The sequence below is a fragment of the Elaeis guineensis genome, chromosome 1 (genome assembly GCF_000442705.2).
Source record: "Elaeis guineensis isolate ETL-2024a chromosome 1, EG11, whole genome shotgun sequence".
Classification (NCBI taxonomy): domain Eukaryota; kingdom Viridiplantae; phylum Streptophyta; class Magnoliopsida; order Arecales; family Arecaceae; genus Elaeis; species Elaeis guineensis.
Window position 1 is genome coordinate 9974778 of NC_025993.2, and position 72089 is coordinate 10046866.

Sequence of the window (72089 nt, forward strand, 5' to 3'; positions counted from 1 at the left end):
ATAAGGAATTTTTTTGTGCTTTCTCGCTTTGCTTGGCGTGGTTGGAACGTGCCCTAGCACTTTACCGAACTTCCAAAATCCACTTCTTTTCTCCACCAAAATCCTTCTTTACTCTCTTGTGATCCCTCCTCCACTCAATTCAAGTCTCATTGCCTGCTACTATAGTGGATATGGCTCCAAAGATGAAGCTTCCCCAAAGAAGAAAATCAATCCGTGAGCCTGAAGAAATTGTCAGAAAGAAAAGGCAAGCCGCTCAATCTTCAACTGCTCCCACTCCAGTTTCAGTACCTACTCAAGGTCCCTCTCAATCCTCCATAAGCCCTAGTGTGAATCTTCTTTCTGATAGAAAAGTAGAAACCGGGAAAAATATAGATTTTCGGTTCTTTGAAGATGAGGGCTTTACTTTTGCTACCAAAATTAAAAACCAAGGATGGGAATTCTACTGCTCCCTTAAGGAAGTCACCTATGTTGACCTTGTTAGAGAATTCTACCAAAACCTACTTTATGGAAGTGGGTCAGTGACTTCAACTGTCAAGGAAATTGATATCTGCTTGGATTCTAGGATATTGGGAGAAATACTTCAGTTGCCTAGTGAAGGATACTCATATATGGAACTCCCAATTAAAGAAGAGGGGATCAGAATTATTCTAGGAGAAACCTATTCAGGAAGTTTAAACAAATTGGAAGCAAAAATTTTGTCCATTGAGATGAGGGTCCTGCATCAGATTGTAACAAAGCTATTCTTTCCTAGGAGTGGTAGGCATGATCTACTGTCTGGCAGAGATGTATGTATCATGTTTCATGTCATCACTCAGACCCCCTTGAACCTCCCTGCACTTATGATAGAGGCCATGAGAGAAACTTTGAACAGATCCAAGGCACACTTGCCTTATGGTATGGCCCTTACTAGAGTATTTAGGAGGTTTGGAGTTAGCTGTGAGGGGGAGGCACCTACCAAGCTATCTCATGTGGACACTTTCAACCAACACAGCCTGCACAGAATGGGAATTACAAAGACTGATGGTGGTTGGATTAAGGACTCTGAAGAAAGAACTGAGGATAGAGCTGAAACAAGAGCTGAAGTCAGAACTGAAGGCAGAGTAGAAGAAGAAGGTCCATCTTCTCCTGTACATGTTTTCAGGGCAGCATCACCAGATACACAGTTCATTCCTGATACAGAGGCTGGCCCTTCAGAGTTTACTAGGATGCCCACACCAGTGTATCAGCCAGAGAGTAGAGCACCTCATTCAGAGTTCAGACTGGCTGACGATCAGATCGAGCATATTTCACAGCGTGTGGCTTCTTTACTGTCTAGCCAGTGGAGTAGTACTTTTTTTGCACCTGGAGCTACCTCTTCTGATCAGACCATTACTCCCCACATCTCTACTTTATTTCAAATGATATCAGATCAGTCCATCAGGATACAGCAGCTTGAGGACAGTTTGGAGATTGACTGGCAGAGTTCTAGACTTGCAGGGGCAAGTCCTTGCTTTGGCCCATCCCAAACCACAGGAGTCAATCATTGAGGTCACAGACCTCACTGCAGAGGCTGGTAGGCTCAGAGGAGCACTAGAAGGTGGATATGAATTGCTGAGGAAAGAAATCCGAGGATCGAGTGAGCATGCTACCACTCAGTTCACTGCTCTACTTCAATCTGTTTCAAGAGCACTGAACGTACTTGATTCTATCAGACTCACCCTTTCTGTTCAGTCCTTAGCATCTCAGCGTTCTCAGCCACCCAGTTCATCTCGCTCTCCTGCTTGTGGCAGAGGCAGATGGGGTAGAGGACGCACTTCTGATCCATCAGCTTCTCATACCATATCTGATGATTCCGATCATTGACTTATCTTGATCATTTCTAGATCCTAAGTGTTAGTGTTTTGTTCTAGGATCTATACTTTTGGGCCATGTATTGACAATTAGCTGGTTGAATTTTATTTTTAAACTATGTATTGAAACAATTATGTTTTTAATGGAATCATTTTTCACTTATATTTCTACCTTTTGTAATGATCATATTTTGGTTGTATATATTCTTCTTGTGGAAAAATTGTCTTCTCTTTTGACAATTCTCTTTGTTTGCTGTTGATAATTGCTATATTAAGGGGGAGCAAACTTCTATGATAAACTCTAAAAGGGAAGAAATTAAAGAATATTTAAAAAAAAAAGAAGAGTTAACCATATTTGATGATGTCAAAAAGGGGGAGAAATTAAACAAAACAAAATTGGAGATATTAAACAAAAATTGGAGATATTAAACAAAAATTGGAGATATTAAACAAAAGTTGGAGAAATTAAACAAAAATTTGAGAAATTAAATATTTGAAGAAATTAAACAAAAATTTGAGAAATTAAATAAAATTTGAGAAATTAAACAAAATTTGAGAAATTAAACAAAAATGGTATCTTGAGAAATTAAGCAAAAATTTAAGAAATTTGATATCAGACAGAAATTAAACAAAAAGCCATCCATCAAAAGCAAAATCATAAGTACAATGCAAATAAGTAATTTTTTATATGCTCTGATATATTTCAAAATTCAAACTTGCTCTGATATATCTTTTGAAATTTACCTTGATACATCTTAAGAAATTTGATTTACTCTGATACACCCTAAAATTTCTTTTAACTTGCTCTGATACATGATAAAATCTGATACAGTGTGGAATTTTCTCTGATATATTATAATATTTGCTCTGATAAAGTGTGAAATTTTATCTGATATATTATAAAATTTACTCTGATACATTGAAAAATCTTTTCTGATAATATTGTAAAAATTATTTTTCTTGCTCTGATACATTGCAAAATTTATCTCTTTTCTCTTGCTCTGATATATCGTAAGCTCAAAATGAGTTAATACACTTAAGCTCAAAATCAACTCTTAAACATACTTTGGCACACATAATTTTTTTTAAGCACATAAGTATTTTTTTTTGCTCTGATGCTAAATCTAAAATCAAATGAAAATGGAATTTTCAAAATACAGCTCAATCTGATAACAAAAACAAGTTTTCTGCTCTAACATCAAAATCACATAATCAAATGAGCATATCTTCAAATCCTTAACCAAATGGACAAGTTATTTTTGTATATGACCATTTATATTACATGCCAAAAGAATCATACTCTTTTCAAGCATATACACCTATAATGGATTCTTTTGAAATTAATGCATTAACATAAATGTTTTTGTTCAAGTATTTTGTCATCATCAAAAAGGGGGAGATTGTTGCTCCTAGATTGATTTTGATGATTACAAAGCAGATTGAAGGGATACAAATAATTTTAAATTGAAAAAGTCCTTATGCTCTTCAAGGGCAAAATCGTAATTTCACTAAAATCCTGATTTGATAGTATCATTTGATAGAACAAATGATTTGTAAACTATTGATGAAAATTTTATTGTATTTGGACTTATATTGTTGAAGTTATGAAGGTTTGAAGTGCATGAGTCGACTCATGAGTCAACTCATGGCACTATGAGCTGACTGGCACGTAAAAAATTCCCATGGCACGCTGGATTTTTGACTTGGCACGACCTGTGAGTCGACTCATGAGTCGACCCACAAGGCATGAGTCGACTCATGAGTCGACCTCTGCTGATTTGAGCCGAAAAATCCAGAAATCAAGACTGTCTGGTCTGTGCAACAGAAGTCGACTCATGAGTCGACTCCTGTAGCATGAGTCGACTCATGAGTCGACCCCTGCGACGGAAAATGTCAGCAACGGCTATTTTTTTGCCCATTTTAATTGCCTTTTATGCTTCCTAAAAATTCTCTAACGGCTCTTTATCTGCCTAAATTGTTTTCTCTTGCTTCTAATGCTATAAAATGCTTCAAATGATGAAAGAAATTGCAGAATAAATAGAGATCAAACGTGAGATCAAATAGAAGAAAAAGGATCCGAAATCTGCACGAAAAAGCCTGAGATCAACGAGATATTTGAGAGAAAAAGAAAAGAGGATCCAAAATCCACACGAGAGATTGTGAAAGAAATTCAAGAGCTTTCAAAGAGAGGATCTTTCGAGCTTATTGTTCAACCTTGATCTAGAGATCTTCCAAAGTTTTCAAGAGATCTTCAATCAACAATCAACCTCTTCTCAAGCATTCGTTCAAGCGTTCATCCACTTTGAGAAAATCCGAAAAGGGGTTCTTCATTTGAGTAAAGTTTTTATTGTTATATTCGCTCATTTAAAGGAGCTGTTATTGTATTAATCTGTGCTCAAAATTTTCTAACTCTTTGTGAGTTTTTGTTCTTATTTTGGAAGATTTTCAAAACAAGGAAAGGTTGATCCGAACCTGAAATCGGAGTGTTTTGGGTTTACTTGTACCCGGAAAACAAGTGATCTAGCTTGGGATAGCTAGTGTCGGAGTTTCCGACGTTTTGTATTCAGGTTGAATACAAGTATAGTGGATTGAAATTCCCAAGTAGGAGCTTGGGGAGTGGATGTAGGTGCAGGGTTGGCACCGAACCACTATAAATCCTTGTGTTTGTGGTGTGCTTTATCGCTTCACTTTATTTCTTTATTATATCCTTGCATTCCTGTTTTAGGTATTTAATATTGAATTAAAATCTATGTCTTGTTCATCATAAGTAATTAATCAATTCTTAAAATTTTTAGAAACCCAATTCACCCCCCCTCTTGGGTTGCATAGCTGGGCAACAGTAATTTTATCTTAATCGAAGATGTGGACCCTACAAGGAAGGATTGACCCTCATAGATCTTTAAATATCGTGCCTCTTTCAAAAACTCAAACGATCTGATATGACAATTCACCATAAAGTAAATAAAGACCATATCTCTCCAGATAAAGCAGGGTCAACCATCTGATTTTTTTCTTTGAAGCCAGTATTCTTGATGAAGAAAGAGATAACAAATATACCTCCTTCAATAAAGAAAAAAATAATGAAAATATGTTATCCAACAAGACAAGACCAACCGCCTGATCACATTTATTCTTATGGCTCTTTAACCTCCGCCTATAAATAAAGGCCTATAGGGGACCTTCAGGATATGAAATCTCTCCTCTCCACTTCTTCCTTTCTGTTGTCGGATTTCTGATTGAATATCGGAGGATCCCCGTCAAAGCTGCCTCCGGTCGAAAACTTTTTTTGCAGGTTCCGCCATTATCACTGATCTGCCGTTGTCGTCCAACTCTAGCTGATTCGATCTCGAGATGAAAATATGCGTCAACAATAACCACAATATAAATCCAATCTCCCTATAAATATATGATCAAGCTAATTAAAGGGGAAGAACCAAAGCAGCTTCAAAATAAAAATCAGAATAAGAATTTGGTTTCTAAGAAGTGCAACTTGACCTAGAGTGCAAATGACAAGCTATGTTCCTGGACTTTGGATAGAAGCTGTCCGGTTTTCTAAACATCTAAAATAGGATCAGAAGTAGGCTTTGACAATCTGTAGGAAAGATTCTGAGTTCTAATCAAGCTTTTAAAGGTAATGTTATTCTTCCAATGTGAGGTTTTGACTTTTCTAGGAATTAAAATCTACCGGTACTAAGCCTTGCTGCGTTTGTAATGAGGAATAATAGCTGGTCCATGAAGAAATGAATGGCCAGCCAACAAGCATGAATGGTGCATAATATTGCAAATTACCACAAGGTGCATTTTTTCTGAGAACGACTCAACTTTGGCCTGTTTGGATGCTAGGCTTAAGTTGAACCGCAACTGGCTTTTCCTTTTTACATGGTCAAATTGTGATGATAGCCTAATGTCTTCTAATAGAGACAATTCAACTAATTCTAGAATGCATAATAAGTCAACATTAAAATATTGATGACCAGTATCCTATATGAATAAGTGGAATTTAGAAGGCAACTTCCATTCTTGTATATCAACCTTCTTGTACATCAGCCATCATTTAACACTTTATTACTCAAAAAATAAATTAATTAAAATTTTTTTTTGTAATCATAACTCCACCTTGGTTGCACTCACTCTGGACCCAAGCACTCACTTTGGACCTATTCTCCATGACTTGTACCAAAGCTATATCAATGCCAGAGGGCCTTCTTGGATATCAGAAATGGAAGGCTGGATGATCAGGTCATCCCGTCAAGATGATCCCTGGGCATCAATTATAACCCAATCCTAAATTGAAGTGCACATCGATTCTGGGGTCGGATCCTCACCGACATGGCCCATACCAAATAAATCTCGAACCATCGAGTCATTAAGAAAGAAAGTTGATCCGACGAAATCTCCCAAAATCTCAAATGATTCCTTTCGATCCCGAGCATATAAGCTAAAATCATGTATCTAATGCCCATAGATGGTGCCTCTAACCAATAAACATGCAATTTCTAGGTTAGTGGGTACAGATTCTCTATTTTTATTATCTAATTTGAAGGTAACGCACAACTATTTTCCTCCATGCAAAGGGGGCCAAGGAGATCCTCGGATAAATTCTCTCTAAGAAGACAAGAACATAAATATATATTTTTTATTATCTTTTTTTTAATATTTTCAAGCTCCAGCTAACTTAAGTATCAGAATCTTCCATCAAAAAATTTTTCATTAAAAAATTTTTGATGAGTAGAAATTTTTTTTCAAATTTTTTCAAAAAAATCGATTCTTGGCATGTCATCAAACTCCAAATCAATAGAAGGGCAATTCTATCCACATTGGCTTGGAGACTTACGGCAACACTACTAGATGTATCTATCGTATGTCAAGAAAACAGTAAATTGAAGTTATTTGTTGTCCGATGGTATAACATCAATTCTATATCAATTTTATTTCGTGAAATTGTTCAATCTATATCCCCACTCTCTCTCTCTCTACACACGTGCGCACGTGCCTGTGTGAATATATGTATGTGTATATATAGATGTAACACGTGGGGATATGCATATTTTGTGCGCTAAACGTGTCGGATGCTAAGGAACCCGACCCCAACGATAACCCCCACAAAACAAAAAAGGATAAACAAAAGAAAGAAAGAAAAAAAAAAGTTTACCAGACCTTGAGTCATTGAAATCCGACGGTCAAATGGAGGACTGATGATCCGTCCGTCACTTGTACAATCGAAAGAAAACACGGAAGAATGGCACCAGCCCAAAGGAAACGATACGCCACAAGATACTATCGGACCAATGAGATATTCTCCAATGCGAATTTCCAAATAACACTCCCCACAGCAGAGAAAGTTGATTTGTCTTGATACGGACAAGTAGAGTACACCCAACGTAAAAGGAGAGTGCCTGTAACCGATCCCTTCCAGATAAGCTACAACTACTACCGCCACGCGTCTTGCCTGATCAAAATTAGCACGTCTTGCATCGAGAAATGTGTGACAGCGGATTCGTTCCGGCAAATTCCTCGTGACTCCTTGTCTTCTCACCTGATTAGCAGGGATTGGGTGAACATATTTCAACATATTTTTCTCTATAATATTATTTTCTATTTTTTATTTTATGTTTTAAAATAATATAGTAGGCACTGCGCATTAGGGATTTTGATCAAGGAAATCGATAAGGATTTCGTCTAGTTTAGTTTTTTGGAAGTGGAGCGAAAAAAAATATATTTAATAAAAATAAATAATAAAATATATTATATTTGTTTAAAATTTTTAAATAAAAGAGATTGAAAAATATGCTCACCATGGGATAAGGTTCTTATGTTCTACGAAGAAAATTTCATTTAGAATATTGAAGAATCCAATTCTCATCAGTTGAAAATTATGATAATTTTTTTAAAAAATATTTTTAAATTTTTAAATAGAATATAATTTTTTTATCAATAAAAAATATAATAAGTACTTTATATAATTTTTTTAATGATCAATCAAATGAGTCTCAAATATTCTCATCTATAACGTTATTCTCCTCTATCCAGCATACTTTGCATAGGGATAGATATACACGCATTTTTCTCTTATGCTATAAAGAGTTAGAGTTTAGCAAATTTTAAATACATGCATGGAACTCTTAGTTGCTAAAGTTTACTTGTTATTTTAACAAATATTATCTTAAACGTGTCTCGTTATGTGCTGTGCATTACGTGGCTCCTCATAGACACAAGGGCCCTTCAATTTCTCAATCTCTCAGTTTTTTTCGCGAAAAAGTAGAACAAGCCTAAATATTTTGTCATTTCTTCCATGATTTGATACAGCATATTACGGAACAAATTACATGCTTGCTCTAACCATAATGTCAAGATGTCATGGAGTGATCTCCATCAAAATTCAAAGTTTGCATGTGAAAAATAATAGTAGTTGTCATCCTCAATAGTTATTTATCAAACTATTAATTACTAATTCGGTGTCATGCGCACCATGAAGCAGAGCATGCTTTCCAATAAACCATTTAAAAATCTAGGCCACCACGACGTATAGAATACACACATATATGTCAGCATGCAGGCGCGCACACGTACACGTGCATGTGCACGCACCTTTGGGGCGATACCGTACTTTATTAAATCATAAAAATAAAAATTAGAGAAAAATATAGTTATATCCCTTATATTTTACCCAAGTTACAATTACTCCTCCATTTTAAAAGGTTTAAACTAATACTATGAGGCTCTCCCTCAGCTCAAATCAGGCCTTCCAGGCATCCCCCTCACCACTAACGTCGTTGATAGTTATTGCTAGGGACTAAGGGTGCAAATGGGTCCAGTTATTTGAGCTCGGTCCAATTCGGTTCGATTATTATCTAATTCAAGTGGAGCTCGAATAATTCGAATAATTTTTCAAATTGAACTCACATAGTAGAATACTCGATTGCAGAGCTCATGAAGCTACTTGAATTTATATATATTTTTAATAATATTATTTTTATTTATAATATATATCTAGTAATATAAATATTATTTGTTGGTTAAGATTCGATTTTGAACTTGAACTCAAGCTTGAATGTGACTCGATTATATTCGAATCGAGTCGAATCGATTTCTCGAGTTTGTGCATTTTTTATTGAGTCGAGCTCAAATTTAAGATATTAAGATTTGATCAATCTCGAGTTTAAATATTTTAAATCAGATCGAGCTCGAATTTTTAGCTATTCGATTTAGCCCGATTCAATTACGTTTCTACTAGGAACTGCTTGATTATGACATCAAGCTTACTACATATTGATTTGTAGCGATGGCCTTGTGGCTGTGGTGCTCAGATGACGATGATCCCAATGTCATGTATCTTTGAGTTGACATTGCATGGGATCTCACTGGGACTATTGCTCCGATGATGTATCCGGCAGAAAATAACAAAAGCAAAGAAGTCCACCCATTAGAAGACCTTGTGTGCCCAAATTAGACACAATTCTATCAACATGATGTATGAGAATGGAAGAAAGGCAGCATAAAAAAGTCAAAAGAGAACTTACCTAGCGGGTTGAAGCCGATCGCCAAGTAGTTATGATCATGGCCAAACTACTACGTACCAGCTTAAGAAAAATTTGAAATATGGAGGATTCTCCAGATGCTTTTTGGATAGGCCATGGCAAGCTTTGAATGATCAGTTTGTGGCTACGGGTAAGCTCTCATCAATCAATTTGTCACGTCTATGGCTGGTTCCGAAATATATCAACGGTCACATTCAAATGGCTAAAATACCCACACCACTGCCATGTCTACCCCTGCCTCTAACCCAACGCCAACACCGGTGACCACTCGCGGGCTTCATCGTGATCTCATCGCCACTCTTTTGAGTCCAATATGAATTCCACGTTAAAATCCCCACAAAACCCAACAAATCTTTTATCAAACAAATCAACGAAAGATCTAATTCAAGCACTCAAGGTGTGAGTTCCCGTGAATTCCAATATCAAAATAATAATTATAAACGGAGCCAAGAAATGCATTGCTCAAACTACAATAATCTAATTAAACCACAACAATATTAACCATCTATCATACACATCAATGAAGAGATCGGACTTAAGAGACCCATGCACTGCACCGGTGCTGACCCCAGGGACAAAGTTTTCTTTTTTTCTATTTTTTGAGAAAACGGAGGAAATAAGATCCTTCTATCAGAGATTAAAATATTAATATAGATAGTATATAATAAGTAAGAAGGATGGAAACCTTTTCATCTGTTCATCTCTCGAACAATTCAGACTTATGGTTTTGGAAATGGAGCTTAGACCATATTTCCTCGATCAACAAATGTTATCATTTTACGATACATGATGGTATCATATCTGGTGCGGCCAATCTTCTCATCGTTTGATCATCGGAAATGAGTACCTACAAGAGAAGTCCACACTGATCGAAGATACCTCCAGTGGAGACCCTCCAACGGTCAAGTCAGAGAGGAGACTAAGCAACAGTAGAAAAGAATCAGGGACTCAGTGGAGAGAGCTAGAGAGAGAGAGAGAGCTCAGGAGCTTAGAAAAATCTCTCCCACCAACACTATTGTCTTCTCCGTTTTATAGTAGAGCACGGCGTGTCCTGCATTAATGGCGCAGACAATCGGAGAGTTGTCAAATCGTCGGAGGCTATCAGAGTCACCGCGGATTGACAAGTCACCGTGGGCTGTCAAATCACTGGAGTTGACCTATGTCCTTGGCAGGACGATGCCCCCAGGGCGGCCACGCCGCATGTCCTTGTCAGGACAGCAGCCCATAGCAGTCGTACGGCGTTTGGGGAGCTGATCGACCATAGTCGGTATTCGCTGTGGAACATCGAGTGAAGATCCGGGGACACCGTCGGCTGGTCTGACGCATTGCGGGAGTCGGACGTCGACGCCACTCTCCCGACAGTGAGTCGGTATTTCGGGCTCCCGCTCGGCTGGTCGGGAACAGAATGGGTCCGTTCGGTCGAGACTCCTTTAGTCGGATGATGTCGGCAGTCGTCGGTTGGTGCGGTCGGTAGAGTCGGACGTCGGTCGGACAGATCCGAGGGTGAGTCGGCGTAAAAGGAGTCGTTTGATATATCCCAACAATATCCTACATGGGGCATGTCATTGGGAAACTTCAAATCTCTGAAAAAGTAAAATTATTCTCTTGACTTTGCTATAAAAGAAGAGAATTACAAGATCCAGCGTATGTCCTCTATGCTCGAAGAACAAGAGATCACTGATCATCTTTTATTACAATGTGAGTACTCCAAGGCCCAGAGATAAAGTTGGGATGGGGTTCTTCAAGGTATAATATTTGTGATGATGTTGTTGATTGTGGTGTTGCGGATAAGGGCTCAATTCAATACGTACATCTCATATGGGAACGATATTGTCTTTTTATAAGTGTGAGTATCTCTCGACTCACAATCGATATGGATTATTGATGTCTTTCATATTATTAAAATCACAGTAAATTATGATGATCAAGATGGTCATGTGAGCTTTTTACTCTAAATATAACTCAGAAAGGCTAGTTTAGATTAGATCGATAATTTCGTGGGCCAACTTTGTGGAAGGAGGGGTTATTACTTACTCTAAATGGAGGAACAAATGGACTAACGTATAAAATGAACTAATAAAATGACATCCACTTGCTGAATCAAGAAGATAATAATTTAACAACACTAATAATTGATTGCACTATTTTATCTCTCCCAATTACGTAAACGCTCACGCCGGTATCAACAGAGACCGGCACCAACCAAAAACCCCCGTTGACGACCCCGACGCCCATGGAAATTCCAGCGCCTTCCCCCCGCGAAAGCCGACGTCTTCGAAGCGACGAGAGAGAAGACGGACGGCTGCCGTTTCCCTGTCGTTAAGTCCACGTCAGCAGCGCACGTGGTCTGACCGGCTACTCCCCGTCACCCCTCGGACACCAAAGACTTGAGCCTGTTCACCCAAAAAAAAAAAAAAGACTTTGAGTCCTCCAGCTCCCAACGGAAAATTATTGGGAGCCCAGCAAAAGTACCAAAGTATTCCTTGCAACGCGTCATAATACAACTGGTGATTTAGAGCATAACACTGTGAGTTGGACCAATTCCTCGGAACCTTTCACCAGGAGCTTCCAAGCTGGGTGATATAGTTAGGCTCCGTGGGATTTTCCCCCACAACGGATGGACTGAGGACCGACCGTAAGCGATACCTCCCCTGTTCCGCCTCGTCCTCCTCCTCCTTTAAATTCCAATCTCCCGCAACATTTTTCTTTTTTTCTCTCTTTTTCCTCTCCTTGGCTTTTTTGCGGCGGTTTCCATTCCCCTTCCGATCTCCCTCGGCTCCTCTCCCTCCGTTCCGGATCTCTTGGTTTGGTCCCCTCGCTCTTTCCCCTGAGATATTTGTCTATTTTTTCCTCTTTTTTCCGTGGATTTCTGGTCTTTTTTCGGATCTTTATTAGTTCATATGTGAGTTGGACCCGAGTTGATCAAGTCGAGAGTATTCTTGCAAAGTTCAAGATTTCGGGGGAAATCTACGTTTCTTTTGCGTCCTTTGACCTGGATCTTGGTCCGAGATCCGTGGATTCGTGTTCTTCTGAGTGCTGATCTGTCCGAATTAGATACATGTAGCTCGTTTGTTATAAATCTGAGCTCAAGTTCGTTTTTTGAGTGTATTTTTGTGTTTTCCCCTTGGTTTTATAGCTTAAAAATGGAAACTTCGATGCAGATCGTAAGAAGACGGACCTTTAGGAATGGACGGCATTCGGGAGCCGGGGCTTCGGAAGGTGGGATCGCATTGCTCCATGGCGGAGGCCGATGACTTCGATCTATCGCGGCTTCTAGATAAGCCCAAGCTCAATATCGAGCGGCAGAGATCGTTTGATGAGAGGTCGCTCAGTGAGCTTTCGATCAACGTCAGAGCCATTGATGGTTATGAGAGCATATATTCCCCGGGATTTAAGTCGGGGTTCGACACGCCGGGCTCGTCGGCCCGGAACTCGTTCGAGCCGCACCCGATGGTCGCGGACGCCTGGGAGGCCCTCCGGAGGTCCTTGGTGTATTTCCGGGGACAGCCGGTGGGGACGATCGGCGCTTATGATCATGCATCAGAGGAGGTGCTGAACTATGATCAGGTATGGTATACTGCCCATGCTTTTTTTTTCCCCTTTTTTGTAGCTTATCGGGTGAAACAGTTCTATTGAAGATGAAAATCTCCTTGGTAATGCGACCCCAAGAAATAGCATCTTGTCATAACTATGGAAATTAAGTCTTCTGGAGGAATAATAAAAAATGTTTTTTTCTTTTTTAAGATGATTTTTTTCACTTTTTTCCTCCAGTCAACATTTTGCTCATTGTTATGCTAACCATATGCTTGCATAGCTTTCATGATATAGATGCTTTGTGACTGTTTGCAGTCTTTAAGTATTAATCTTGGATTTGTTACCGGTTTAGATTGCTTAAATTTGGCCTTTTAGTGAATTTTTAGTAAAGAGGGGGGAAAATCCTGGCAGGGTCCTATTAAAAAGGTCTTGTCTCGAGGTTCTATAAATGATCTTGGATTTGTTAGCTTGCTATCTGCCTGAGGCTTCCGTAAAGCTTCTTATGCTTTCGGCAGGTTTGTAGAAGGAATCATTGAGAAAAAGGGGGTTGATTATTGCTTGAGTAGTTTGCTTCTGGTAGCTGAAATAACTTGAAAACAAGTTGTTCTGATCACTGCTTTTATCTTGTATATAGGTGTTTGTCCGTGACTTTGTACCAAGTGCACTGGCCTTTCTAATGAATGGGGAACACGATATAGTTAAAAATTTTCTCCTAAAAACTCTCCACCTTCAAGGGTGGGAAAAAAGGATAGATCGTTTCAAGCTTGGGGAGGGTGCCATGCCGGCCAGCTTCAAAGTCCTCCATGATCCTGTTAGGAAAACTGATACTCTGATTGCAGATTTTGGTGAGAGTGCAATCGGAAGAGTCGCTCCTGTTGACTCAGGATTCTGGTGGATAATTCTTCTGCGTGCCTATACAAAGTCTACGGGGGATTTATCTCTTGCAGAAACACCTGAATGTCAAAAGGGGATGAGGCTTATATTAGCTTTATGTTTGTCCGAGGGCTTTGACACATTTCCGACCCTGCTTTGCGCTGATGGATGCTCAATGATTGATCGGAGAATGGTAAGATCATTCACAGTTTTTGGGTAATGAAAATGCTTAAGCGACTTTGAACATTTTAGCCGGACTAATTGTTTTCTCTCTCTCTCTTGACTAACGTCATGGATTTATTATTTCTAAAAAATTGCCCAGGCAGTATCTTTTCCAAAATGATATTTTTTAAGTACATATTCTTTATGATCTGCAACATCACTACAACTATGTCAGACTATTTTTAAAATATTGTACAAGCAGTATGATTTCCAAAATCTTTGTCCGGATATTTTCCTGAACACATATTCTGTATAATCTGCTACAACATTGTAACTCTGTTGATTCCTGTCGGAAGAGTTCCTGTTCACAAGTTTGAGTTGTCATAATGTATATGCCCTCTTTCTCCCATTAATATAATTCTATCATGCCATAACCACAATCACCAAACCTTCTCCCCTGTGGTGCTGCCTGATGTGATACTATGGTGCATATATCAGGTTCTAACTTTTACAAAGCAAATTTAACTATTTACGCTCTGCTGCCAAAAGTACAAATTTATATGTATGTTATATGCTGGATCACAAAAAGCTATATTCTATTGCTCATGCTCTTGATCTGTCAATGCGTTTACGAAATTTTTATTGAGGCATCAATAAGTTATGAATGGTCACAGTTAAAATAAAGACATTAATTTTTGGCATCTTGTTTATATGTTACCATAGCAGTTGCTGTTTCCTAAAATTGCTGTCTCCTAATCACCCACAATTTATTAAACAAGTAATAAGTAGAGGATGTTTGTTTTTTCCCCACAGCTTGTCCTTGTAGACCACTTGCAATGTTATAAGGATGGCTGAATAGGTTGTGCATTATAGATCCTTGTTGCCTATTTTGAATGTACTGTCAATCATCATATCTTATTGGGCATATACTGAATTTATCATTTACTGCTTTCATTTGCTTAATGAAAGTGATTAGGCTCTGCCTAGTTGTTATTAAAAAAAATAATAATAAAAGGAAAGAAACAGTTCTACTGTAGTAGATACAATTTGTTTTTACAGCAAGTCTTTGCTGAGATACTATATTCTTGACTTCTTAGAGTCTGGCATGTAAATGCTTCTTGCGCTAAAGTTTGTTTTAGCAAGTGTCAAAGATGGACATTTAAGGCGGAACAGGAATGATAAGGGTTCAATTGCTGCTGCATGCTGCTCTGTGCCATATATTGTCAGGCTGTTGTGGGCACTAGCATGTATATGTGCCATGACACCTTTGCACATTGCAGGGTATTGACCCCTGTTTACCTGTATTAACAGGTGTTAGGCATGAGTTGGTATGACTTGGTATGAATGAGCAATACTGAGCAAATGGCTGGCCCAGACCCACTGGCACAAACACCTGGCTCCTTGAACAATGGTGTAACGTATGGCCTTTCAAATAACTACATGAAGTTCTATATCAGGGGAGGAGAGAGGATCTGCATCCAATCTTGACTTAATAGTTACTAGCACTTGTACATTGGAAACATAGATGTGATATTCTTTATCGGAACTCTGGAAGTACGTTTGTCTTTGCCAAGAAAGATGCACATAGTTCTTTTTTATGCTGGGTGGAAAAATTGTTTGCAAAAATTTTACGTGGATGACTCAAATGACTAGATCCCACCATACCTTGATACCTTTTGTCATAGGAGCAGATTACACTCTTTTTACTGACTTATAACCATTTAGTTATCATTTCTTTAAATGGAGTAGATATTCTAAAGGCAAGCAGTTCTGAGCTTTTGTGTCACCTAGTATGAGAGTTGTTCTTACTAAAAGCCTGAAACAGGCTTGCCTCTGGATAGCTGGTACTTGAATGCTGAAGATTATCAAATAGACAAGTGACAAATAAATCTCATTGTTCAGAACCTTAGCTGTCAATAGAGCTTATCTCCACTATTTTGGTAGGCCTTAGGAAGGTTAAATTTCTATTCGTGTCTAGTTATATCTGTGAAGGTCTACATTATCTTTTACTGCCATTTATTCTGTTTCTTAACCAAATCTTCTATGCATGCTGGCTTTTCTTGAAGGTTAATGATTTTCATCACTTTATTGTTGCCTTGTCTTTATAGCATCCTTCAATAAACACTATTTTTTAACTCTGAAAGTTTAATTACAATATAAAAGAAGATTTTTTCCCCTCTAGTATTTGTGCTTCACTCTTCTATGAAAACAATAACAAAATTACCAACCTTAGTGCTGTCTGGTAAAATTGTCTCTTCGGGCTCACTAATCATCATGCTTCTTCTTTTTTTTTTTCTTTTTTTTTTTTATAACACTTTTTTAAAGAGTGGGAGGGAGACCCACCTACAATTTAACTACCTAAGCACAAATACTTCTATATGCACTCAAAATCTCTTGTTGCTAAGTAGAGGGGTGTGTCCACTGGGACAAACTTCAATTCACACTACACTTCAAAAGTTAGTGGAACTAAGTTAACTCTTGCCTAGAGGCATAAACAATCCAGTCATCTTAGCGGCTTAAATTTGCTCCTTAATAATTGCTGGAGTTTATGAGAAAGCTAACTTTTGTAGTGATATGATCTTAATAGCTATCTCTTTATTATGTTTGTCCTGCTTTGAGGAGCTACAAAAGAGCTATTCCATGGATTCAAACAATTTAAAGGAAATTTGTGTATCCAGATCTCATAATTTTCAGAAATGAAACAGGCATTTTTAGGTCCTTAGAAATGGATAATTTTCACAAAATATTGGATGTCCTAGTGGCTACTGCTTGGATACAAAACCTTGTAGCTGGAATCTTCTACTTAGGGCAACGCACCTGCTCAAGAATCTTCTCAGAATCTCAAATCTGCACTTTCTTCTGAATCACTTTATTACTGTAAGTGTTTCTAAAGTATTTGGTTCCCCACACCCGCATCTGCACCTGCTCTCACATCTGCTCTTGATTCTGGAAACTATATAATGACCAGGAAAACTTCATGATGGATTTTCCTTTTTTTCTTTTCAAGTGTAAGAAAGCAGGGGACTAGGATGATAAAGTTGAATTCTTCACAATCAAAGTTTCATTAGATTGCCCTTCATATTTTTCTGAATGTCCTTTATAAACAGGAATGCAGAAATATTCTTCCATCTGCGAAATGAGAGGTTGTCAATTTACTACTTGTATTGGGTAACAATGATTTTTCTAAGACTTCATATGTGTTGAGTATCTCAATAGTATCAATCAACCTCACTGTTAGATAATTTGGATTTAGAAAATCATCATGTAGTACTAGAGGCAGCCAATCAATGTGCCTGTTAATGTTAAGATCGGCATGCTTAGTCAATTGAAATAACATGAGCCTTTTATTTTCTGATTAGTTTCATGCTTGTAATAATGTGCTAAAAACGTATTAAAATGCTGGTTACAGAAATCAGAGCATTGCCTCTCATCTGCTTCGTGCCTTGAATGTTCTAAATTTCTTAAAAAACTGGATAATTAATTTACAAAACTGCATAGATATTCTAACCACACTGTGAATATAATGTTCTGCACGGAGCATCTGAACCAGAAAACAAATATTGCCTAATAAGTTTCTTGATAAACTATCGCTTCCAGGATCCAGCATTCCTCGTACTGCATCTCAGTTTTGTTCTTTCATTGATGTTCTTATAAATGCATCAATCCTGAGTTTCTTGGAGGCTAGGAAATGTATTTTAGTTACTAGTTTCATGTTTTGCCAATTGCTATACGCAATAATTTATGTATATCTATTATAGAGAGGTATATATACACACAATTTTATCTTTTGGTCTGCATCCTGATTTAGTTGTTCTCTTGACATATTAATTTCAGGGTATTTATGGTTATCCTATAGAAATCCAAGCTCTTTTCTTTATGGCATTGAGAAGTGCTCTTCCAATGCTTAAACATGATGCGGAAGGGAAGGAGTTTGTAGAGCGAATAGTGAAACGTTTGCATGCTTTGAGTTATCACATGAGAAGCTACTTTTGGCTCGACTTCCAGCAATTAAATGACATCTATCGCTATAAAACAGAGGAGTATTCTCACACAGCAGTTAACAAATTTAATGTTATTCCTGACTCTATTCCTGATTGGGTTTTTGATTTTATGCCTACCCGTGGTGGCTACTTTATTGGAAACGTCAGTCCTGCAAGAATGGACTTCCGATGGTTTGCGCTAGGTAACTGTGTTGCCATCCTATCATCTCTTGCTACCCCAGAGCAATCTATGGCTATAATGGACCTCATTGAAGCACGCTGGGAAGAGCTAGTTGGAGAAATGCCTCTGAAGATAGCTTATCCAGCCCTTGAGAGCCATGAATGGCGCCTTATAACTGGTTGCGACCCCAAGAATACCAGATGGAGTTACCACAATGGAGGATCTTGGCCAGGTTAGTGCATCTGAGACAATTAGAACTCATATTATGTTCCTGGGGAACCTATGTGCTTTCTCCAAACTCATTTCTTTGTTATTCACTTGATGTTGAAATGCATGGTCAGCAAATAATTCTTCTGCTGTGATCAGTCTGGTAACTAAAAGGAAAAATCTTTTCCTTTCTAACCTTCACCAACTATGAATTTGTCTTCAAGCCAATTTAAGACAAGGATTTTACTGTAGATTGTCCTGGTGTTCTCTACAATGCTTTAAGGTCTTGAAATGACCTTGCGATTTTGCTTTCCTTCTCTAAATTCTGGACACGCTCTGTTCCGAATTTTTGCCATGATATAAGATCAACCAGTGCTTTTTAATTCTTTAAATCAATATTTTCCTTTATAAACTTCATCGTATGTGCCATGGTTGCTCATGGAGTCCTTTAAGACAAGGATTTTAGTGTAGGTTGTGCTAGAAAAATGCAAAAAGCACTTCAAAAATCTTATAATTTTGCTTCACACTCTCCTTTTCTGCTATTGGTGCAGTGCTTCTGTGGATGCTCACTGCAGCCTGTATTAAGACAGGACGACCACAGATTGCCAGACGAGCGATAGAGCTTGCAGAAAGCCGGCTGTTGAAGGACAACTGGCCAGAATATTATGATGGCAAGCTTGGAAGGTATATTGGCAAACAGGCCAGGAAATTCCAGACTTGGTCCATTGCTGGTTATTTGGTGGCTAAGATGATGCTGGAAGACCCCTCCCATCTTGGTATGATCTCTCTGGAAGAGGACAAGGCAATGAAGCCACTGTTAAAGAGATCTACCTCATGGACCTGCTGATGAGAGCATCCCCAGGGAAGGAATTTCCTATGCCCACTTTTTGCAGTAGTTCCATACTTTTTAGATCTTTCTTGCCCTAGAAAAGGCTTGGGTCTGTACAATATAGTCCATCACCAATGTTCAAGTTCCTAATAAAGGTGAGTTTTGTTAACACAAACAATTGGATCACTCTGTAGTAAAGAAGCAACTCTTAATTTACAAAGTAATGTTCGATCTCTATGCAGACTCAACTTAAATTGGCCTCAGCTTGTGAGATGAGTGCTCCTATCATCATAAGTATTATGCCCTTCTCTGCTTCAGCTGTGAAGTGATGATGTAATTTACTCAGCTGGTCAGCTGCAATCTGGAACCACATGTGATGAAATTTTATGCCATTATCCTTGTATTGGCTTATCCACTGTTTATGGATGTAATCCATCAAGCTAAATAATGTTGTTTATTTATTTATTTTTTTCTGTCACAATGCGGACCGTCTTGAGTCTCCATTTACTGATTTTGGACCATTGCTTGTGGTATAATGTCCTCCCCCGTTCGAGTTTAATATATGCCCTATTTTAATTCCAATACCTTCTGATTAGTTCACCTTTTGTTTTAAGGGAGACAGCACAAGCAGATCACCTCAAAGTGAGAGTAGATCAATCAGATAAGAAACGTGGCAATCAACTTGTACTAATGCTTGCTCTCGTGTGCTTCAATTAATCATGAATGGAGCCCATTTTGTTGTTTTGGTCATGCTTCCATTTTTCCACTTGTGCTTGTTTTGGTCAATTGTGATCCCCGTTTGATGATTGAGTACCACTTCCTATTGTTATACCTTTCTTCACTCTCTTTAGAGAAGTTAAACTAATTATGGAGGATATCTTGCTCAAAATAATTATGATATCTCGATATTAAAGAAGAGAATTTGTATAAAATGCCTCACGGATGGATAAGTGGGAATGAATCTGTGCCAAAAAAAAAAAAGGAACAGACCACTGTTAAAGTCACAGAGCAGTTTTTAATATACTAGTATATTTTGTTGGAGAGTGGGATAATTACCAAGGGACTTTAGGTAGCCTTAAATACACATGGATCTATCCTCCTATCACACACAGGGAGGTGGATGGATGGCTGGATTATTGCATTGAAGGTGATTCATATCCACAGACAGGAGGCTTAAAATAATTCACTGGTGATTTTCCCAATCCATAACACAGTTCTTTTAAGGAAAGTTTTTGACTGCAAATAACATCAATCCACACTTCTTGCTCATGCTTTATGCTACATATTTATCCAGCTTTGTGTAGTATGGAGTGCATACTACCAAGCCACATCTCTGATTCATATACTATTGTCCAAATCCACAGGACAATTCTTTGCCACTGCAATGGGCAAAATCCAGAGGGATAGATTTAAGGGATAATTATTGTGCTTACACTTGCTTATCAATATGATGTCATGCTGATGAAAAGTTGATTAGATATCAACAATCTCCTAAATTTTTAATATAACAATGAACTATTTCTAGTCAATACAATTGACTGATTAAATGTATTTCTCACAACATGACAAGAAAATATGCTGGAAATAACTGCGAGGATTACCAAATACTTTAAAGTTGTAACAGCAATATTATCAATACAAAGGGGCCAGTTTTTTTTTTTTTTGGCTTTTCCTGGTCCATGAGATCTCAGAACATTTTTGTATTAAATGCCCTGCATCCAGTTTTCCTATTAGCTACATGCCTATCCCTCTCACACGTACGAATGTTTTTCATTCGTACATGTGGGTTGGCAATGCTGTCCAAAACCTGTTCATGTTCAGGACCATCAAAACAGGCAGTATACCCCCATGGGTTACCCACTGTATGGCCACCATTTAATCAACTGGGACATCTTCTATGGGCTAGTGATTTGGAAGCTTACCTCTGCCCTCAGCTTCATGGTAACAAGGTCCTTTTCCACAAAATAACCAAGATGACCATGAATGAACAAATTGATTTATCAGGAAATGGAATAATTATTGTGATCTCAAACAATATTTTATAACCAAGATAATGAAATCTCATCTCATTTCATAAATCCAATATTATCATAATATTGAAATATGCTTATTAGATTAATTAATTAAATTATTTATTTAAAATAGTAAAAATTATGTGCAAACTATCTACTATCTTCGGATAATCGGTTTGTGTTGACCAAATTAATAAGGATCGTATTCAATTAATATATTACACAATATAGATCTCGAAAAATCTTAAAACTTGCTTGACGGTGCATAATTGATCATTAAAAAGTTTTACACCCTTCAAAAGAGAAAAATTATACCCAATACGGTATGCACTATATTATTAATCACAGCTATCCATTTTTATGGATCTCATTCATACAATACTTATCTCAATGCATCGTTATAAAAATAAAAAATTGTAATTAGCAACGTGCATTTACGTAGGATATAATTTTTTCTTCGTGACGTATATATTTAACCAAACACGGTTCCATGTCAGCATAGAGTCTGACCTGCACATTTAGGAACAATTTCCTCCTCTGGACCACAATTTGAGAAGGCAGTTTGGCTCGTTGGGCAAACTGGCAAGTGGTTTTCCACACCCATCCATGTCCCATTCTTCCAGGGCCGACCCCAACAAGGTTTTGTTTTTAACGTCGCCCGGTATGAGGAAAAAACGTCTCTCTCTCGAGATTTAACCACACTACGTTAAATTAGCCATCAAAACCATACTTCGTTAAATTAGAAAAAAAAAAAGGCCGTCTCTTTCAAGGGTGTTTTAATAATTACGTCATTGCGATTCGTATAAAAAATTAAATGGAAAAAAAAAGGTCATCTCCTTCCTATCTCCACACCACCTACCGCTCAGTCCCAAAGCCTTTCACTCGGAGGAAAAGGTCAGCCATTTCTTTCTCTCTCTTCCTCTCTCTCTAATTGGGTCAAGAATAGCGGCAGATTTTATATGGATGATCTTGCTTGCTATGTAGATTATAGTTTGTTTTGATTGCTGAGAGAATATTTAGGCGATTTTAGGTTTTTGTTAGATCGATTGATTGGTCTGCTAGGGTTTGATTTCGTTTGCTCCTTTTGATGAATTTGTTCGATCTGATGAACATTGCATGCTTTGCTCTTCCTTTGGATCCGTGGATTGGAAGAATTTGTTCTTGACTTGCTCTGTATGGTTTCAATTGGTTTTATTCTGTGGGCGTTTGGTGATATTCGATTGCAATGTTTTGATATCCTGATGATTGATGCGGTTTGCATATGCTTGCGTGGATTTTGTTGGGATTTGAGGGAAAAATTACATTTTTCAGTGCTTATTTACGCAATAGGATAAAGTTTTTAATTTTGAGGTATTGGAATTTGTTTCCTTCCTCATGTGTTTGCCAAAATTAATAATAAATGAGACGTCTGGTGTCTTGATTATTTATATAGCATTTTCATAACTGAATATTCGATTCATGTCGATGTTTTAATGATTTACAACTCAAGATATTCAAATTAGAGAGGATGCCAGTGCTACAGCTAGAGTTTCATTTATATAAATTGCCTTCCCAATGAGAAGATGTGATTGCTGATATGTCCGTTAAGAAATGTACTGAATTTTCCTTTTCTTTTTGATCTATGGTCTGGAATCATAGGACTTCTTGCCTTTCCTATTGCTAAATAATAAGAAGGTGGTCATGTAATGCTAGTCTTCTACAAAATTTCTGAATTTGGCTATCCAAGTAGCAATCACTTTTTAATTTGTTGTACACATCCATGCATATTTCATTTGAGGTCTTGTTGTACTGATCTTGATCAAACATTTGCATGTGAATGAATATTTTGGCTCTTATAGTTGTCTGTATATATGCAGTTTATTTGAGTATTAGTATATAGTAAGTGAAAATGATGTTATTTTATCTTATTTTCTATGGGTTAACGCATATATTTTGTAGCTAACGTTGCATGGGCACATAGTGAGAGTAAGATTTTTATGTGTGTCTGAAAAGAGGAAAAACGAAATGTGAGGACAAGTAGGATAATAGTTTCAACTTAGCATATTTCCTATTGATATTAACACAATAGAGAATATAAAAATGTTGCATCATAAGATCTGTTGGGGTGCTTCATCTATATTAAATTAATAAAGTGATTTGTTTTTGTTAAGTTCTGACCTTTTAGTCCATGTTCACAAAATTGGTAGCATAACCTGTATCGGTTAGGTATTGGGTTGATACTGTACCATATTGACACACGGTATGCATATCGGTGCTGGTGAGCAAACGATGACAAAGAGAGAAGAAGGTGGAGGGAGAGCAGAGGAGGAAGGACCTACAATAGAAGGGGAGGCAGATCAGGGGTTGGGGCTTGTCAATCAAGGCTAAAGGTCATCGATTGGGGCCAGAGTTCATCTATCGTGGCTGGAGCTTGTCAATCCAGACTTGGAGATCGTTGATCAGGGTTGAAGCTGTTGGCAAGATCCTTCATGGTGTCATTACTGGAAGACAAGTAGGGGATTAGGAGGAGGATGAGACAGAGGAATAAAGGGAGAGAGAAGGTGACAACTAGAGCTTCAAAGAGGAGGGGAGGGTGGGGGGGGGGGCAAGAGAGAGAGAGAGAGATTGAACATGGGTTCTTGGGGTTTTATATAAGGGCCCGATTTCATTTTGGTGAACAAAATTAGAATCGTATAAAACCAGGTGGAACCATTTAGGTCAGCCCGATTTGGACCGGTTCTAATCCTATTTTGTTTGAGGTGGCCAAACCATCTTTGTTCCTGGGTGGTTGCCCTTGAACCACCAGGTTTGGGACAGTTCAGCAGACCTTGCCTTTAGCAATTGACTAATTCAGGATGTCATTCTAGTTTTAAACATTTTGTTGATTATTACTAGTTTAATTTTGGGGTAGTGTAATGCTTGTAAAATGGTGATGCTTTCGTTGATCTTGGAATGTAGTCAAAAGTGTAAATTATGATATTTCATTTTCTAGATTAGTTGCAAATTGGCTTTCATTTTTCTAGCAGTTGTAAAAAAGGATAGATGAGAAAATTATTATCTTTAAAATGCATAAAATAACCCACATGGTTAGTATTGCATGCCTTTATTAAAATACACTTTCCTCATTCACTAGAAAATCGGCTTAAGGATACAAGATTATGATATATTGAGAATTTTCATTTTATAACCTGTTTGACCTGGAGGGTTTAAAGTTTTTGGCAGTACCGATCCAGAAAATGGATCTGTTTCTAGAGTAATCTCAAACAGACTGAAGTTTTTGTATGCACAGTTTTGATCAGTTCCAATCAATTTCAGCCAGTTTCATTCTGTTTCAACTGAAACTGACCAAAACTTCTGCCTTTTTTTTTGTTTAATTTTTGTGTTTAACAAGCATGTTTGATGCAAGGATTTAAATGCCATGTTTGCCTGTTTGTGCATTGGCTTTATCATAATAGTATGGTATTGATACTAGGATGCCTCTTGATATCAACCCATAATACAAATGGTACATCTCCTTTATTTGCTATGCTCGCATCAAGAGGCAGACCATGTGTTGGTATGATATTGTATCATATCAATATACTCCATGGTCCATACTAATAAGGTGCCATTAGGTCCCTAGTACCAGCATTCAAATCCTGAATGCATTCCGAAATTCATCAATAAAATTAACCACACATTTGTCTAAGGCTCTAATGATCTGATTATTTTTCTACTAAGCTTGTTATTTTGGTGGGCAAGATGCAACCTTAATGGCTATCGTTCAAGTCATAGACAATACTACGGTATATGGAGAGAGAAAAACATATGTTCATATCTGGAGCTTTTATTATTTTAGAGAATGATATGGTGTAATTATTTTTACTTTTATATACTTGTCTTGCTAATTTATGCCTGACCAAGTGATACTTGGTGAATTTCCTCGATAGTTTACTAAATTTATGTAGTACATTTAATTCATTAAGCTTCAGCAAAGTTTAATTTCATCCCAAGGCTACCTTAACTACATAAACTATGATCTAGATAACTTAAAACACAATAAAATGCTGTGAGATAACATGTCCTGGTTCATTTTATTTTTTTCTTCTTTTCCACTTTTTGAATTTTTTGTTTTTGACTGATATTCTGAAACACATAGTGAGATTGCTGAAACTGAAACTCTATCCAGGAGACCGTGATTGAACCAACGTCTAAAACCTTGACCAAAATCATTATCCATTTAAAAAATAAAAGAGAGCATGGCCAAAGAATTAGAAACAACAAACAAATAGTCGAGCTACAAAACAACGCTTCTTTATAGAATTCCACTCTTTCTTTTTCCCCCTTTTGTTTGCAGGGGGAGTTGGTGTAAGGAAAAGGGCCGGCACCAATAATAACATATTCATAACATCCACCTAAGCTAAGCTCATGATGTTTTGTTGAAGGCATGACATCCAGAAGATAGCTTGCCTCTTACTGCCTTGTTGTTGACCAACCAGTGAGCATGTTGACTACCTTCCCTATATGTATGGGAGGTCTTGAAGAGGCAGCCTTGTCTTTTGAAATTTTTAGGCCAAAGTAGGGCTGATATATGCGAATGGAGTGCCCTTGAGATGACAATGGAAGAGTCTCCCAAAATCAAATACCATGAACTCCAAGCAAGTAGACAGCAAATTTGATTTCTTCCCATGCCCTGCAAGGTTCACAACACATCAGAAGATGTGCGGAGAGGGATGGCCGTAGAAGTTGAGTTACATAAAAAACTCTTTGCATGAAAAAGGCAGCCTTCTCCTTGTCCAAAGGCATTTTAGACTCATTTTGCTACTTGAAAGATCTTCTGGTACTTACCTTTCAAACTTCCCACCATGGCATGAAATTTCTCCATGTAACCAGCTGTAACTATTGAGCCTGGCACCAACTATTGGATGTTGGATCAATAGCCTTGCCTGAAGAACTTGATATCGGCTGAGGAGTTCTCACCTGCCCAGCATTTCCTATGAGGGCTACTGTTGATATTATTTTGAGATTTTTGAAAATGCTCCATATATTTGTCTAGTTTCTCATGCAGAGTCCCAGCTAACAGTTTTATTTCAATATTTAGGGGATCAAAAAAATCACTTGATGAGACCTTTTTTATGAGGATACTCCACACTTTTCTTGGCATACGTGTGCTTATGCAAAACCAAGGTGTCTCAAATGTCTTTCTAGCAAAAATAAGTACTTCATCCCTTAAATCTGTAGAAAATTTCATAGGGCTGTCAAAGTACTGCTATTAAGAATAACTGTGGCAAAAAGGATGAAAAATTGGTTAGCTTCTTTAGTTGCTCATCACAAGGGCCCCATGTAAGTTCAGTTCTATACCTCACCACTTGAACCACCACTTTAATAATCTAGAATGAAGGCCATAGGAGCAGTAACCGGGCTGAACAACCTGAAAAACCAGGCTGTCTGGTAAACTGGGTGCTTGGCCAAACTCCAGGTCTTCCTCTAAGTAGTCTCTAAGGATAGTATATCGGCTAATTTAATTTCTTCAGTCCCTGCTGTCGCCAAACAACATCCAAAACAAATTGTTTTATCTTGATATATACAGTTTTGTTTCTACACCTTGTCTTATAAACAATTTAGTGCAAATGTTGTGCTCCCCAAAACCAATGTCCCACAAAAAAGGAAAAAGTATAATATGCACATCATCTGTTTGCTGGTGCAAAAATGTAGCTTTTCATTCCAATAAGTCAACCATAGTTTCTTTTTCCTGATGTTCCATTATTGTGATATCATGATAGAGTTAATCTGGCTTTAGTATTTATTTTGTAGAAGTTGTACTACAAATGTAGCTAGATTTGTACTTGGACAGCTGTTCTTCTATATTCTACATATACTGCTATGTTATGGAATCCAGAACAGCAGGATGACTATACCATTGTGTTTCTTTTTTTCCCGTTAAATACTTGTACCAACAAGGTGATGCAATAATGTCAGTTCTCTGTTTTGAGACTGTCCTACTTATCTTTGATAAGGTTTTTGATGGTTGAAGAAATTCAAGTTCAAACTGTTTACTGAACACATATGGCACAGATATTTCTCACTATGGACAGCCCAAAATATCAGCAATTTACCTGGACCAGGGTGTTATTTGATCGAGCTTCAGTCATAATTGTCATGGGTGGTCACTTTGGGTGACTAGGTTGTTTCCTAGGCTTACAAGGGGTCCCACACCTGGATTAATACCTAGCTGTTGGAGGGTCCATCAGCTGGGACCACCTAAGCCATTGCTAATGTAGCTTGAACTGCACATATTCAAGCTGGCAGGCAATGCAAGTCATTTGTATAGAGAGCATAAGAAAGCCGAGGTATTTGAGCTAGAGTTTTGAAAATACATCTTTTATTTTTCACCCTGTTTTTAAGTTAGCTGGTAAGCAGTTTTATTTCCAATCACTAGGGGTACTGAAACCTATATATAGTATAATCAGAACATTTGGTTGAATTCTAAAGATTAAAATGAAAAGACAAGTGATTACTCTTTAGTGAAGTTTCAGGTATGAGATAAGCTGGATTGGAGGCATGTGGTGGAATGATCATCTTATTACATGCTGGTAGTTTGTGAGAAACCATTGTTAGATAAGTTCTATTTGTCTTATACCATAGTTATTTTTCATGTTTAGAGCTTGCTTGAATGATTAGGCCCAAAATCTTATGGGATTCGTAGACCAATTATCAAAAATACAGAATTATAGGCTGTGCTTGGCCTATTTTACAACTGTCCAGGACCATCTTTTTAGTGGATTGGCCCGAATTCCATAGAGAGAAAAAAATGGCCTCAACTCTATGGGATTCAAGCCAGCCTACTCAAACAGTGGTCATGGCAATTGTAAAATAGACCAACCATAGTCTATAATTTTTATTTTTGGTGATTGGGTAACGATTCCCATAGGATTTTGGGTCCAACTATCCAAACAAGCCCTTAGTTTTTGGTCTTAAGCAATATAAGTTGGTGGATCCCAATGAAAATTGTAAAATTAGCTACTACAATATTAAATGCCTATAAACTATAATTGTGAGGACTGAGGATCTATGCGGGTGTATATTCAATTCCACATTGGTTATTTATCGGGAAGATTTTGAGTACTTATATAGAGCTAGAGAACTCAAATAACATCTTTGGCTAGTTTTTTGGATGAAGTCCTGGGTTATAACAAATGATATCAGAGTCAATCCAGTCTATAGCCTTTGTGGATTAGGGGATATTGTAGCACGGATTTATTGAGGCTGATCATGGGCCAATCGTGGTATTTATGAATGGATGCATGGATTTGGATCTTTAGTCTGGCGAGGATGTTAGGACTTAAACGGGAGGAATTATGAAGATCCGTGCAAAATGTATGTAATCCCATATCAGTTATTCGCTGGGAAGATTTGGATATTTATACAGAGCTAATTAATCCAAATAACACTTTTGGCTAGTTTTTTTGGATGAGGTCCTAGGTCGTGACAATAGTTATCTCTGCTTTTACTTGGACTCAGTACCAAACAAATTCATTTTTGAACTTGTGCATAACATTCTCTAAGAGAGCAAAGATATAGAGTTTATACTGACATTATCCTTCCCCAGTTGGGTTTTCTTCAGCGTCTCTATCATTATTGTAGCATGTTTACTTTTATCTTAGATTTTGCTGTTATTATCAGTTTAAATTGATGATGCCAGATGCTCAGGAATTAATAGGTACAATCAAGAAGTATACTATGCTGTTCTTTCTTCACACATAGCTTGTTCGTGACTCCTCTGATCCATAGACGTAGGCATTCAGGTGGGGCCATTAGGGCAGTCCCACTGAGCTATTTAAAATCCTGTGGCCTCCCACTTCTCCTATGAGCTTTCTTAGTGCAGCCATACTAGTATATGTAGCTTAGATTCTCGGTTTAAGTGGCTTCATCCTTTCTTCCATATCACGTGCTGGACAAATTGACACAATTCTTGAATATAAATGCATGTTTATTGTCTTACAAAAGAGATGTGAACAAGTTGAAAATCACTGTCGCCACTACTTTTTGCTGATGATTTTTAATTAGGATGTAAATTCACTAAACTATAGTTGTTCTATGCATGCAGTTATTCTTGTGCTCATCTAAAACCTGAATCATGAGTTTAGCATGTCTTGTCTGTCATAGCGGGGGCAGTCCATCACAATCTTTCAGAAGCCACTCCATCTCAAGTTCAGAGGGCGAGGGGCGTTGTTCGGCAGTGGTCAGCTGCTTGACGCAGAAGGTAACCATCGCTACCGGGCATGGTGACAACACTGCAACATCTAAGGTGGCTCCGTTCCCTGTCATGGCAAGTGGTCAAGGTATGGCACAAACACCTCGCCTTGAACGGAGCCGTGCTGTGACAAGGGACCTTGTTAGAGACTGGAATTTTGATGAAATTCTTGTGGGGAGATAGGAAAGTCAATGCGAGCAGAAGGCCCTTTCTAGGGCATTGGGTTGTGATTCCTATAAGATTTTTGTGTATATTTTCTACCATTCTCCTGCTGGCTTTTATGTGTTCTCTGGTTATGATTGACAGACCGAGTATTGGTACTCTTAGAAATTGTACATGCCCTGACAACAGGGACTTAATCATAGAATGATTTTTGCTATTTATGTTAAATTTAGTAGCGCACGGCCATTTGTCCAAGAACAGGGAACTCTTTGAATCTCATCTACTTGATGAGTAATCTACCCTTTGTCCATGTAGTATTTAATTATATATCGCTGTTTGTTTTGTCAATAAAACGGTCATTACTGATGAGGATGTTATACTGCATCATCTGAACTACTACAGATCATGAGACAAAAGTATACAATGAAAAGGGGTTGTATTAGTTGAGGTATACTTATTGATTGGACTGGTACGTGGACCACAGGTAATTAATATCTTTTTCTTTGACGACATGTGCTACGATGTATTTAATGCTTTTCCTTTATTTAATGCCTTTTTGCTCCTCCTAACTAATAAATTAACCATGGTCCACTGTGAAGCAGATCCAACCAATAATTCTCATTAATTGAGGATGAAGTGGTTAAAAGCCAAAGGTGGTATGATTATGTTAGCAAACGTGATCAGATATTGATAAATATGATTGCTAATAAATTAACCATGGTCCAGATCCAACCAATAATTCTCATTAATTGAGGATGAAGTGATTAAAAGCCAAAGGTGGTATGATTATGTTAGCAAATGTGATCAGGATATTGATAAAATGATTGCTATAATAGGAACAAATTATAAGATAGCTTGCTGGCAGTAGTGGACTGGCATATGTACAAGTGATGATCCGGCTGCATGATGAACTCAGGTGATTCTGTTAATTAAAAGCATCGAGCAGGCTTCACTCATCATATTGCATTCTTGTCTTCTATTTTGGATCGAGAGATGAGCAATTATACTGTTTAGCTGTTATCATCCTGTGCAAGAAATATTATTACTGATTGCTCAATCTGATAAGAAAATAGTTATTAGAGAACACAGGTAAACAAGCTAAACAGACTAAATCTCTGTTTTTTCCTCTCTCTTTTTTTTTCCTCTTTCTTCTTCTTCTTCTTCTTCTTCTTCTTCTTTTTTCTGAGTTGGTGTGGGGTTGGGGTGGGGGGGGTTGTTACTAGAACTGGTTAATGGAGATTTCTATCAGCTGAAGATCAAAAGCTTCACGATATGACCAGAAACTCCAGAATGTGTCGTGACAGCTAAAATAGTCATATTATTGTTGTCACTCGGACAATCTTTTAGTAAAACTATCCTTTTTGTTGCTCAATTTTACTAGCAGATTTGGGATGGGGTGAATTTAGATAAGTAAAATACTATGCTACACCAGGGAACTGGACCAAGTTCCTCAGCCATGAAGGACAAGAATGGAGTGAGAATTTAGTGGTGCGGTCTGGCATTGCTTGTTTATCAAAAGTACTAAAACGAATAAATGTCTCCCCGAAGACGGTAAGAACAGAAAAGGTAGATCCATGGAAGGCAAAACCCACATTTAACAGGAGGATCAATAATTTAGATCATTAATCTACAGCTCATAAACATATCATATAATTAAAAGAAAATAACTTAAAATATAACATGTGCAATATTGAAGATTTTGCAAATAATTTTCCTAATGAATAATAAGTTCAGAAACAAAATGGAGAATTCCTTTGCCCACTGAAACTTCCAAATGATTGAAGATTTTCAAAATATAGGAGAATAGTGCAACAAATTTGTAACACAGACAATTTATTATGCATTTGTGCCATGTAATTTCCTGAAGAAGCTAAAGTCAGAAAGTTAAAGATTTCAGACATTTTGTCATAAAGCTACAACAACAAAGAGCGTGCCCTTTAACCCAACCATTCCGATTACGAAACAGGGATAGGGGGCTTCAGGAGAATCATGGCTTCTTTTATTTTTTTCATTGCTGCTTGTAGTGTCGATAGGGATGCAGCATAGGACATTCGGATGCAGTTATCATCTCCAAATGCATCCCCCGGTACGAGCGCAACCTGCCAATACAAACCACAATTATTTCTACTATTAAGCGCCGAAGCTTTTCTGATTTATCGACGGAACATACCTGTGCCTCGTCCAAAAGGAACCGGCAAAGGGATTCAGAGTCCTTGATAATGCCAAACCCTTCGACTTCAGTTCCATAGTAGGAGCTGAAGTCTATGAACAAATAAAAAGCACCCTGTGATAGAATAATTGTTATTGAAGCTTAAATTAATTTCTCAAAGCAGGGGCTTAAATTGAACTATATTAACCAGAATTATGCTGGTTTACCTGGGGCTCTGAGATCTTCACACCCTCCAGTTCTCTGAAGCTTTCAACAAGGAAGTCTCGCCGCTCTTGGAATGCTCTCACCATGGTTGAGACTGCTTCACCACCAGCATAACCCAAGCCCAAAGCAGCGACACCTGCTTTCTGAGAAATGCTACTAGCACCTGAGGTAGACTGCAATAGTCCCACACGTCTTTGGTATTAGCCATGATGTATCGATAGTGAAAGTAGAACAGATATATAAACAAATTTCGACCTTTGCAATCCTTATAAACCCTTCACAAAATTCAGACTTAAGATATATAAACTTATTAGTTGCTACAATAAAATGATGGTGCCAGTAACCAAGTACATATGGACTTGACAAGGTTTTATTTAGCAGGATGAATCCCTATATGCATATACATATATAATGGATAAATGAATAACGGAGAGAAAATACCCCCTCTGAAAACTCAGAGAAAGCCTAAAGGGGAAAGGAGAAAAATCCACTGTTGCTCTAACTCACACCTGCATCTCTTCCTACTAGGATGCAATCTGCAGTTGGTTTAAGGTTAAGACCAATCAAGCACAGCCCAACCAAACAAATCCCTAACCTTAACTTGATCCAACCCATTAATTAACCTATGCAACCAAATTGTTAACCCAATCCTAATCCAAAAATTCAAATTGATTAGGTTAGATTAGGTTGGACGACCTATGTGGACCAAGTAAAATTTAGAATAATATTTGACCCATCATTTAGATGGTTCCTATTCTCCTTTGAAGTTTCAACTAGGCTGCTTGAGCAAGGGAGACTCAAACTCTTTAGCTAATTTTAATCACACCAAATTTGATCCATTTAAAACCAATTGGATGGGTTTCAATTAGATGAGATCTATCATGGAGCAAATTTGAGGCCTAATATTTATTTATATTCAAGTATAAAATATGTCTTATTTTAAAAGTTTGGTCCAAGTCAAGTAAGGATTGGAACTTTTTTTTTTTTTGTTATTTTGTTTTTCATTTAGTATTCAACCCATTCCTTGAAATTTAGTTTAGACTATGATCTGGCTAGACCCAGACTCTAGGTAATTTTCATCGCAAGAAATTGCTTCAACAATATGCCTTCTATAATGTATTCGTACTTTCTTCAATATTTTGTACACCAACAATGGATAATTTAAAATGCAAATTTACTGAAGCAATGGAGAAGTTTGGAAGTTTGCTTTCTCCTCTATGACCATAGACAAATGTTTGAGACTATCCCTCAATTTTTTTAAAAAAAAAAAGAAATCCTATACCAGTCAGCCAATTGAGCCACCATAGAAATCTAATTTACACTGTCCCAATAAACTGTTTAAACCACATTTTTTTTACCATTACTTACATTATGTCTTAGGTGTTTTGGTTTGACTCTCATAGATCTACATCCCAATCAAATGCATACGTTAATTTTCATTCACTTGCATGTGAAACAAAAGCTTTTACCTGACTTAACTTCCAAATTCAACCTCATTTACACCCACAATAAACTTTTATAATTCTAATACATGACAAAGCATTCCCATGCATCAAATGTTTCCCTTGCTTTACTAGAAATATAATTAAGGAACACATATTCTATAATGGAGAACAAGATAAAAGATATTTACAAATTAGTTCTGTCAAACTTTGCACTCTGTTGCATACTAAACTGCTTCCCCTTTACACAACCTCTATTTACGACACAAAACCATTCTCCTCCCCTCGCCACCGCCCCCCCCCCCCCCCCCCCCTAAAAACAAAAACACCACCACTGAAGAAACCAAGGAAAAAAGTAAGAGGACAAGGTTTGCTATTCATCATCATGGTTGGTGATTATTAATAGAAAAGCACAGCAAGATGAGACTTGCCAAGCCAACCCATGTGGTCACGACAAGGCTTGTTAGCTATGCCATTTCTAAATTAGATCTACTACAGAAATGTACCACATGAGTTATCAGTAACATTCAAAGACATTGACTAATATGAAGAGACAACCTAGAAGGACTTTATAATAAGAATGAAAACAAGTGACCAGGGAAACAAATTTACCTGACTTTGGATCTTTCCGCATGCTGCCACAAAGTGTTTAGGGCAAGCAAGGTAACCAAGTCGCCAACCAGTCATTGCAAAAGCCTGTAGACATGCACATCAGACTTCAGCTGACAATTTATACAAATATTATAAACTTTCGAGCCTGCACAAGCATATGTTTATGCTCCAGTAAAACCTGTGTTTGATTGGATTTAGTGCCTGCTGATTAGAAATTATAACAGGAACGAATGCATGTTAAAATTCCACATGGACCATAAGGTGGATGAAGCTGTGGTTTTATAAAAATGCTGCAGCCAAAAGCTTGAAGGAATTAACCCTTGGCTTGGTATTCCAAACACTTGACTGAATAGTCTTTTTATTGCTAAAGCGATAGAAGAAATCCACATAAACAATTGATTACCTTAGAAAATCCATTCACAGTCAAAGTTCTTTCCCACATTCCAGGCAGTGAAGCAAAGCTTGTGTGTGTTGCTGGTGGGTAAATAATATGCTCATAAATCTCATCAGATAGTACCTGAAAGGCAAATTGTGGTAAACACTAAGCTCAGTATCTATAATACGATGCACATTTCTTGTGAACTTTGCTGTTCTAGCATATACATATGTGCACGCCCTCTCTGACAAGCTTACCAGGAGCCTTGGATGCTTCCTTACTATATCAGCTATCTCCTCAAGCAGCTCCTTTGGATAAACAGAGCCAGTAGGATTGATGGAGAACACAAAATCAGCAGCCTTGATTTCTCATTAAGCTTTGAAGCAAGGTCCTCTGGTTTCAGAAGAAAATTATCTGATATGTTTGTGGGAAGAATTACTGGTTTTGCATCAGCCAACCTAGCCATCTCAGGATAGCTGACCCAATAAGGTGCCGGAATTATGACCTGGATAAGGAAATAGTGAAAAATTATAAGAGATAACAGACATAAAGCAACAAATATTTCTACCAAACATCTACAATACTTAATAATAATGTCCAGACTATTGAAACATTGTTTCATATGACATTCATGCTATAAATATAAAATTGAACAGAAGACAAGCTTCCACATAATCTTCCTCTAGTACTCCATCAGCATGAGAACTGCAAGTAACATTTGCAAGTAGTTAAAAATCATATTGTCAGTTCAATGCCGATTATATACAAGTTCAACCTTTCAACTGATATTATATATTGCTGTAAGTTGAACATAAGAACAAAGAAGTTGCTTGTTTGATCCCAATCATGGCCAAATAAGCAAACAAGGAACCATGAGTAACATTGAAGCACCCAAACACATCAGTCCCATAAGTGATCCTCACAGTATAACTGAAATGGAACAAAGACTTCACCTCATCCCCTGGCGAACAAACTGCAAGCACGGCTTGGTTGATACACTGCTTGGCCCCATTGCTCACCAAGATCTGATCGGGTGTGTATGATAAGCCATTCTCCTCTGCCAACACACAAAAAGAAGCATAAATAAGTATTCAAACCTTCGAATAACCAACTTTGAAGTTAAGCTCAAATCCACCAACCCTGGAGTTTGTGGCAAATTGCCTTCCTAAGCTCCAAAGTTCCGGCATTCGGCGTGTACCTCGTGTAACCTTCTCGAATAGCATTAATCCCAGCCTGAAAAACCCAACAACCACACGACCGATTCAAAAAGATCCAAACTTTCCTCAATCCAGATCAAAATAACCAAATAGTTCCAAAAGATTCACCTCAGCAATGGCGGCGGGCGTATCGAAATCCGGCTCCCCGGCCGCCAGCCCGATGACAGGCACGCCAGACTGGACGAGGGCGGTCGCCTGGTCGGTGATGGCCATGGTCTTCGAGGGTCTAACGGAGCTCACCCTCGGGCTCACCGTGGGATCAACGGGCGCCATCGGATCCGCGGAAAGCTCCGATCTCGCGCTAGCTTTGACCGATGGAACGCGTTCCCTCCGGTCCCAAGAGCCTCCGAAGCGAAGGAAAGAAGAGGGGAAGTCGATGGATCTGGAGACGGACAGGGCTTTCGAAAAATTAGATCCCGGAAGGGATCGGAGAGGAATTCGGGATCGAGAGGGGAGGGGAAGACAAGGAGATGAGGAGGAGGTAGCAGAGGAGAGCAAGGAGAGAGAGGCCTCCATACCGGGGTAGCTGAGGAGGAGGGAGACACGCGGGCTTTGCCGAATCCTTCCCTACTACTTAACGAGTTCTTATTCTCTTCCACCAACCCTGAAGACACCAACACCACCCCACCAACCCCGTGAAATGGTTTAGAAAAGGGGAGGAGGAGGGATACTTCTCTAGTCCAAAGTCCAAAGGCAACGGTAGGCAGCCTACCAATCTTCTCATCAACTGTGTCACTCCAAAAGAATTCTGGAGTTTGTGATAACTACACATTAGGAGGTTCATTGTTGAGAAACTAGTATTGCACACATGCAATGCATTTCATCCAAGAGAGAGAAGCAAATAACCAATTTGTCTATGAAGGAATTTGACAAATTAATGATTGGTTGAGGTGCAAACCATTGAACTAATTGTTACTTTGCACATCTAATCCCTAGAACTTTTGCCCGCTTCTTGATTTCAACAGTTATTTTATGTTCGATCCTTGGCTTGTTTAATCTCGCATGCAGGCAACTGCGATTACATCTTGAGGTCTTTTTGTTGCATCTAAAGATACAATAAAAAATGATCGCATCCCTAAATGCATGCTCTAGATGTGGCCTTAAAGATTACAATCTCCAACCATTCTTTCCAACTATCATAAGATAATAATATTACCATGACTATAGTAAAACATTATTAAAATATCATCATTATTCCTATCATAGTAGCTTTTATATAATAAAATAATAATTAATTTTGTAATATCATGGTAATATATTATATGTATGTATAATAAATGATACGATATAGTTATATGAAGATATACAAATGTAATAATTGTTATTCCATAATATGATAACATTATCATAACAATTGTCATAAAATACTATTTATCGATATTGATTAATAATTACATCAAGAGAATACGATAATTTTACAACTTTACAATGCATTATAATACTCATAATATATTATACTATATTATTATTACGCTATGTTATGTTATATTATATATGATTCATCTTGCATATTTTATAATATGACAATATAATATAATATGATAATATCTTATGTTATATTAGATTATATTATATATTATGTTACAATATACTATATTATAGTATTATACAAAAAGAAATTATTATATTATTATGTCATATAATGATATAATATAACACAACAATGTATTTTATCTCATGTATTTATTATACATTATATTTATTATATAAAAATAATATTATCATTACATCATAGTATAATGTTATAATAACTATATAGTGTGATAATATGATGATAATATAATAATATTAGTTGCAAGGTGATCGCACCCTCCAGATCAAGCAGCCAAATATAGAAATTGCAAATATAACTTACAGATGGAAACATACCAAACAAAAATTGCAAATACAAAAGCAGCATTCTAGTTGCAATTTCCTCCAGAAATGCAGGCAACCAAATTACCTCTTAGTTTTTTTACCAAAAAAAAAAAAGACCTCTTATTGTAAACATAAAATACTGTCTAGAGACCAAACACAGATTGCCTCCAGCGATAGTGTCTCTCTCTTCTTTATCCAGGAACTTACGTATGGAGATGCATTTATTATAAAAAGAAAATGAAATATAGAAAGGATGATAACTACCACATAATAGCATCACCCATGAGACGGATATTTTTTTCCCCTCTTTTTGATGCAAATGAACAGGTTGGAGTCGAAAAGGTAAATAGGGAGGGACCCAGGCTCAACTTTAAAGTTGGAATTATGTACAGAAACATACGGCTTATAATACTCTAGGTGACTATCACCATAAGTTCTCAAGAAAATCAGTCGGTGAAAATGATCATGATTATTTGTGGCCATCACAAAAATTCTCCAATAGCACACAGCAAAACAAGACAAAAAAACTGCAAACAATTATCTTGCCTACCATAGAAGCCAACTCCATATCGAGCACAAGCTAACTCCATAGCGAGTACACTGGCGAAGCATTGCCTTTCCAAGGTTCTCAGGGTAGACAAAGCCAACTCCTAGCGAGTACACTGGTGAAGCATTACCTTCAAGGTTCTCACCCATCTGCAATGTATGTCAGAGTGTTCTTGTAATGCTAACTGCAAGAACTAATAAGCTGGATATGATCGAAGCTCTAACTGCTTAGAAATCAGCTGATGCAGTTCATAACACTTAATGAGTTTATAATACTTAATGTATCGATGTGTCTCAGCTAACACACCACAACTAACAGCAAAATTCAAATATGCTACACTGCAGCATTTGCTGTGGCAGTTGTGCCAAACTACACACGTAAATCAGTTTAAATAATAACTGGACTAGCCATGCAAAGCAGTATTGGCAATCAGCGAAACACCTCCAAGAGCCCCCCGATAATCTGCTGAAAGCATTCACAGGATCTCCTGTAATAGTGGTTTAGTTGCCACGACCTAGAAATTCTGGTTTACAAATTAAAAGAAAAAAGAGCAGCATAACTGCCCCCATAGAGCAGTTATGCAGAAGAATACAACTTTGCTTGAAGTTTGGGCTGTTATGCATTAGGTGTAAAGATGCAACAAGCCACAGGAACTCATGCAAGTAGAATATCTATGAGCGGAGCATCTTAATTTTCGGCATTGACTTCTTCATTTGTCGAGCACGTTCTTTCTCTTCCTTTCTGCGAAGTGCCTCAGCACTAAGCTTGGCCTCAGCCTCTGCCACCAACTTTTTCTTTTCGGCCTTTCTCTTCTGCACTGCTTCCTGCCTGACATTTTGAAGTTCTTTAAATGCTTCTTGTGCTGCTTTTGCTCTAGCAGCTTCAGTTTTAGAGCGGGTCTGCAATACATAAGAATACCAAGAGTTAACATTGTGCATGAAATCAAGATATTTCTAACCAATATGCCAAAAACAAAAACCTACATGAGAACTTAGTTTGTAGCGTCCAATCAAATCAATATAATATGGTACAAGAGTAACCAGTCGCGTAATGTCAGCCATGTTGTTTGCATCTGGAAGTACAAATTTAAACATGAGGATCTTCTTATGAGAGCCTGGTTGCTGGTCGGAGAAATGCAGCGAGATGAACCACTTCCCAAATTTCTCGAATGCCTTCTCCCCAAATACCTGTGAGATAACAGGTTGCCGAAGCAACTTGGATTATGTCCACTGATACAGAATTATTGATACAAATTTCTATCCATAACCAAATCTATCAAGGAAATTATTTCCACGAGTAGATCTAGCAGAGCAATTGCAACTAGGTTTAGCAACAAATTCTTTTGGATGTGGGTGGGTGGGTGGGTGGGAGAGTGAGAGAGAGAGAGAGAGAGAGGGGGGGGGGGGGGTGGCAGGCAGGGGAGAAATGATTCGACGTTCAACATCTAAAGACATCAGCAGTTTCCTTCAGAAATGTGTCTCACCAGTAGACATTGCTATCGGTCTTTCATGTACAAAAGCTCAATGCTATTAAACCAATTTAAATATTCATTCTGGAAATCATAAAATCCATTTGTCAAAAAACAAAAAATAAAAGGAAACTATGTGTAAGATAGCTTGTTATATTTATTTTTTTTTAAAAAAAAATCACCATCCATGAAAGGTGCAAGCAACCATGCAAACCCTACTTCTTTCATTGCATTGCTAAATAGTTTCTGATAGCAAACAGAGCCATGTTGCAAGATTTTTCAAGTCTATAAATAAATGAGCTACTCCAAAAAGGAAAAAAACAAGGTGCAACTCCAAAATTATTGTATAATGAGACTGAGATCCACAACACAGATGAGAGCTCACGCTTTTACTAAAGCCATCAGCTATTCATTTCTTGGGCTTCAAAATGTGTAAGTTCCATCAATATTTCCATTACTTTAAAATGATAAAAAGATGATTATCATGGCTGTAATCGACATTGCAATGCTTCTGCTCCTCATAGTGACTCCTCCATCTGAAAGCTGGGTAATGATGATAATAGTGTTAATCTTAACAGCCAGAATCTTCTAAGTACAGTGATTCACCCACTTATGAATCTAGAATCCACATCGACTTCCTAAAAGCTTCATTACTTTGTCTATTTCTAACATATCCACTTCACCGCACCTGCACTCACTTCTGATTCGCCAAAAGTAGCTTTTAAGATTGTTGTTTTTTTTCTGAAGCATTTTAAGATTGGTGTTATTAAATGCTTTTCCTGACTAATGAGACAAAGCATAATGATTATGGTGAGATAATAATCACAACTTAACCACTGGATTTCAGAAAATATCACTATAGATAGCAACTTTAGAGAAAGACCTGACGAGATGGCACAAAAGTGCATCCAAGCACACCTATTGGGCCTTTTAGAATGGATGTGAACACCATCCAATACATTGAGAAGATTGACATACACAAAAGTTCTGCTATGCTTCAAGTTGGAAACAATGCTTCCAGTAATTTTAATTTTCAAGTATGCTCACTAGAAGCACATTTCATTACAACCCAGAAATTATAGCCAAATGAATAGTCTATCTTCTTTGCTGCTTTGGAAGTGACTTCCTTCCAAAGGTCTCCTCCAACTTATTATTACTCTTCCACAGTAGAGATGAACATAGCTTCAATTATAAGCCCATTCATCCTCCTCACATTTCAAAACTATCACAATTCCTTGGAGATACTTTCCATCCAAAATTCCGTTATTCACTAGCAGCAAGAGCAAAATTCTAATATCAAATGCATGTCATATTGGATACAGAGATGGACATAGCTTCAACTATAAGCCCCTCGTATTTCAAAACTATCGCAATTCCTTGGAGATACTTTCCATCCAAAACTCCGCTATTCACTTAGCAGCAAGAGCAAGGTTCAATAGTAAATGCCCTTCAAATTAGATGTAGAGAGGTTCCTGATTCAAAAATGATGCCTCCACCACTTCATCTTGGAAATGTTTTCTGTGGCATTCTTAAGAAAATATGTCTGGTTGGCCTTTGCTGGAGATTGTGGAATAAAAAGAAGATATAGTAATTAGAGAAATCTTTACAGGTATTTCCTGTGTTATAAGAGAAATAATAAAAAACCAAGACCTAGTAAGGCACAATGGGTAGAGTTGCATGTGGAAGAGAGTGGTGCATGCTAGATGCTGATATCAGGTAAAGAAGTCTTCCATAGGAGGTACAATATTATCATAAGATATCACAGGAATCATGGTTAGTGACAGAATGATATTATTATTTGCTCTTGCAGAAGTGAAAATAGAGCGATTGCTTGAATGGTGAGGATTGGATTAGGTGGCCTTTCGATACTAGTCATGTAGGAGTGGTAGCTGTGCTTGCATATGATTAGATGCTGGATGTCTCTTATAGTGAATGTTCAAACAGTTGTACTCATGGAGATAACTTTGTGATCTACCCATTAACCTCTGTATTTAAAGAAACAATGATCAGATCATGTAGGGCATAGGCATTTCAATTCTGTGAGCATGTTTTGTAGGGTTAACTGGGCAATGTAGGTTTCAGAGACATATCAAAATTTCTTTTGATAAATGTGTGGTGGAAGATTCATATTGTTGTCATGACTAGGATCTCCAATGTTCATTTAGAGGATGTGGATTGTGCACGGTTAATTCATGTGTGGCAATGAAGCTATTATATCTGTTTAAGACCTGAAACTTACCCCAATATTTAGTCAAGGAATTTGAAGATACGTGAAAAGTGAATGAATATATTACATGGTACAAAATGTCAAAGAAAGGAGAACATGTGCGTCAGTCATATGCCATCTCGTTCCAATTCCATACCCTTTGCTTGATGAGAAAATAGGTCAGATTCTACAGGATTGACAAACCTATGGGACTTAGGAATGATGGAAGGGAATAAAAAGGAAATTAGAGGGACAGAAAATCCCATGAGACGGGAATTCACCAGAGAATCCATCACCTCTGAGCGGCCTATGGAAATGATCAGGCCACAAGAGGGCCTCATCAAGCCTTTGGCTAAATTAGAGGTTCCTAGATTTGAGGAGCTAAAGACCTTCTACATTCCTCCTTCAGGAGACAGTGAATGAACAGGAGGAAAAAATCATTATTATTTTGATACAAGACGACACAAGAAAATGGTGCAAAATCCCTTTTCTTTTGTTGAATAGAATATTAGGAAGACTAGTAATCCCTTCTAAAAGTTCCAAATGAATGTTCTTGTCTTGCATTGAAGGGTGTACTAATTTTTGGAACCTAGTACCAAAAGAAAGAATATATTCAAGATGGATACTTTTACGAATGTCAACTAAGTGTCATAAATAAATGGATCCCAGTTGTTCAATCATTTGATAATCTCTTCCATTAAGGATGGCGCACCACTTCACATCCTCTAGACCAAATTTCCTAGTTAGCAGATAGCGAAGGAAATGATTAAAGGTTAGAACCATATTTTGAAAATGTTTAAGTAGCCTTTAAAGCAATGTTTGCTTATTAATGTTCGTAATTTCAATTTTAAGGCTTGCCATAAAATATTTGGAAACTCAACAACTTCTTTAACCTATAATCTATGGCTTTTCTGATAGGTCTGTCCTAAGCTTTGTGTTTTTCCTTTTTGAGGGGAGGGGGTTCAGAACATATAACATGCCTAAGAATGACAAAAGTTTATTTGGGAAAATGTAAATTATATATTATTGTTGCTCTTGATATCTTTAAAAGAACTTATGATCTTAAAGTTTAAAAAATTGAAAATCACCATGATCCATTTACTATCAATAGGTAGAATGATTGAATTGAATAATGCGAACTCAAATAGAGATCAATAGGTGATTGAGTTGTGAGAGAGCCTTTTTTTTGAGTGTGTGTGTTGGGGGGGGGGGCAGGTTCTGATACCAAAATTTAAGGTCATTATGCTAGAGGGATGCATAAAAATATCTACATGAGTGTCATGTAAGGTTATGTATATAAGATTACACATATACAAAGACAATTCAATCATTTGCATTTCAAAAGTAAAAGAATGAACAAACATGTGCATCTAAATAGCAAAAATTCTGCATTCAAAATTAGCCAAACAGAAGAATGTCAAAAAAAAAATTGTTTAAAAAGTTAAAGGAGGAAAAGCAGTCCATTGTTAGTGCCATACTTATGGATTTACATGTTTCTTCCCCGTTCTTAAATTTTTCCTTTGCATCCTTGACAAGGTCTAGTCTATGTGTAGAGTTTCTAATCTAGATGGAAAGGAAACCATTAAAGAGGAATTTTAGCAAAGTAATCTTTTATTGCGCAAAAAAGGTGACAAAGCAACCTGGCTTCATATCCCATCTGCTGTCTCTCTTCCTTACTTTCTCTTTCACATAGTCTCTCTCTCTCTCTCTCATTCCCATGAGCCCTTCACTCTCTGTTATTAGAACTACAAATTTTCCTCTGAACCCTACAGGGTTCTTTATACCGAAGGATAGTGTTACATGGACACTCATGTCCAGCTCCAAAAATCCATGTGGGATATGTATATGAGTCGGATATATATTGAATACTTGGATACAAAGTTCTTTGATAGCCACTTACACAGATTGAAAGAAAGTTGAACTCTTCTAACACTGAGTTTGATCTTCTAATTGACATTAAGAGTGAGTATTTGTTCTTTTTCGAGATTTGTTAAAAATGTGGATAGTGAAGCAACTTCACAAAATATTATTTTGCTAACATCCTTAAATTAATTGAAAAGTTTGAATGAGAAACAAGACAAGAAATGATCTTAATAAATAACATGTTTTTAATATTTAAATAGATAATGTGTAAAATATATAATTTAGTTAGATTTATATGTTATCCTACATATGCCTGTATCTCTCTTTTTCTCTCTGGCCCAGTCAAGCACATGGATATGTGTTGAAATCCAATTCTCATAATTGTGTCCATGCCACACTACCTAAGGATTGCTTACTTATGGAGGAAAGCATGCTTGAATTTAGTGAGAAGTAATTCTCAAATTAAAAGATTTTTTTTAGGTGTTCAACTTGCGAAGGAAGTAGAGACTAGGCTACATATTACGTGGATTGTTAATATGCCATTCTTATCACACAACAATATAAAGAGAAGCAAGAGAAAATGGAGGGAAAAATGGAAAGAAGGGGAGAGGAGTGCCACACATGTATACAAGAGTTTCTTGCATCATTGCCACCCCCCACAGGAAAAAAAGAAAACAGAGCAACATGTCCTGGTTTCCACTCTTCAATGGTTGGCTATGCACATAACTATCAGGTAGCTCAATTACTAATCCAAAAGACTAAGAATCCTTGGAGTGAAAGATTTCTATATGGATAAAGTTATATTTTATGATTGGACAAAGGATTTATAATAGCGTACCTTATTAAAGGGTAGTGACCAAGTCAAAGATGATTTAAGCATTAAAGTCAATAGTAGGTTTAGAGAGTGTTCTTGAAAGGAATGAGTTTTTGAGAGGACAAAGTTCCATTTAGTCATACTCATAGTTTAAACATATTATTTTATATTTGCAATTCCCTAAGCTCATTATTCTTCCATCTACCAACATCAAACCGGTTAAGACATCATCACATAAACAAGAAGGAAAGAAAGGTGGGGAAAGGTAAAAGGGGCCTAAGTAACTTTGAAAGTTGAAAGGGTTGATGGAATCATCACCACACATGCCACAATCAACTTAGCATGGATACTATTATAATGAATCTTTATCATCAAGCACTACAAGGAGTATGACACATTTTAGTTTGAAGTCAAGGAGGTCTTGAACCATTTAATACCACTATAGTTCAACTTGCTATTTGGATAATCAATTTGGTAGGATCATTAAAATCTCACTACATAGAAATTACTATTAGAGGTATGATGTTTCATAAGATGCATATTGTTCAAGATGGTGGATGTTTTGATGCTACACTTAATTGCCTAATTCTCTCTTTTCAAAATCTTCATGGTGTAATTATTCAGCAAGCTCCACTTTCAAAGTTCGATGGTTAGGAGGATACAAAGTATTAGCTTAGAACCCACCCTTCGAACTTAAAAATAAACCAGCTTATGGGCTAGACCATTTTAACTTGAGCCTGGCTTGAAGTTGTTGAAGGCTAATCAAACCTCGCCCATGCCCAAGCCCAAATTGAAATCATCAATAACAGGCAAACCCAGTTTAGGCATGTATAAGGATTCCATTGCTGGTGTTGGTGAGTTTGCCATGATAAGGGACATCTAATAACAAAATTAAAATATTCAAAATTAGAAATTATTTTGTAATTGAAAAATGTACAAAAAGGGTTTAATGGGTGTTTTGCTACCTATGCCGAAGTTGGTACTGGACCCACATGGTACACACACAAATCGGTACCAGCAACCACTTAACAGACTTGAGCCAAACATAAGGGCCTTAGACATGCCTAGTCATGGCCAAGAACAATCTAACTGTGAGTTGCAAATGCGAAGAACGGGAGCAAGAAAGGTGGGATTTGGCACATATGGTGAAGACTGCAAAGTGTAAGGATGAAGAGGGAGTTTGGCAACTTCAGTGGAAAGGAGGACAAGGAGAGGAGGATTGAGGACCAAGTGGAATGAGCTTTTTTCTAAGGGAAGGGAGTAGTGGAGACGGCCTGAAATAGCAATGATAACAAGTGGTTTATAGTGGAATTCGTCCATTCATAGGTAGCTAAAGTCAAGGCAGGTCCACAATTGATAAGTGCAAAATAGAAAGGAGGAAAGTATTTGGAAGATTTGAGGAAATAAACACTAGCCTTTTACTATCTAATGAATATGGGCCCCACATCTTGAATCAATGATCCAAAATGTCTACAAATTCAGTATACATGCACGCGCGCATACACACATACATATTTGCATGTATGTATATAATTGACACAAATATAAATAGATAATTATATTATTTTAATTACTAGGGGAAAATTTGCTAAGGCGAAGATGAAGCTAGGATTAGCTTTTCCCAAGGCAACCCAAGATCAATTTAGACCATGAAGGTGAGTCCTATCTTGGATCTAAAGCCTATTTATTTTGGGCCGTGCTTGGTACAACCCAACTAAATGGGCAATAGGCTAGTCTGAGCTCATTATCGGGCTTTTTGGATCATAGTATCTATGATATATTTCAATAATTTGTTATCATACATGATTTTTTAAGATGTGAAGAGATCTGAGATAGCAAATTAGATTGAAAATTCAGATGATCAATTCAACAATCTGGAAAAAATGTCTTAAACTATAAATATAAGTTCAAAGAAAAAATATTCTTTGTTGAGGATTTATAGGCATGGAGTCAAAATCCAAATGGAAAGTCCAAGATATTGATTGCAATGAATGTGCAAATACTAGTGGGTTAAATTTCTATCTATTTAAATACAAAATTGTAAGATGATTGTATTCATCATCACCAATTCATATCTCAAGAACTTGAGGATATCTTTCTCAAACCTTGTTCTTCACTGTTTCGTATCAATAAGTCTAAACATCCAATTAGAGGAAGGACATTAGAAAATTATTTTGCACTAGTCCCATCAATACAGATAATAGCTAGATGTGAAGAAAATGTCACCAAAATAATTCCCCATTCAACAAACATAATGTGAAGCAAACCTTACATAGTGGATGCTTCTAACAAAATTTCCCTAACATAAAATAATTTTAGCATGCTACAATTATCAACACCATTTGACTATTAACTCAAAAAATTCTACTTAATCTTTTGCTTTACAAATAATTAGAATTATTGTTATTAACAGCAATGGTGGAGCCAAGATCTTCCTCTATGGAGCAATAACAAGTAGTTGAATATAAGCAGCGTTCATCAACTTTAAATGCTAGTGCATGACATTTTCTAAAAACCGAAAATAAAATCTAAGATGACAAAAGAATATGTGCAAAAAGATGTTAATGATTTTAAAAATTTTGAAAGAAAAAGAAAAAGGATATGGGAAAATGCTTAACAGTTTGATGCATCAATAAACCGGAAAGGTGCAATTTGATCAAATTTTTTTTTTAAAAAAAAAAGGGTGAAAAGGAATAAAACCAATTCTGGTAAAAAGAAAGAAAATAATGAACAAAAAGTAAAAATGCAAATTTTAAGTAAAAATAAAAAGCAGGTATGAAGGATATATCCAATCTTCATCTATTTTACAAGAAATGATATAACAGAGGTGAAACCCCACCCTTTCTTTTCTTCTTCAACTATTTGCTTACTTTGGGGGGTGCAAAAGAACCTTAATGAACTATAATTCAGAACCTTAATGAACCACAATTTTTATTTATTATTTATCCTAGATTTCTAGATAATTCCAACCAAAATTAAATTCTCAAATTTGATGGACAAGAAGATAAAATCCTGCCAACTTATATGCATAAAAGGCATTGTTCAACAATTTTTAACAGAAGTCTAAAGAACATTAACTCATATATATTTCATCAGGAATCTATTGTTTGAAGAAATCATTTATGTGGAATCTTACTCAGCATCTCTTATGTAGTTATCCAGTGAACATTGTAGGGGAACACTTCAAGTAGACAATGAAAAGATGAAAAGGGGGGGGGTGGGGAGGGGAAGGTGAAGTAGATAATACGTGCAATCAATGCCTCCCATTCAACATTCACTAATAACAAGTTTGCAATCTTACAAGAATGTTCTCCCATGTTTAAAGTTTAACCAGCATTACAGCCATTCATTTCTCATCATGAACCAACCAAGTACAATGAAAAATCAATAGACATGTTTATCCCTACATGGTTCCAACTTTTAAAAAGAAAAATCCAACAAATACGCTTTACTCACGTCACTGTTCAAGAACATCATCATATATTACAACAACTATTCCAGCACAAGCACACATCTCTATAACCACAGCAGAACGTGGCCAAATGGAAAATTAACTGTCAAACATGAACCACGAAACTTAATTTTAGTTAAGGAAATCAGGACAATATTGTTCTAGTAAAACACATTGATGCATTTTCAGCATGTCTACCTGCATCCATTTTAATACTAATCTTCTCATTTTGTCATAAACTTCCATATTTATAATCAAATTGGTTATCTTTTCTGTCATTTTTGTAAAAAAAAATGATATCACTATATCAATTGATCTTGGACATGTCATACGGTCAACCATGTTACATCTGGTCAAATTAAATTTCTGCCTTCAATAAACATTTGCTTTTCATAAGTGATCTTTTATGGTCCTTCAGTTCAATTCAACCAATACTACAAACTATAAATATATTTACTGCTAAAAGAACTCGCCAGTCTAATCCATGGCAATAACGAAAAGAACTAACCTGATCAAGTACGGCCTCAGTAATCAGATCCCCGGCGACCTCCTTTGACTCCGAAACCACCATCAGCTCATCAGCGACCCACCTCCTCCCTGCCGGTGGTGCCGTCACCAGCGTGGCAAACCGTTGCAGGTCCGGAGCCTCCTTTTGCATCGCCTTTGCAAGCTTTCTCCTCGCAAGGGCGAGCACGACATGGTCCATCGCATCATCGTTCATCACCACCTCGAACGTGATCGTGTCCTTCTTGGGGAGCACCAGATCGAGCATCCTCGAGATCAGGTCGTGCCGGCTGCGCAGCTCCATCGTAGCCAGCAGGCCCTGGCAGAACCGCCGGCCGCTGGCATAGAACTTGAACACGTCCTGTCCCTCCTTGAGCAGCAGCGGTGTGTCCTTGCCGTCACCGGTGCCGAGCAAGCTGAAATTTTTATCGAAGATGGAGTCCTTGATGGCGAATTTGGCGGCCCAGGCGAGGGCGATCGCCTCGTTCTGGCGCCGTCCGGTGAAGTAGTTGATGGCGAAGCAGATCAGGAAGCTGATGCAGGCGATCTCGATGGAGTAGGAGCGGAGTGAGGGCGGGGTTGTGGGGGAGGGCTTGGAGGGGACGGCGGTGGGATCGGATGGGAGGGGATCGGCGGGGGATTGGGTGGGGTCGGATGGGGAGGGGGTATCGGGGATGCCCTCGAACTCGTCCTCGTCCCAGAAGTCGAGAGGGGTGGAGGGCTTGGGATGGGAGGGTTCGGAGGGGGGAGGGGGACCGTGGTGGGACTCGGGGAGGAGGAGGAGGAGGAAGAGGAGAGGGAGGTGGGGGGAGGAGGGGATGAGGAGGGAAGGATGTGGGAGTCGTCGTCGGCGTCGTCGAGGTCATCGGCGTCGAACCCCTCGAAGTCGGCGGCGGCGAGGGCGGAGTGGCGCGATAGCTCGTGGGTGAGGAGGGAGAGGATGGAGAGGAGGGCAAGGAGAAGGAGGAGGGCGTCGCCGCGTGGTGAGAGGGAGGCCGTCAGCGCCTGCGGCCACCGGATCGGGCTCGCCTTCGCCATTATAGCTTCGAAGGAACTCCGAGAGAGAGAGGAGAGGTGGGGTGGAGTTGTCGAGACGAGGACGGGGAGGGTATTTATCTTCCCTTGCGAATTCGGCCGTGCCCTCTGATGCTGTGGAAGTATATCGTACGGTGTTACATGGTAGCCGTTAAATAACGTTACAACGGTGATTACCACGAAAACTGATTTTTGCCTAAATTAGGGCTGAAATCTAATAATCTATTGGGAGATTGCATACTTTCGTCAAGCAAAACCATAATTTATAATCATTCTAACCATAATTCATAATCATTCTAGCCTTTTCATAACTATTTAAGATCAGTTTCACGAATTCACATTTGCAAAAGGAACTTTTAATATAAATTTTATAGAAACTTTTTTTTATCTCTATTGTATTTGTCCATATCATCTCAATCAAATTTTCATCACCTTATCCTCAATTTGTGCAATCCCTACAGCTCTTCTAATATATTTATTTTTTAATCTATTCTTCTTAATTTTATCATACATCCATCTTAACACTCATTTCTATCACATTCTATTTGTTTTCATGTACTTTTTATCATTATTGCTTAACATTTTGAGCTAGACAACATTATAGGCTTTACTGTTATCCTATAAACTCTATTTTAAGTCTCCATACGTATTTATCACATACTATTCTAAATGCACTTCTCTGCTTCATCCAGCCAGCTCTAACTTAATTAAATATATATATATTCATCTATTTTATATAAGAGATCCTAAATAATGAAATCAGACACTCTATGATATCTCTTGTCCATCAATGATGGAGTTGGGTTCTCATAGTTGCCAACTACCTAAGCCAAGAATCCAAGAATCCAAAAGGAGGTCTCATCAAACTAACTTATATAATGAAATGTCGCCGAAACTAGAAGGATCATATGGTTGCAATAAAAGCTGTGCCTAAGCAAATAGGAGCATGGATTCTTTGAGCTTCATGGGAAGATCAACTGGTGGGATAGAACGCACTCAGGATGATCACTTGACCTCTATGATGAATTTGTAAAGGAACATAAGGTGGCAGTCGATTCACCAAAGCCCAATGGATGCAAGATTTTGAAGCAATTACACTCTAGTTGCAGCCATGGAACAGGCCACTGCATATTAGTTTCAAAGATGATGCCACCATGATTAGCAGAAAATTAGAGGTTTCTTCTACATTCAACATCGAGTTCTCTCTAATGGAAATTGAATTGCCACAATCAAAGCCTAAATGAAGGAGTATGATCAAATTACTGAAGCTGTATCAGTACAATCTAGAGCTTGAAGACAGTCAAAGGTACACAATCTATATAACCAGCTAAAGATGACCTAGTTCGCAACCAGTTCACTGTCAATGGCAATCAAAAGTGAACAAGTATAGAGTCATCTCACCATCAATTCATATATAGCTATATGAACTGAAGGGGACCTTAGTTCTTCATCAATATATTTTTTGTTTGAGACTAACCCAAACTAGGTCTTAGATGCCATCATAGTTGTCCATGCTTTCCTGCATATGTGTCATTCATATGCCTAAGACTTGTTTGGGTAAAAAGTTGATTGTACTATAGTTGTGGTGTGACTAATAAAAGTAGAACATCATCAACCAAACTCAACAATTTACCACATAGAAGCTCATCATCATCATTATCCATGCTTCCAAGCATATGTCAATATATATGCCTAGAACTAGTTTGGTACAAAACAAATTGTTCCATATAATTTGATGTAATTAATAAAAGTGCAACATCATCCACCAAACTCAACTACTCACAATCAATGGATCTAAGATTGGCGATGGACAGAGTAAATTCTGGCCTCATGATGGTTACTTTAAGTAGGTGTAGCCAAAATTAACACATGCATCTATGCAAAAGGAGGTCAAGCAAGCCTTGGAAAGACCATAAATTGAACAGTGAAGTGGGCAAATCCTCCTATTTTATGTTTTGTTGTTTCTTACTGTTGTTTGTTTTATTTCTCTTACATCTATTGTCCCAAAAAAAAAGTAGGCAAATCCTCATATGCATGTCCAACGTACTGTCAATGTCTGGACATCCAAAGATAAGAATTTTATATGCCTCAGTGATCTCAACATTGTATCTATTCAAATGAGATACAGTAAGACTATGTAGTATGATCTAAATTTTGATGAAAAAACTATCTATATCCCTTGTCAGTTTGCATGGGCAGGGTGGTGATGGGTACAAAATTAGCGGTTGGATAGAGACTGAGCAAAAGGGGCATCTTGATGCACCCAATTCAATTATTGGAGCATTGGAAGGAACCTTTAGCAAGCAACATACTGATACACCAGTTTCATTTGTCCATGTTCAAATCAAAAACCATAATATTGCTTCTTAGAAGTCCGAGAGTTTTAAGTATTAGAAGAGAAAAAACCATCAAATTAACATGTGCTTAGCAAATAAAAGCCATGGTAATGTAAATGTCCTGGTACTAATCTTTGCCCTTGCAAACAGATCTAGCCAAGTTTTGTGGGGCAAATAACAATGCAAGCATGTATAATGTTGTAGTAGGAGTGGCAAAATATGACTCGACCCACCAACCTGATCTGCATTCAACCTGCCATAAGTAGGTTTGAGTTTGGATTAAATGGGTTCGGATCATAAATGGATTGACTTTTTTAACCCATTTATTAAACGAATCGGGTTTGGGTTTAAAGTTTTCAATCTGTCCAGTCTATTTAATCCATTTATAAATAGATTATTGGGTTTGGACTATGAAATATAGGCCAGGGCCATGGGTTTGGGCCACGAGGATACAGGCCAGGGCCATGGTTTGGGCCATGAGAATACAGGCCAGGGCCATTTATTAAATGGGCTCCATGCGGCCACGCCCCCACGTTTCATCCTTTTCGGCTTTTTCTTTTCTCCTTCTCCTAAAAAGTCCTAGGGCGACAGAGCCTTCACCCCTTTCGTGATCCGTCACTGCCTCAGTGCCTCACCCACTCCCTCCGTCACCTCCCTCTCTCACATGGAATCTACCTCGCTCCTCCCCTCTTGCCCTTTCTTTTGATCAAACTCACTCTTGCCTCTCGATCACTCTCTTTTTTCTTCTCTCTCTTGCTCTCACTGTCTCAGATCTTGTCGATCTTTTGGGAGAAAATGGTCGCAGTGGGGGCAAAAGGAAGAGGAGAGGGGTGGCTCTGTTGATCGACGGAGTGGAGCCACCAAAAAAGTGGATCGAGCGGCTGATAGGAGAGAATCCGATGGTGATCTTCAGCCAGCGGCCCATCATGCGTGCTCCACTGCTCGGAGCCTTCGGTGGCGATGATGGCCCTCCTCCACTTGTTTCTCCTCCTTGCAGTGGTGCTTCACTGCTTCTGACTTCTTTTGGTCATCGACAGCAGAGATCAATGTGACGGAGGTCCAGTCCAACAGTCTAGAACCTCGAGCTTGACAAAGACGATCGATCGGGTGGAGCTGGAGGCGGCCGAGAGCACAGCGAGGGTGGAGGCCGGAGAGATGGTCGAACGGAGATGCAGCGAGGGCGAAGGCGGAGACGGTTGGTCGCAGAGACGGAAGTCACAAAACAGATTTTTTTTAAATTTTTTTTATAAACAGATGTTGAGTTTTATTTTTTTTAAAGATTATAAACGATTTGTAAACAGATCGGATTGGATAATCCGTTTATTAAATAAGTCGAGTTCAGATTTTAAAGTCTAACCTATTTATTTAAACAGGTCGGATCCGGGTTCAAAATTTTTTGACTCGACCCGTATCTAACCCGACCCATTTATATCCAACCCAACCGATTGCCACCCCTATCTGGTAGTAGTGGATAGTCTTCATGCTATTAGAAGAATGTGAAGCCCCACATGACCATTTCAAAGTAAAAGGAAGCACCTTCAAAAGTTGCCAAATTGAGGGATGGACAAGTTGCAACAATAAACTTACATCCATAGCAGGTTCGATATATGATCAAAGACTAAGAAGGCAACAAAGGATCAAAGAAACATCACACTAATAGTATGATGTCTGACTTGAGATCTCAAAACTATGAGCTTATGGAGAAGTGTATTGACAATGTATTTTAGACTTAACAATAAGTTCATTATGCTTTTTGCCAGTCATATAATATATATGTTAGTAAGACCATCCAATAATGTTGTGTTGTACAAAAAAGAAAGTTGTATTGTATTAAGTATGATGCAAAAGGTGTAATAACTAGCTAATGATTATAATAAAAGGTTTAAAAGTTGACACTTAGTAGAAAAAGATTTGTAAAATTACTAATATTTATTATTTTTTTCCTATTAAACTATATTTCTCCACCATTCTCTACTATCCCCTACCCCAACCCTCTTGTCCCCTCTTATCCTTTTTTGTTATAATAGAAATTACACCTAATAGATATAATGAGCATCATTATCTCTATTAAGCGTGATTTTTGTTATAACACAAAAGGATTTTCGAGCATCTACTCCTGAGCCTCTATTTATATATCTTTTGCTAGCTCTATATCATTCAATCATAGATATATTTTTCTTTTGCTAAATATCATTTTATATAAAAGTTTATTCTATATTATCAACTTGAAAAGAAAAGAATTGCTAAGATATGAAATACTAAGTATTGAATGTTTCATCTTATTGAATAAGTTAGTATGGTGCACACACTCATAAGGTTCTAAGAGCCTCCAATTATAAAACCATTATAAAGTAGCAACCATTGATGAAGTCAACAGAGTTTGGAACCTTCATAGAAGTCCAACAATAGCCATTTTGAGAAGATTTCCTAAGTAATCTTCCTTTATAATGAATTCAACATAATATAAGAATGGCCAAAAGCACTACTAAAAATCAGCTTTTCTGCGAGGGACAAAATCCCTTGATGAAAGTCAAAAATCCCTTGATAAAAAGATTCACTGAGGGATTTTAAAGAAAAATTCGTTCCTTGGAATATATGATGTTGATGAAAGTCTCCCTTAGAAATCCCTTGGTAATTATTGAGGGATCAAAAAATTTCAATGAGAAATTTTTTCTTGATGAAACTAAAGGTCATTTGCCAAAAATCGTTCATTTTTCAAGGGATTCACTAACCAAAATGCACTCAAAAATCTCTCGATAATTGCCAAAGAATTCTTTGAAAAAATATTCCTATCTAAAAATTGATCAATTAGATGATTTGTGAGAAAATTATCCCTTACAGATCTCTTAGTAATAACTCCCAACAGTCCTTTAGTGATAGTTTGAGATTTGTTAAAAAGTCCCTTGATAATCCCTTGCTAAAGTTTTCATTTAACATTCTATTTTTTTTGCAAATCTCTTAGTAAAATTTTACTTGGAAGACTATTTTATAAATATATTAGCAAGCTTGTATATATCCTAATTCTCAACATATCAACCACAACCTAATATTTTATAATACAAATAACACATCAACACATTTGAGCAAATATATTTTATAAAACTTTCACAAAACATAAATTTAGTGTCCATCAAGATTTCAATCTATAAATAAATACTATACATCAAAATATTAAATAATTCAACTTCCATTAGTATCTCGCATTAAACATAAGACTACATCTAATAAGTTCATAACCAAGCATCAATCACATAGAGGATCAGTTGGAGGGATATCTAATTGGATTCCTTCTTGTGGAGGAGATGACAACTACTCAGATGATGTAAAATCAAGACTAGAAATAAGAGATCACAGTATCTCTCTATGTTAAGGATTCATCAAAACTACTATAATATACTCATATGTCATCTCTATAGCTCCTAGAGTAGCAGAGTAGGTAGTAGATGCACTCTCTGAAGAACCACCTGCTTGAGAAGTAGAGTATGATGTAGGAGTCCTTACGAGGACGTTGGATGAATGTGCATTCGATCCAAATTCATATATCTTATTCTTAGAAACATCTCCTGTGGCTTCTATGCACATATTAGCATCAAATGAAGGCTGTGAATCAATCTCTGAGTTATACTTTTCTATAAGAGCAGTCTTATATGCCTTCTGCAACCATACATTAAAAAATTCAGATCTTTACAAAAAAGTGAATAAACAAATATCTCTATTTTATGAATGATATGCATAAAAATAAGACAAACAGAATAACAGTAATTTATCTGTTAATGTAACATCCTAACTCTATAAATCTAAATATCTAAAATCTATTAGATATTTTTAACAAAATTCAACAAAGTTTATCTTAAATTTAAGACTTTTCAAAATAGCAAATGCATAACATGTTAATAATACGAACTAACCATTCAATTTAATACCCAACCATTCAATACTTATTGATATACTTATAGTATATACATATGTCAATATATATTAATATATCGATATACTTAGATAAAAAATTGAGAATCTATGCTAACTTTCTTGGATTTTGCATCCATGAGCTCTCCTGTCCCTTTCTTTTGGTGGGTGCGATCAAAAAGCATGATAATAGTAGGTTCTGCACCATTCTCTTACATCTGTAACAAGTTATTATATCATAAATATATGATTAAATATAAATATGGATAATAAAAGAAAAATAATTAATAAATTACCATCCTCCTCTTATACATCACAAAAGGAGCAGAACTCCCTTAATGCTTGGTAATCGACCTCTCCTTTTGCTTCATTCGATTTTTCCTACTAGCTTTAGACTTCTGCTGCCACTTATCCTGAACCCAATGCCTCTGACATAACTCATCCCATATCTTTTGCTTCATCCAACTTGGATGAACTTTGCCAATCGTATCTGCAAGTGTGGCTTGTGGATTTATCTTTTTTAACTCATCAATTTTTTTTTCGTACCTCACTCATTATACCAGTAAATAGACATCTATTGGTATTCGTCTAGTATTTTCTAACATTATAATCTTCTACTAGAGACCATCTGTATCTTGCCTGCAATACACATCGAAGACTTATGTAGTATTATCATAATAACTTACGTTATGAGCTAAGTAAAAATCTAATACAACACCTCAAATCTGCACAATAACTCATCCTTGGTTATTTGCTCAATCATTCTCCACAAAGACTTAGCTTCTTTAAAGCACTGCTTCAGCTAAACACTCATCTAATGTGATATCTCGAGCTCGACAAATTTTTTCATAAGCCATCAACCAAATTAATCATACAAAATAATAATAAAAATAAATATTAAATAAGAATAAATAATTATAAAACTTATTTATTCATTTCTACTATGATGAAAACTTTATCTACTTCAATGGTTGGCTCAGAGGCCGACTGGTTTGGACCTTTTGCATGTATAGAATCAATCAAACTAATACTGTCAGGCACATGAGATGAAGGATTGATAGAAGGCTCCTTCATGGGCAATGAGTCATGCCCCTTAGCAGGCGAAGATGCATCAAATAGCCTATGAAAAATTGTTATGGGTGTCTCTCACTATCTCCATTATGTTCATCTTGAAGCTCTTATCGGGATGCATCTCTTCCTCTACCACCTTTTCGATCAAGTCTAGATGCACCATTATGTGTCATTATCCCTATTCATATACAAAGATTAGATGCATATATTATATATCATGAATCTAACTTAAGATCGTATATATTATTTATAATAATATAATGCAAACCCACAATGTAGGCACAGATGAAATAGTCAAAATAAATATTTGATAAATTATGATCAAAATTATCCACAATATATATAATTGCAGACAGTCCAATATGATAACACATTCATGGTAACTAAATTTAAATGTGAAAAGCAATATTGTACAAATCAATCATTATCGCTATCAAGCAATTCAAACTCATTTTCCTCCTCATTAGAGTCATCATCATCTTCAAATTCTTCTTCTTTCTTATCCTCTGCATGTTCTTCATCCTCTTCCTCTTCTACAATCGCTTCTTCTAGTCTTTATCGCAACTTATGTATCTCATCATTATCAAGCATTTTATACTAAGAGAAATCAACTAGCAAATTAGGTGCATCAAGTTCTTCATTAGCCTAAACTACAGATGGGTTTGTGATATCATCCTCTTGATACACATCCATATCCGAAGATATATTATCATCATCTGTACCTACTGAAGGAATATTAAAAGAATTTCTAGCTTTAGTTTTACATACAGCCACCAATTATATATCTCCCTACTATTGCATAGATAAGTGGTGTAATATACTTGTTGTGCTAATACAAATGGCTCATTGGTATTCAATCGTAATCTATGATGCACATCCATGAGATTATGATCATGATGTACTCTTATGCCTCTTTTAGTATCATACCAATCGCATCTAAACAACACAACCTTGTTTCCAGTATCATAATAAGTTAACTCTAAGATTTCAGTTAACATGCCACAATAATCACATTCAAAGTCATTATAACAGCTTCCTTTTACACACACGCCACTGTTCATTGTTTGTTTATTGATGCCATATTCAAATGTGTAAAATTTAAAATCATTGACAAAATATCCTTTGAAAGTTATAACTCTTGAATTTGGACCTTGTGCTATATCTATAATATGCCGATCAATTCCATGCCTCTCACTCTTCACCTATTTTCAAAAAATAATTATTAGGTTCATCTAACTTAATGATCAATAATAAAAAAATATATTACATAGAGTACATTGTTGACTAACCAAAATTTTCAACCATCTTGCAAACTCCCGCTCACGTAGTCTCTCAACTTCTGCATCGATAATATGAGGTGAACACGCCCTGACATGCAACTCATATGACTGTACTTATGTTAGTCATATATAATTAATCTACATAATTTAATATTTGATATACATTATAAATAAAAAAAATAGAATATTTACTCTATAAATGATCCAAGTTGTTCATAGTTAAGCAACACATAAATGTGTGCAGCATCATACTCCTCATCAGTCATTAACCTATAAGATGCAGTTATTTCTATCAGTCGTCCAGAATGTGAAAAGATAGAAAGACGTCCTGAAAGCTCCACATCTCTCCGATCATCATTTCGTGAGACTCAAGTTAATCTTGTTCGTACCTCAAGCTCAAAATAATATGAGCAAAAAGAGTTAAAAAGAGAGCTAATTTTTTCAATGATATAAGCCTCACATATTGAATCCTCGACAGAAGACTTATTTCGTACCATGTTCTTTAAGTACAACATATACCTGAAGAATAAAAATTTTAGTTATATAAAATATGAATTTAATAAACTATATATTAAAATAAAAAATGGTACCTCTCAAATGAATACATCTATCTAAATTGAATTGATCTCCAACTTTTGCTTCATAAGTCAAGTGAACAGGTAAGTGTTCCATAGACTCGAAGAAAGCAGGAGGAAAGATTTTTTTCAACTTACCCAAGATTTTGATAATATTTTTCTCTAAGATCTTCATATGCTTAACCTGAATGATAGTGGAGCATATATCTCGAAAAAAAATGACATAACTTGATTATCGCATTCCATACTAGAGATAGCACCATACCTCAAAAAGTAATAGGAAGCAATCTCTCCATAAATATGTGGCAATCATGACTCTTTAAGCCATAGAACTTACAATCATCAACATTCACACATCGAGATATATTTGAGATATAGCCATTGAAAAGCTTCAATTTCTTCAAATAGTTACAAATATCTCTTTTCTATACAATGGTCAATGCATAAAAGGTTTTTGGTTTGCAAAGTATATCATTATATGACTTCAAATGCAAATGAGACCTATTATAATATCTTTCCAAATCTTCCCTCACTTTTATATGATCTTTGGTTTTATCCTTAATGTCCATTATCGTGTTAAAGATATTTTTAAATATATTTTTCTCTATATGCATGACATCAAGGTTATATCTGATTAGAATTATGTGCCAATAAGCAACTCCTAAAATATACTTTTTTTCACCCAATTATGTTCAACACCAAATCCAGATTGCTTTTCTTCGATATGTTGTATGCCAAATGTGATATCTGAAAGCATGCATACTCTGTTCAATATTTCTTTGTCAGATAATCGAGGAGGAGGCACATCTCTCTCAACTCAACCACGAGAAAAAGCATCACGTTGTCTCCTGTATTAATGATCAAGGGGTAAAAACTGACGATGGCAGTCAAAAAATGATACCTTGCCACCACTTCTCAGGATGAATGCCTTAGTACGCTTCATACAATAAGGACATGATAATCTCCCATGTGTGCTCCATTCGGATAATATGCTATATGCAGGAAAGTTACTAATTGTCCACAAAAATGCTACTTTCATCTAAAATTCTGTCTTCTACTCACATCATAAGTATTCACTCCCACTCCCCATAACTGCTTCAACTCCTCAATTAGAGGCATTAGGAATACATCAATATTCCTACCTGGACTCTTCAGGCCTGGTATTATCATATTTAAAAAAATATACTGCCGCTTAAGACACATCCAAGGAGATAAATTGTATACCGTAATTAGAACAGACCAATATGAATAAGGTGTTGATGAATATCCAAAAGGATTGAATCCATCAGTACACAATCCAAACGTATATTCCTTAGATCAGATACAAAGTTAGGATAGATTCTATCAAAATGCTTCCATACCTCACTATCACACAAGTGTGCCATAAAACCATCTGCATATCTATTTAAAGTATGTCAAGTAATATGTTGTACTATTTTTTATGACAAAAATAACTTTTGAAGCCTATCGGTTAGTGAAAGATATCGTAATACTTTAAAAGGAATATTCTTTGCCCTTTTACCACAATCATTTCTCTTAGATTTTCACCGAGCATGACCACAAACACTGCATTCTATCTTTGCCTCATCTTCCAAATAACACAATATACACATATTAGAACACACATCAATCTTTTGATAGCCAAGACCAAGCTTCTCTATCATTTTTTTTATTTCATAGAAATTATTTACTATCTTCTCATCTTCTGATAACTTATCCTTGATAATTGATAAGAGATGATCATAACAATTTTTTCTTATATTAAATTCAGACTTACAATTTAAGAGTTGTGACATCGCAAATAGTTTGATGTACTTTCGACAACCCTCCCACAATGGCTTATCTGCTACTCTTAACAAAGAATAAAATTTTTCAGCATGTGGATTCGGAGATTCATGCACATCATAACCCTCCTCATTGATGATCTCCATATTTGGTTGCATTTCTTGAAATTTTGGACCAAATTTTTTACTACCAACTTTTTGTATGGATTAATATCACCTTCTGAAGATTCTCCAATCTCACTATAAGTCTCACTATGCGAAGTCTATATAGTATAGTGCTCATTAAAACCTTTATAACAAAACTACTTCATCTCTAATACAAAACTTCAGATTATGATACTTTGAACATGGACATCTAATTTTATTTCCATCCACATTATTAGGTTGCAAAATGCAAACTAAATGAATCTTTCAACCCCTTCCTTAAATTCATCAGTGACATATCTATTAAAGCGATTATACATCCAACTACAATCTCCTGACATATTTATCCATATTACTTATATAAAATTAATGCATAGTCGGCACTTTTATAAAAAATTATAAAATGTATCAAATAAATGTTAAGTATAGCTATTTTGAAATAATAATGTAAATGATAATTATGAGTGGCAATCATGTCAGATCAGATCATAAATAATACAAATATCGCTCAAACATAATTTTAAAGCAAAAAAAAAAATCAAGCTTAATATGACAAATAAGATTTTAATAGTAAATAATACAAGTATCGCTCAACGACGATGATGAATCTTCTCTTCCTGCTTTAGTCCCAGTGACTTGTGCTCTAATAATTTTTTCTGAATCCTCAACCAATAAATTAAAAAATACGGTTGACTGGATTAAAATCTCTAAATGCAATACACATTTATAAAATTTTAAAACTATTAATGATTAGAACATGCTTCTTTTAAAAATATTAAATAATTAAAGAATCATCGATGTATCCATATCAGTGAGTACAAGAATAAATTAATTAGTAAAATAAATTATGATATAGAAAAAGAATTCATTCAAAACTTGTTATGCCCTATCCATATCCAAATCCATTTAAAATCTAACTATCCGAACCCATCCCAAACTCAATTATAAAATTAACCAAAAATTTTGAACGCATCCTATTTAAAATTGATGTATCCGCTGGATACCTAAACTAATTTTTTTTATTTATTATTATTATTATTATTATTATTGTTGTTTTGTTGTTGTTGTTGTTGTTGTTGTTGGAGTCTCAATTGATTGTTTTTAATTGAAGTCTCAACCAGGTGGGAGGCTTGGAGCTTTCACCGCCATAAATTTTTTTTGAAATCTCAATTAGAAAAAAACTTAACGAAACCTTCAATGGGAGTCTTGTCTGTAGGTGAAGGTTCATGAGAGGGAGGACAGCTTCCCTTGCTGGGTTTCTAGCAAATAAAAACAAAAGAGCCACTGCTACTAATAGCATCAGGAGCAAAGAAATTGTTCCTTGGAGCAATTTCTAGTTTCAACCAAATCTCTATAGATTTTAGGCACTCAAAAATCAACCATATTGCAGAAGATGGAATAGATAGGCATTTTGTATATCAAAGTTTGCATCATAATATTGCAATCCAGAATCTAATTACTGTTTCTGCTACTTAAACTACATGCAGAGCTTTCTAGAGAAAGTCTTCCCACTTTTGCATGGCGCACACTATCACTATCATTCAAACCTTGTACTTCCATAACATCCTCTATTTCTTTGGACTCGACAATAGAAAATGCTCCTTGCACCAAAAGAGTATGGACATTGCCAAGACATATCCCAACACAAATGGTGCATTCAGATTTTCATTTTCTGTATGAATACTTGTAGCTCTCTTGAGAGCATCCATGCCCCGTACGAGACTTAAAAGTTTGATCCAAGTTCTATAGATATCAGGCCACTCATCAGCAATATATTTGGGAACCTTCTCATGGCTTTAAAGTTCAATAAGAAGTTCAATAAAAAGCCCCTCCCATCTCTTTCGGGTGCTCTACTTTCCCACAGATCTCGAAGATGAAGAGGAATGAAATTAAAAAAAATGAGAAAAGAAACATGATCATTCCATATGGAAAAACTATGTATTACTCAAAGTCTCAATCACATGGGAGGCTTATAGCTCGATCAAAACTTCCCCAAATCCCACAAATATCATGCTTCTACCAAGATTAAGCTCTCAAAACCTAAAGAGACCAACTCACACCGCCACAACTCCCACAAAATCCCATATGCTAGAAGAAAAAAACTTAAACAGGAACCTAAGAAACCCCTCCCATCTCCCTTAGGTGCTCTCCTTTACCAGGGATTTCTGAAGAAAGAAAAAAAAACTAAAAAAAATTATTAATACACATAGAAAAAGTTATTACTCTCGATTTTCTATTTGTCATCTATTTTTTAGCCAATTTCCACCGTCTTTCCTTCGTTTTCTGCCAGTTTTGCCTATAGTTTCTCCATCTAAGAGTCTCAATCGAGTGAAAAGCTTGCAGCGGCTGAATAGGGAAGCTCAGATGCTAGGGTTTTTATAAGGAATGCGAAAGAATTTTGTCGGGTGGAGGCTTAAGTGATGAAGAGAATAATCAAAAAAATCATGGGAAATTGGATGCACCAAGTCTAAGTGAACCAGGGCAAATCTTGGAGTACATGCATGCCAAATAGTATGCAATCGAGAATCGATAAAATAAAATGGTTAACATGGCTTGTTATCCATCCTGGATTTGGCACGATCCAATTACAGCTGTGCATACAATATATAGATCACTTCTTTTGAAGGGATGGGAAATAGCATGATTTTTTTTCAAAAATAAGTGATGGACATGAGAATAAGCATTAATCAGATGGATCAAAAAAATATAATCAATTTTTATATGAAAAATGGGCTTAAATCCAAACTAAATCACTTCAAATATTATGTTCAGTCTGATTCAAATCTCCTGTAGATAATACATAGAGATATTACTAAAATTGGATAGTGCTAACTCCATCTAATAAGATGAAAATGCCTCAATTAACTCCATGAGCTAGTGCTAATATAAATGCAAGATACCTTCACATGAGTGATATTAAAATTGTGAAGATGAATCTGACCAAGCTTAAGTAAGGACATACCTTATCCTTATGAATATAACAATATAACTTAAATATAAATGAACCATAAAATTAAAGAGGATATAAAAATTTTGTTTTTGCTAATTCTTGTATCTGTTTCTCTTTTCCTAATTGGATCATAGGATTCTTTTAGCAAAGGGTTAAATGCCTCATTTACTCTATATTTTATATAAATCAATGTTATGATAGTAGATTAAATACCTCAAGGAGAATATAATTTTGCCTATAGTGGATTAAAAATTACACTATAGAGATAGAATATATTTTTTTTCTTATTTTTCTCTGAATATGATATAATTTTAAAATTTAAAATTCATCTTCACTGTTCATTATCTAAAAAATTACCGTTCGAGTATCGTCACAAAAGACCATCTCGATCCGACAGTCCTAAATATGTCGATTATTAAAATTTGATTTCAATGATCACGAACGATCGTGGATGATATGATAGAGAGAGACCATCGATGGATCCAGAAACTTATAATGATGATCTCGATGATATTTATATTATACTATCAAAATTTTACTTCAATCAGATATCATTATCATGATCAATTTAGTACAGAATGATTTAGACCATTAAATAAAAAATGAGTGATTAAAAGACAAACAGCATCTGATTATAGGATGATTTTTTAGGTAAATGATCTTTACTACTACTTTAATTATTTGTATGGTGGTGATCGTAAAATTCAAACCACGTATATATGAACGATCCAAAACTATAAGTCTTTTGATTCTCATTCTTAAAGTCTTTAAGTAATTATACTTATGCTTTTGTAAGATTTGCTTAATATGGATAGTTCATATATATGCTGTTTGAATTTTATGATTATCACTATACAAATGATCAAAGTAGTAGCAAAGATCATTTATCTAAAAAATTATCTTAATCGAATGCCTTTTGACTTTTTGATCACTCATTTTTTATTTAACAATTGAAATTATTTCATGCTAAATTGATTATGATAATGATATCCGATTGAAGTAAAATTTTGATAGTGTGCTACAAATATTACTAAGATCATCATTGTAAGTTTTCAAATCTATCAGTGGTCTCTATCTTTTAGGTTATCATATAATCATTCGTGATCGTCGAAATCGAATTTTATTGATTAACATAGCTAAGGCTATCGGATCGAGGTGATATTTTGTGACGATACTCTAATGATAATTATTTAGATAATGAACGATGAAGATGGATTTTAAATTTTAAAATTATATTATAGAGGTAGAATATAATTTTTTTCTATTTTTATCTGAATATAGTATAATTTTAAAATTTAAAGCCCATCTTCATCGTTTATTATCTAAATAATTATTGTTAGAGTGTTGTTATAAAAGACTGCCTTGATCCGACAATCTTAGGTATATCGATCATTAAAATTTGATTTCGATGGCTACGAACGGCCACATGATGATCCTCATTTGCTTTGTGTCTTATATGAATGCATGTTATGATAGTAGATTAAATACCTCAATTTTTCATATCGTCACTATTATGTCGTCACTAATACTCTCAATTCTTATAGTGCCTGTAAATCACATTTGCTTGATACTAAATTTCAATATTACTAAGAGATTTCTAAGAAAAAATTCTTCTCTAATATAATTTTTTTAATTTTAAAAAAATCTTAGCAGTACCAAGGGATTCATCCCTTAGTAAATCTTTAAGAGACACAACTTTTCTTACAAATTCCTCAATGAAAATTATTGAAGTAATCACTTACCGATCCCTTGTAGATTACCGAGAGATTTTCAAGGGATTTACCGAGAGCAATAAATCCCTCGCAAATCACTTAAAAATTTTTCAGTAAAACTAGATTTTGAAAACACCTTAACATTCCTTAAAATTTCTTTCTAATCCCTCAGTGATTTTTTGATGGATAGATCTCTTGGTGATATCTCTCGCTGAAAGACTAAGTTCTGGTAGTGAAGGATTTAGCCATATATGGATAGTTTCTATCTCCTAAACTTCTAAGAAGGATCAATTATATTTACCAAAAAGGAGGGATAAATTATAAAAGTTGTTTGACAAGTTATATGTTGGTAGATTTTATCCCCCATGTCATTTCTTCTAAGAGAAATATGTTACACATGCTGATGGGTAACAAAATGTATTCATATAAGATTATGGATGTCTCTAAAGAGAGGAGTCCGAAACAATCCCAGAAGCATTTGATTGCTAATGGCTCTCTTATGGTAAAAAGTAGAAAACATTAAAAAAAAGTTGATAGAAAAGATTAATCAATGGAACCCAAACATAAAGTAAAGCTTTAGGGTATTATTTGAGAAAACATGATGATCAAGTTACCCCACTAGCCTTACCCGCGGATACAAATATCTAGTGCTGTACTTCTATATGCGGCGATGCCTAGGTTTTACCTACTATGCACTTAATTGGATGAGCATATCATAGTCCAAATCTAGAAACTGAAAAATTCTAGCTCCAACTCCCCATACACTCTAAGATGTCAAGAGATAGAGGCCTACATAAAAATAACTCCTCCTAGGAGGTTGGATCAAGAGGTCCTCAATCCTATCTTCTCATCTAGATACCCATATTCAAGAAAGAAAGCAAGACTTACAAGCTAACCACTAAAATTTATAGAAATTAAGCTAAAATAAGTAAACCTAAAAAGGAGACTTAGTTTCTCCTCCTTTCTCATTCTATAAGAGAAGGCAACAAACGTGGAATTTGCTTTGGTTATTGTTGTGGCAGACTGTGGGGGACTTTCCTTAATAGTCCACATCGAGCAACTCTGGTGTATGTATATGCTTAAGAGGATACGAACACATTTTCTCTCACGAGTGCCTTTTGCCCATAGGGCGAAGAACAAAACCGTGAGGCCGTCTGCGTGACGCTGGGCCGGAGAGGTACAACCTCCGGTGGAGCCCGATCAGGGGCTCCAGGGACAATCCCAGTGAGGATCATGGGGCACGCTCTCTGTCTGGACCTAGCCAAAGCGGGCAATACTTCGTGGGCGGAGCGTGGTTGACTCCGACGACCTGCTTGACATGTGTGCACAACAGTGGCGCACAGGTAGGGGCACCCGCCCCTGTCCACACATGCACCCTCCAGAGTGGGGGCATGTTGTGGCAGGCTGTGGAGAGACCTCCTTAATGGTCCCACATCGGACAACTCTGGTGTGTGCATATACTTAAGAGGGATACGAGTACACCTTTCCTCACGAAGCACCTTTTGCTCAAAGGGCGGAGGACAAACCGTGAGGCCGTCTGCGTGACGCTGGGTCGAGGAGGTACAATCCTCGGTGGGGCCGATCAGGGGCTCCAGGGATAACCCTGGTGGAGACTACGGGGCACGCTCCCTGTCTGGACCTAGTCAAGTGGGCATACTTCGTGGGCGGAGCGTGGTTAACTCTGACGACTTGCTTGACACGTGTGCACAATAGTTATGGGCCTCTTATGTTGCTGAATGAACTCTTCTTGTTGTAAAGAGGGACAAAGCTAACATTTTTTTTTTTAGCAATAATCAATTCTTTTAGCCCAATATTAGAGTTGTTTGTGAAAAAATAGATTTATTAGAAATAAATACTATACTGTGTTGAAAATTTATTCTCATGGCATAATAATGTATCTTCAAACATTAATTTTAACCTGTTCTAATAGTATCCGATTTCAACTCAGCAATTTCTTATTAAAATAAATTTATATAAAATTTAAAAGAAATAAATCTACAAAAATAATTTTTTGCCTGTTTTCTATAAAATTTATTCTGGAGATTGAAGTGGGGATAGGGTAGAAAAAGTGGTGATCAGCCCATCGTTTTTTTTTTTTTTTGGTTAAATCTCTTTTTATTTATCATAAAACACATTATATAGAAACCAGTAATTTCCCACCAGCCCTCAAGAGTTCAAAACAACGTCCAGCCAACGATATTAACTTGTGTCGGTATCGGGCGATCACCGATACCAGGTGAGCAAAGTCCCGGTATTTATTATCTCGGCCGTTACAACCTGATATAAATACCTGGTCCCTGGAGCATCGGTCCCTCCCTGGCCCCTAAGACTAAAACCCTTGCGACTTGTGAAAGAAAATACCATTTTCTTCCTTTCTGGACGCCATGTCCTCTCTCTAATTCGCCTTTGGGCTCCTCTAACGAAAAACTTCGCCTTTGCTCTCTCTCTCTCAACTCCTTTCCCATCCCTCCACCCAAACTTTAGGCTTTAGATCAATCGCAATGGAAGATCTGAAGGTGGCCTTAAATAATCACGCGGATCTCGTATCCGAGCTCTTGAGAAGCTCTCCGCTGAACTCCGCTCCGGATTCCGCCCGGCGGTCGACAACTTCATCGGCTTCTTCCACGCCATCGATTGGAAGGTATAATCCCATTAATCAGAAGCTTTTCCACTGTTTTCTTTTAAGTTATATAGTCGTCTTCAATAGTGCCTTGATTTAAAAAATAAAACTAAAAATCATGTTATCTTTAGATCTATTACGAAATTTCGTGCATCGTAATCGGAAAGGTTGAAGTAGTGGTAATTTTTAGTTGGATCCGATCTATGAGTTAAATTCAGTTTATTAGGGTTAGATTTGAGATAAAGCTAAGGATGAATCTTGAAATGGTCGAGTACATGGACCATGAGTATCTTCTTAGTTGAGGACAACCTTTGGAACTTGTTGAAGACATTTTTGGTGCAATTGATTTGCTACTTAGTGTAACTAAGAAATGATGGTTTTGCTCTTAATATCTTTGCTTCTTGCTGAAACCATATTTTCTCATATGTTTTGCTAAGGTGGTTTTGAGGTTTCAAAAAAATTTTAAGAATGTTCTTTTGATTCCTATGGATGTTGACTGGGGAGTCAGGGTAGAGGTGATTATACTAAAAATCGTGGTTATAAACTGAAAAAATAATGGGATTAGGGTGAGATAAAGGAATTTTGTCACAAAATCATTTCCAAATTTTTACTGTTTATTTTCTTAATGTGCTAAAAACCAAATGAACTTTCATATGTGAAGCTCCTAAAATAAAGTGGCTTCATCAGGAGTTTTTGGGATTTTAGAGGGTTCCTATATCGCTTGATTATTACTTGGAATATCATAAAGAAGGAGCAGGAAAATGTTGAGGCAGGCTAATCCACACTCATGAGGGTTGTCTCCTAGAGAGTTCTAGGGTGGGCAGAAATTGTCATGATTGTCTAACATTTTAGCCATATATCCTGGGGAAATCGAGAAGTTCCAGTTCGATTTGTTTCATATTTGTAAATAGTTGAAGTTCTCATGGGATGGAGGTGGTTATCTCAATGATTGTGCTTCTTTCTAAATAAGTATGGTGTTAATATTACCATGGAAGTCAAAGCCAATGGCCCAAGGCAATATAGTAGCTGACCTTTTCCACTGTAGTTCTTTGAACTGAAAATGAGTAGTTGCATACCTGATGTTATAGCTAGTTTTGACATCAATAAACATGCACAGTCCTGCCCAAATACAATATCAACCCAAAAACATTAAATGGGACAACAGCCCTATATCACTTATCCTATCAGCATTGCTGAACACATCGAATTCATGTAGACAATGCCTGAGTGCTAGTTATTCTTGGAGAAATATGAACTTATTGGTTATGTTTCTGGACCAGGCTTGTCACTTGATCAAGATTCTAAGATCATATAACACTTTTTCAAGTTGCCAATTTCCTTGTGGATATTGATTGGTTGTTGTTGACTGCTTGTAGATGTCAAGATGATCATTCTTTAATCCATTGGATGGCATGAAGTATGATATAAATAAGTTGCCGTTCTATTTTAACAATATGTTTTCAAATCCCACATTTATGATCCCCAACAAGAAGGGGTGATTGCGGGGCAAGTTTAATGATGCCAATATGCAAAAGAGCTGAACTTGTGCATTGAGAAAGGAGGTAAAATTTCTTTGGGAAAATGCTAAGTAAAAATACAGTTGTTTGTGTAATTGATGGGTGGCTGATAGGAGGATAATATCAAGTTAGGCATTAAAGCTAGAGGTATGTTGTGAGAACAAAAAATCTATTGACAACAGAACTGACAACTACACGAGGAATGGAACGAGTATTTAATTTTTTTGGTAGCTAATGTTGGGAAGATATCAATGTGTAAGTAAGTTGGATTATTAGAAGTGGTTGATATCAGGATAAAGCTTAGGTTGTCAAAAGATACATTATGCCACACTATAAGAAGCATATGCAACTTCTTTAAGATTGCTACTAAAGTTTGATCTCCTTTCACTCTTTATAGTTCCAGCCTCCATGTTAGATTGAAAAGAAATTCACGATGGAGAAGATTGGCAGTACAGTGTTTAGAATTGATCGAAAAAGCTTTGGGCACCATGTGTTTGGTTTATTGTTTTCAAATAAATGGATGAACTTGCTTTTGTGTTGCAAGAATTCTTTAGAAAAATATGGATTGATGAATAGTTAAGACTCCCTTCTCTTTATCCAAAGGGGAAGAAAGAGAGATTGATATTGAGGGTTTAGACTTATGAGCCTAATACTGAACATTTGTCCATGCTTCTTGTAATTAACTATTTAGTTGCTTGATAACCTCCCTTTGTAATCTAAAAAGATTGTGTTGGTGGAAAGTTTATCTTAAACAGGGTTCTTATTTTTCATGAATGCATTGCTTGTGCTATGCAAGATAAAATTGGCGGACCATGTGGATTCGAGCAAAGCTTACTGTATGGTGGATAGACCGTCAGCTGAATCTAGGCTTGGATATTTTGCTTGGTTTCCAGTTGCTTACATTATGTATTTCCATAAGGTGTTTTCAACTAGCATTTTTTTTTATTATTTTAGAAGAAATGGTTATTCAAAATTTTAATAGATATTGTTACTAATGGGATAACAACTTATATGATCTAAAGGATAACAGTAGTTTTCTTAATTCATAAACATATTTAATTTGATTTTAAATTTTATGACATTAAGAATATATGGAATGATTACATTGCTTAATGAAGGTTTTGGTATCTGGATCAAGATAAAATGGTTTGGATGGAAGGGTATATTGATTTATGCTATTGTGCTGCTGAAAGATCATAGGTTAATAGTTGAAATTTAGATCTGAAATGGATTTTAGTTGTGGATTTTTTGGACCTCGTTCTTTCTATTATTTTAACACATTGATTTACAATGTATTTGGGTGATATGTCATATGTGTCACATTACATAAGAAAAAATAAGAAATGATCTTACTTATGTTGGCTTAAATTTATTAGTTAGCCCAATTTAATTGAAAGGAAAAGAAGATATGAGGAATTCATCATGTTGTTTTTGTTCTTAGTAAGTGCATCTCCCCTTGCACTCTCAATTGAGAGTTGGTCGTTTCAGGTGCTTCTTATTCTTTTTAAAGCACCAGTATTAAATATGATGGCTTAAACATTTAAGCTGCCATCTACAAGGCTTTAAAGTGCCGGACCATTTTAGTGCTATTCTTATACCATTCAGACGTCCTTTGAAATGCTTAAGCATCTCCTTAATTTATTTTTCACCAAAAATGAACGTTTGGCAGGTCACTTTGAAAAGTTAGTGTTTGCAATATTCTAAATGTAATAAATGATCATTCTTTTGCTTAAAGACACTCTCTAATATGCTATTTAACGTGATGTGATGATTCTTTTTTTCAGAAAAGGTTCAATTGTGCTTTGTTGTTGGTATCTAATATTGAGTCTATTGAAAACATTGCATCACTTGATCACTTGAAATGTTATGTATATGTGCATGCGGAAGCATGCTAAGGGGCCAAATGGGTTTTCATGCTGCCTGCACCCAATCCAACTCTTAGTTGTTAATGCAAAGCCTGTCCCAGTGATGCTGTCAGTGGAAAATCCATGTCTATATTTCCAACAAGCCTTGAACCCATGCAAGACACAGGAACACATATAAGGAATAAAAAGTTATTTATGATCATCAAATCTTGTGAAGAATATGTTTTTATTTTCCTGCAGTTACAAACAACATGGATACATCTAAAATAAATAAAATAGTGGTGATGTTAATAAAAGGGTATCAATTAATGATAAGTAGATACCAGGAAGAATAATTTCTTCTGCAGTGGCAATCCAGATGTGTTATATCTCTATATTTCAAACTATAATTATCTCAAAAACATCTGTAATAAAAAGTTTTCCTGCAATATTTATTGTTGACCGGAATCATATCAGGTGCCTTGAATTGCAAGGGAATTCTAAGATATCTTGTGTGGAAGAGTCAAGGTGAAGTACCTATCGTCGACAGGAATCATGTCGAGTATTTGAGTTATCTTGACTTCTAGAGTACATGGTGGAAGTTATGCTGATAGGTTTTTTTTAACGATGGGGGAATCCTTTTTGAGATAGAGCAAACTAGGAGGAAACCTTTTTGAGATTCACCAGGGTTACATGGTAGTAGTAAAACTTATATGATTGGGAGAGACATGGCATGTGATTGGAAGAGCTGTTTTAGCACTGTAGTAAAAGCATGACATGGCTTCATGTGTGATTTTCTAAAACTTTTGGTGAATTCTGACTCACTACAAACCTCTCCGTGTGTGTGTGTGTGTGTGTGTGGCATCTTATTTTGGAAATGTTGTTTCATCCTTTTCCTGCTTATGAAAATGTTATCTATCAAAAATATGCAATATGATCTTATAATATTATTACAGTCCTTGAGCTTTCTACTTTGATGTGTTTGTAGGAACCTTGGTTGATATGCTTATTACTGTTCCACCTTTCTTTGCTGCTGATAACTATCATCTTGAGGAAGAATGTCAA

General features: G+C 36.6%; 5 protein-coding genes across 8 annotated transcripts in view; 3 read left to right on the top strand and 2 right to left on the bottom strand.

The window, feature by feature from the left end:
* The first annotated feature begins 11858 nt into the window (after nucleotides 1–11858).
* LOC105037950 (probable alkaline/neutral invertase D) lies at nucleotides 11859–19715 on the top strand. 4 transcript variants are annotated; one of them, XR_830635.4, is made up of 6 exons: nucleotides 12009–12171; nucleotides 12529–12934; nucleotides 13536–13967; nucleotides 17771–18329; nucleotides 18856–19288; nucleotides 19376–19715. XR_830635.4 is itself a non-coding variant. In XM_010913592.4 (5 exons), exons 2-5 carry the CDS (start codon nucleotides 12554–12556, stop codon nucleotides 19149–19151), a joined length of 1668 nt encoding a protein of 555 aa, XP_010911894.1. In that variant the 5' UTR covers nucleotides 11859–12002; nucleotides 12529–12553; the 3' UTR covers nucleotides 19152–19368. The 4 variants fall into 4 exon arrangements, 3 of the variants coding, with proteins under 3 accessions (XP_010911894.1, XP_010911892.1, XP_010911893.1); XM_010913592.4 differs by lacking the exons at nucleotides 12009–12171; nucleotides 19376–19715 and adding an exon at nucleotides 11859–12002 and having other exon boundaries at nucleotides 18856–19368; XM_010913590.4 differs by lacking the exon at nucleotides 19376–19715 and having other exon boundaries at nucleotides 18856–19368.
* Nucleotides 19716–21883: 2168 nt separating this feature from the next.
* Nucleotides 21884–29777, top strand: LOC105037949 (uncharacterized). Its single transcript, XM_073249812.1, has 2 exons — nucleotides 21884–22039; nucleotides 29211–29777. The coding sequence occupies exon 2, from the start codon at nucleotides 29241–29243 to the stop codon at nucleotides 29538–29540; it is 300 nt and encodes a 99-aa protein (XP_073105913.1). The 5' UTR covers nucleotides 21884–22039; nucleotides 29211–29240; the 3' UTR covers nucleotides 29541–29777.
* Nucleotides 29778–31272: 1495 nt separating this feature from the next.
* Nucleotides 31273–36195, bottom strand: LOC105037948 (bifunctional aspartate aminotransferase and glutamate/aspartate-prephenate aminotransferase). The gene is given in 10 exon segments (XM_010913587.4): nucleotides 31273–31618; nucleotides 31690–31803; nucleotides 31896–32066; nucleotides 33948–34031; nucleotides 34351–34464; nucleotides 34581–34660; nucleotides 34663–34828; nucleotides 35277–35380; nucleotides 35463–35556; nucleotides 35649–36195. Coding segments are annotated over 10 exon segments (1479 nt in total). The 5' UTR covers nucleotides 36057–36195; the 3' UTR covers nucleotides 31273–31474.
* Nucleotides 36196–38152: 1957 nt separating this feature from the next.
* LOC105037947 (uncharacterized protein At5g49945) lies at nucleotides 38153–49356 on the bottom strand. Its single transcript, XM_073249912.1, is given in 4 exon segments — nucleotides 38153–38843; nucleotides 38928–39131; nucleotides 48255–48979; nucleotides 48982–49356. Coding segments are annotated over 4 exon segments (1464 nt in total). The 5' UTR covers nucleotides 49289–49356; the 3' UTR covers nucleotides 38153–38615.
* An 18000-nt stretch (nucleotides 49357–67356) lies between these two features.
* Nucleotides 67357–72089, top strand: part of LOC105037946 (uncharacterized) — a 6295-nt gene continuing 1562 nt past the window's right edge. Inside the window, 3 exon segments of the mRNA XM_010913585.4 lie at nucleotides 67357–67596; nucleotides 67599–67684; nucleotides 72013–72089. The exon segment at nucleotides 72013–72089 is cut by the window's right edge and continues 29 nt beyond it. Coding sequence (XP_010911887.2) covers nucleotides 67545–67596; nucleotides 67599–67684; nucleotides 72013–72089 — 215 coding nt within the window. The 5' untranslated portion in view covers nucleotides 67357–67544.

Coding starts and splice junctions, on each gene's coding strand:
- LOC105037950 (XM_010913592.4), top strand. CDS start 12,554: ATGGACGGCATTCGGGAGCCGGGGCTTCGGAAGGTGGGATCGCATTGC. Junction 12,935..13,535: donor AGGTGCTGAACTATGATCAG/GTATGGTATACT, acceptor TCTTGTATATAG/GTGTTTGTCCGTGACTTTGT. Junction 13,968..17,770: donor CAATGATTGATCGGAGAATG/GTAAGATCATTC, acceptor TATTAATTTCAG/GGTATTTATGGTTATCCTAT.
- LOC105037949 (XM_073249812.1), top strand. CDS start 29,241: ATGAGTTTAGCATGTCTTGTCTGTCATAGCGGGGGCAGTCCATCACAA.